At 37.2% G+C, this 70,602-nt stretch overlaps 7 protein-coding genes across 8 annotated transcripts in view; 2 read left to right on the top strand and 5 right to left on the bottom strand.

The window, feature by feature from the left end:
• The window catches only part of LOC138880209 (uncharacterized), a 2,084-nt gene extending 375 nt beyond the window's left edge, over positions 1–1,709 (top strand). The window contains exons 2-4 of the mRNA XM_070159884.1: positions 1–204; positions 259–544; positions 638–1,709. The exon at positions 1–204 is cut by the window's left edge and continues 111 nt beyond it. Coding sequence (XP_070015985.1) covers positions 1–204; positions 259–544; positions 638–1,709 — 1,562 coding nt within the window. The remainder of the gene's footprint in view (positions 205–258; positions 545–637) is intronic.
• A 9,715-nt stretch (positions 1,710–11,424) lies between these two features.
• LOC104213917 (uncharacterized protein At1g26090, chloroplastic) lies at positions 11,425–15,724 on the top strand. The gene is made up of 7 exons (XM_009763479.2): positions 11,425–11,800; positions 13,107–13,250; positions 13,353–13,427; positions 13,523–13,716; positions 13,796–13,967; positions 14,044–14,454; positions 15,267–15,724. The coding sequence occupies exons 1-7, from the start codon at positions 11,549–11,551 to the stop codon at positions 15,396–15,398; spliced, it is 1,380 nt and encodes a 459-aa protein (XP_009761781.1). The 5' UTR covers positions 11,425–11,548; the 3' UTR covers positions 15,399–15,724.
• A 71-nt stretch (positions 15,725–15,795) lies between these two features.
• On the bottom strand, positions 15,796–21,305 carry LOC104213916 (protein CHUP1, chloroplastic). The gene is made up of 9 exons (XM_009763478.2): positions 20,729–21,305; positions 20,416–20,510; positions 19,572–20,324; positions 17,744–19,108; positions 17,526–17,657; positions 17,150–17,331; positions 16,793–16,904; positions 16,157–16,300; positions 15,796–16,026 (listed from the first exon to the last, which is right to left on the bottom strand). Exons 1-9 carry the CDS (start codon positions 20,814–20,816, stop codon positions 15,928–15,930), a joined length of 2,970 nt encoding a protein of 989 aa, XP_009761780.1. The 5' UTR covers positions 20,817–21,305; the 3' UTR covers positions 15,796–15,927.
• Positions 21,306–25,218: 3,913 nt separating this feature from the next.
• Positions 25,219–32,277, bottom strand: LOC104213918 (uncharacterized). The gene is made up of 11 exons (XM_009763481.2): positions 31,854–32,277; positions 30,589–30,675; positions 30,290–30,469; positions 28,601–28,716; positions 27,379–27,467; positions 27,168–27,271; positions 26,974–27,076; positions 26,779–26,854; positions 26,584–26,698; positions 25,854–26,385; positions 25,219–25,606 (listed from the first exon to the last, which is right to left on the bottom strand). Exons 1-11 carry the CDS (start codon positions 32,107–32,109, stop codon positions 25,516–25,518), a joined length of 1,749 nt encoding a protein of 582 aa, XP_009761783.1. The 5' UTR covers positions 32,110–32,277; the 3' UTR covers positions 25,219–25,515.
• Positions 32,278–33,551: 1,274 nt separating this feature from the next.
• Positions 33,552–36,390, bottom strand: LOC104213919 (probable transmembrane ascorbate ferrireductase 4). 2 transcript variants are annotated; one of them, XM_009763482.2, is made up of 4 exons: positions 35,894–36,390; positions 35,732–35,783; positions 35,122–35,318; positions 33,552–34,035 (listed from the first exon to the last, which is right to left on the bottom strand). In XM_009763482.2, the coding sequence occupies exons 1-4, from the start codon at positions 36,053–36,055 to the stop codon at positions 33,715–33,717; spliced, it is 732 nt and encodes a 243-aa protein (XP_009761784.1). In that variant the 5' UTR covers positions 36,056–36,390; the 3' UTR covers positions 33,552–33,714. The 2 variants fall into 2 exon arrangements, with proteins under 2 accessions (XP_009761784.1, XP_009761785.1); XM_009763483.2 differs by having other exon boundaries at positions 35,122–35,249; positions 35,894–36,227.
• A 26,317-nt stretch (positions 36,391–62,707) lies between these two features.
• LOC138880208 (secreted RxLR effector protein 161-like) lies at positions 62,708–63,247 on the bottom strand. The gene has a single exon (XM_070159883.1). The coding sequence runs from the start codon at positions 63,245–63,247 to the stop codon at positions 62,708–62,710; it is 540 nt and encodes a 179-aa protein (XP_070015984.1).
• Positions 63,248–64,863: 1,616 nt separating this feature from the next.
• LOC138880207 (uncharacterized) lies at positions 64,864–66,249 on the bottom strand. Its single transcript, XM_070159882.1, has 3 exons — positions 65,840–66,249; positions 65,116–65,722; positions 64,864–65,001 (listed from the first exon to the last, which is right to left on the bottom strand). The coding sequence occupies exons 1-3, from the start codon at positions 66,247–66,249 to the stop codon at positions 64,864–64,866; spliced, it is 1,155 nt and encodes a 384-aa protein (XP_070015983.1).
• Between the last annotated feature and the right edge of the window lie 4,353 nt (positions 66,250–70,602).

The following is a 70,602-nucleotide window of genomic DNA, read 5'->3' as shown; positions in this document are numbered from 1 at the left end:
ATGAATTTTTGAAGTTGAGTCCTCCAGTGTTCCATGGTTCTATAGTTGATGAAGATCCGATGTTGTGGCTGGAAGGTGTCAAGAAAGCCCTCCGAGTGATGAAAGCATTTGATGATGAAGCTGTAGAGCTAGCTGCTTACCAGCTTAGAGATGTGGTCGGCGCTTGGTTTGAGATGTGGGAAAAGGAAAGAGATGAAGATGATGGTCCGCCTACTTGGGAAGAATTTGAAGAGACCTTCATGGCTAACTTTATCCCAGAAGAGGATAGGGAATCTAAGGCTACAGAGTTCGAACAGCTCAAGCAAGGGAATAAAAGTGTGCAAGAGTACTACATGGAATTCATAAGGTTAGCTAAGCATGCTCCTCACATGGTTAAGACTGAAAAAGCAAAGATTCGTAGGTTTGTGGGCGGTTTAGCTTACCACATTAAGGATACGATATCAGCTGCAGCAGTAGGGATGGAAGCCTTCTCCTCTGTTGTGGGATTTGCCAAGAACTTAGAGAAATACAGACAACTAAGGAGAGAAGAAAAAGAGCTTAACAAGTAAGCCTGTACAACGGGCAGGTTTAATGGTACATCTAGCGGAGGTGGAAGGGATTCTTCTAATAAGGAGTCATTAGCACCAACTCAGTTCAGTCATCAGTCAGGTGGTGGGTCCTCCTTCAGACGTACTCAGAGTAATGGAAATCAGTCTCGCCAGAATCAGAATTTTAGGACATCATCCTCACATAGCCAGAATCATGCTGAGCAACATTCACACCAGCAAAGTCTTTGTGGAACATGTAAGCGGCAACATTCAGGTCAATACAAGCTCGGGTTTCATGGTTTCTACCATTGTGGAGACATTGGTCATATAAAGGCCAACTGCCCAAAGTTGCGACGTAATCTCAGTGGTGGACCAACTCGTCCTTCTAGTTCCTCAGCTACTGCAGTTGCACCACCTCAGGCTCGTGGTTCTCATAATCAGATCGGGCATGGAGTAGGCAGAGGTGCAGACCGAGTTACTCAAGGAGGGGGACAACCCCGTTTGTTTGCTACACTTGATCGTCAGAGTGCAGAGGCATCTGCAGAAGTTATTACAGGTATACTTTTAGTCTGCTCACATAATGCTTATGCCATAATGGATCCAGGTTCAACATTTTCATATGTGACTCCATACTTTGCAATTAACCTCGGACTAGAACCTGAACAACTTAGTGAGCCATTCCTAGTATCTGCTTCAATTGGCGAGTCAGTGAAAGTCACCAGAGTCTATAGAGGTTGTATAGTTTCAGTCCAAGGTCGCAATACCAAAGCCGATCTCATAGAGTTAGAAATGGTGGATTTTGATGTGATCATGGGTATGGATTGGTTGTCTTCCTGCTATGCCATGTTAGATTGTCATGCTAAGATAGTCAGGTTCCAATTTCCAAATGAAGAAGTCATAGAGTGGAAGAGTAGTTCAGCATCGCTTGTAGGTAAGTTTATTTTTTACCTTAAGGCACAACGAATGATCGGTAAGGGGTGTCTCGCCTATTTGGCTCACATTATTAATCCAGAATCAGAACCACCAGTTCTTCAGTCAGTGCCAATTGTTAGAGAATTTCCAGAAGTTTTCCCAGATGACCTTCCCGGACTTCCTCCCGAAAGAATCATAGACTTTGGCATTGATCTCATGCCAGACACTCAGCCCATATCTATACCTCCTTATAGGATGGCTCCAGCATAACTTAATGAGTTGAGAGAACAGTTGAAAGACCTTCTTGACAAGGGTTTCATCAGACCGAGTGTTTCACCGTGGGGTGCCCCGGTCCTGTTTGTAAAGAAGAAAGATGGGTCTCTCAAAATGTGTGTCGACTATCGGCAGTTGAATAAAGTTACCATTAAAAATAAGTACCCACTGCCAAGAATTGATGATTTATTTGATCAACTTCAAGGTGCAAAGTACTTTTCAAAAATAGACTTGAGGTCAGGGTACCATCAATTGAGAATCAGGGAAAAAGATATATCTAAATCAGCCTTTAGAACTCGCTACGGGCACTATGAATTTCTAGTGATGTCCTTCGGGTTGACAAATGCCCCAGGGGCATTCATGGACCTCATGAACAGAGTTTTCAAGCCATTCCTGGATACCTTTATTATTGTGTTTATAGATGATATTTTGGTGTACTCTAAGAGCAAGGAAGATCATGCAGAACACCTCAGAATAGCCTTGCAGACCTTGAAGGAGAATGAGCTTTATGCCAAGTTTTCAAAATGTGAGTTTTGGTTGCAGTCAGTGGCATTCTTAGGCCACGTGGTATCTAGTGAAGGAATAAAAGTAGACCCTCATAAGACAGAAGCAGTCAAGAACTGGCCTAGGCCGACAACACCAACCGAAATCAGGAGTTTCTTGGGGTTAGATGGCTACTATAGAAGGTTTGTAGAGGGGTTTTCCTTACTTGCAGCTCCATTAACTAAGTTGACTCAGAAAGCAGTTAAGTTCCAATGGTCAGATGCTTGTGAGCAGAGTTTTCAAGAGTTAAAGAAGAGGTTGACCACTGCACCTGTATTAACCTTGTCGACAGGTTCGGGTGGGTTCACAGTGTATTGTGATGCCTCTAGAGTGGGCCTTGGTTGTGTTCTTATGCAAAATGGAAAAGTTATTGCTTATGCTTCCAAGAAGTTAAAGAATCGTGAAAAAAACTACCCCACACACGACTTAGAGCTCGCAGCAGTGGTGTTTGTATTAAAGATATGGCGACATTACCTTTATGGCGAGCATTCTGAAGTATTTACAGACCACAAAAGCCTCCAGTACATTTTCAAGCAAAAAGAACTAAATTTGAGACAGAGAAGGTGGCTCGAGCTATTGAAAGATTATGACATCAATATCCTTTATCACCCGGGCAAAGCTAATGTGGTAGCAGATGCACTTAGTAGGAAGTCAATGGGCGTTTTGGCCCATCTTGTAGAACAAAGGCGATCTTTGGGTCGAGAAATTCAAAAACTAGCAAATGATGGAATTAGATTGGATGAGACCGAAGAAGGAGATATAACTGCTTATGCCTTAGCGCAATCCTCCCTTGTTGCGCATGTTAAGGCTAAGCAAGACGAAGATCCGTACTTAGTGAAATTAAAAGAAGGAGTCAGAAACAAAGAAATCACTGCTTTCACTCTAGGAAGTGATGGAGTTTTGAAGTTGAATGATCGGTTATGTGTGCCTGATGTAGGTGGTCTTAGGAAGGCCATAATGGAGGAAGCTCATAGTTCGAGGTACTCTATCTACCCAGGTGCTACCAAAATGTATCTAGATTTGAAAGAGTTGTATTGGTGGAAAGGCATGAAGAAACAAGTAGCAGATCATGTGGCTAAATGTTTAAATTGCCAGCAAGTCAAAGCCGAGCATCAGAGTCCTGGTGGCCTAGCTCAAGACATAGAGATACCACAGTGGAAGTGGGAGATGATTAATATGGATTTCGTAGTAGGTCTACCTCGCATATACCGTAAGCATGATTCAATCTGGGTTATTGTAGACCGACTGACAAAGTCCGCATATTTCCTACCAGTAAAGACGACAGATTCTGCAGAGCAGTATGCACAGTTGTACATCAAAGAAATAGTCCGATTGCATGGTACTCCAGTTTCAATCATATCTGACAGAGGCCCTCAGTTCACGGCGCATTTTTGGCAGGCATTTCAGAAAAGATTAGGTACTAAGGTCAACTTAAGCACTACTTTCCATCCACAGACTGATGGCCAGGCAGAAAGGACCATTCAGACTCTCGAAGATATGCTGCGTGCGTGTGTTATAGATTTTGGAGGTAATTGGGATGATCACTTGCCACTTATAGAATTTGCTTACAATAACAGCTATCAAGCCAGCATTAATATGGCTCCTTATGAAGCATTGTATGGGCGGAGATGTAGGTCTCTGGTGGGTTGGTTTGAACCAGCAGAGGTGCCCTTGATTGGTCCAGAGTTTGTTTGTGAGGCCTTGGAGAAAGTTCAGCTAATTAGAGAAAGACTTAAAGCGGCTCAGAGTCGTCAAAAGTCTTATTCTGACAAGAGGCATCGTGAGTTAGAGTTCATGGTTGGTGATAAGGTGTTTTTGAAAGTTTCACCAATGAAAGGAGTTATGAGGTTTGGTAAGAAAGGGAAACTTAGCCCTAGATTTATCGGACCTTATGAAATTCTAGAAAAGAAAGGAAACGTGGCTTATAAGCTAGCGCTACCCATTGAGTTGTCCTCTGTTCATCCTGTCTTTCATGTGTCTATGCTTAGAAAGTACATTCATGATGAGTCGCATATAATACCTGCCGATACCATAGAAATTAAAGAAGGCTTGACTTATGAAGAGGTACCTATAGAAATTCTCGATAGGCAAGTAAGGAAGTTGAGAACAAAAGTAGCATCGGTAAAAGTTTTGTGGAGTAATCATGATTCAAAAGAGGCTACATGGGAGGTAGAGGAAGATATGAGAAAGAAATATCCATATTTATTTGAGGAAACAGGTATGTGAACCTAAGTTTGGTTTGACATTTATATTTCATTTATTAAATACAAGTTAGCAAATGTTTCTGTCCTTCCAAGATTATACTTGCTGTTGTAGTAATTTAGTTTATGCCGTAGTATATTTAATTCATTAAAGTGATTTACTTGTGCTAAAGTTGTTGTGCTTCAGATTCTTGTTAGTTATTGTAGTACCTCCTTGTCGGAGTGTGAGTAATTAATTTATGAGTTGTGTATGGTGCCTATGAATGGCCTGTTATGGCATTATTGGTTGTTGTTGATGTAGTTGTGGTATTTATGACAGGGATATTTTTTTTGGATAGCCCAATTTACAAGGGAAACTCTGCCGAAATTTTTGAAAATTTAGGGAGTTAGCCAAATTTTTGAGTCCCTTGGGAGAGTGGGTAGTGCTAAGAAAATTTAAGAGGTTCAAGGACCTAAAAAATGATTGTTAGCTTAAGAATAAGGCCCTAGTAACATTCGAGGACGAATTTCTTTAAGGAGGGAAGATTGTAACACTCCCCCAAATTTATAAAAGTTTCGAGACACGCTAACTATAGAACTAATTTATTACTATTTTTATTATTTTTATCTTGCCTATATATATATATATATATATATATATATATATATATATATATATATATATAATTGGATATACAATTAAGAAAATATCAATAGTTTTAATATTATTAATTTTCAAAAAAAAAAGTATCATTAGTTAGTAGTAATTTAAAAAAAATGGAAAAAGGCTTAAAAGCCCATAAAAAGGGTTGTTTGAAACAATAGCCTCCAAGCCTTAAAAGAGAGGCAGAACGTTATCAAAAAGGACGGAAAGCAAAAGCTAAAAAAAACAGAATCGTTCCTCACGAAACAGAGGCTCCATTTATCACACAATCAACGAAAGATTCTAGGGTTCTTTACAAATCACTAATTCTTGAATTCAGGTATATAAAATTCCCTATTTTCAATTATCCTAAAGTAGTAATATGTAAGAATTGAATAGCTAATTCCCTTCTTCCTCTATATCAACAATAAATTTTATATTTAGGTGTAGTACTTTAAAATTGAGTAAAATATATGGGTTGTTGTAGAATCGATTGGTTGACTGGTGTCAATTTGACTGGGGCTACGTATTGGCTCGAGAAGTTTTGAGGTGAGTTGATATAACCCTTTACTAAAGTGGTTTAACTCACAAAAGCACGCATACAAGGTGTTTGACGAATTGCTTAAAAGAGTTTATCTTTATTTAATTAGAGCGAGTAAGTACCCATTAATTTAGAATTGTTCTAGCAAACGTTTAGATGATATATTATGCTATATGTGCTTAAATTTTCAGATTTTTGTGTTATTCTTATATGTTATTTTCATGTTGAGAATTATGAAGAAGAAAGAATCTTTAGAAATATTTTTATATGTTTATTTCATTCTTATGTCATGCTTTACATTTAAGGACACCAATATGAGCATGTACATAATGTTCTATAAAGAAAAGATTTAGACTTGAAAAGTCACAAGAAGAAGTTTTAGAAAGAAAAGATTTTTGGGGAGTATCCTTTATTCTGAGAAGGGGTCATCGTCCAGGCCGAGGGTCCTGACCAAGGCATTGACTTTCTGAAACTACTTGTGCCACAGTAGGGAGCATACGAGCCGAGGGTCTCATTGCTGAGAATTTACTTACCCATGCTAAGGTATGATACATGAGCGCTGAGAACCATGAAGCGAGTGGAACCTCGTGGATTGGGCCTATTCGATCAGGTTGGGATCGAACCCGTGTCGATCACATGGTGACTGAGACAGAATTAAGTCAGGATAGTTGGAACTCCCAAAGTATAAAGTGAAGTATTTTTTTTAAAGAAAGAAAAAGAAAAGAATTTCTTTTAGAATATTCATAAATTGCTATTATGCAATTATTTTAGAATTATTCTTATAAGCTTTATGTTTTACATGCATTTGGAATCTTTGCTCGTAATGTATATGTTATTAAAGTTTCTCCCCCTATTGTTGAGACTCACTGAGTACAGTGGATGGTACTAACGTTCTCTTTTGGGAACCTACGTTGGTCTGCGGTACAACGTAGGAACCAGATTTGCAGGCGAGCAGGCTACAAGTTAGGACTTCCTTCCCTTCCAGCGATATTGGTGAGCTCCGCTTTTGTTCATGGAGTATTCTTAGAGTCATTTTCATTTAGCTATTTCTTTGTTTATTTAGAGAACCGGCCAGGAAATCTCATGTCCTGAGCAGTGCGTCAGTTTATCAGTAGAGGCTTCATAGACATAATCATTGGGTTGAGATTCAGATGTTATTTTATAATAACTTAGCAGTAATTCAGTAGTTACTACGAATAAAGCTTTGTAGTTGATTTATTTAAATATTTGAATTAATCCAAAAGTATTTGTTTAGAGTATTGCTTTGTTGCATATAAAGTTTGGAGTTATAATAGGGTTGATAAGCAGAGATGGTTCGCTCGGTCATGTTTAGTGATCGAGTGCCGGTCTCAGCTTGTTCGGGAAATGGGTCGTGACACAAATAATTAAAAGTGCGATTCCAATTCACTCGCAATCAATTCAAGTAGACATACGAGCGGGCACATTCAAAACCATAGATAACAAGTCACAAAATCGAATCACCGAGAAAATAATTAACATTAAAATGAGTAAAGGATTCCAGGATTGAACCTTAACTCCCAGAACTTTTTGATCAATCGGGAGGAGGCAAGTATAATGCCTTAAATCTACTGAATCCCAACACAAAGTGCAACATCAAAATAATTTAAGGGTCGTGAACCGGAACACGCGCGTCGCGACTAGAACTTACAATCGGCAACGAACTCGAATCGGACTCGGCTTGACTCCATTTTTAAGACAAAAATCCGAAATTGAGAAGAAGATACAGACTTTGTCGTTTTTTTTGTTTATAAAATTTAAACTAGGTCACGAAATCTGAAAAATAAGAATGAGATCAGAAGCAAATTTTTTGTAAACCCTAACTTCTCACTCAATTTTCCTCTCCCCTCTGTTTCTCGGTTTCAAGTTTTCAACATGTATGTGCGTTCCTGAGCAGATGATGCTCTCTCGTTCCCAGCGAGTTTGCCGGCGATGAAAGTAAGACAGAAACGAGAGAGAGAGAGAGAGGTGGGGGTCGTTTTCCGGTGAGTTTTTCGGGTTGAAGATGAAGAAGAAGATGAAGGAGCAGGGGTCGTTCCCGGAGTTCAGCCGCTGCTGGAGATCGGAGTCGTTTGGCTGTTTGCGGGGTGGTCGTTTGGGGTGGTTGTGATGAAGAAGAAGCGCGGTGGCGGTGGCTGCTTGTTTTAGGAGGCGGCGGCTGTTGTCTCTTCTTATGTAGGGTTTGTTGTAGTCTCGTTTTGGGTTCAAGAAGATCAAGCCATGGTTGTCTTGTATATTTGTATCTTTCTAGGGTTTTATCTTTATGGTTTTAGGTTGAAGAAGAAGGAGATAGGTTAGGGTTTTAGTCTTGTTGTCCAATGTTGAAGAAGATGGCTTATGGCTGCCTTTTTATGTTAAAGTTCTAGGGTTTATGTAGTAGTAGATGAAGAAGAAAAAGATTAGGGTATTGATGGGGTATCTGGTTGAGTTGTTGAATTTTGGGCTCATATTTGAATTGGGCTCCGAAATTTACAAAATTTAGCCAAAAGCAAGCTGAAAATCCAATTTAAATACCTATAAAATATAAAAACTCTTAATTGAAATTGATAAACTATTAATATTAAAATAAAAGCTAAAAATGAAAGTTGAAACAATTTTTTTGGTATTTTCAAGATTAAAATGACTACAAAACATTAATGAAATTATTTTTATAATTTTCATTTTCTTATAATAAAATAAAGTAAAAGAGTCAAAATTAGCTGAAATAGCGATATTTAGACCTAAACTAAATATTTAACACTAAAATATGTAAAATCTTGGGGAGGGTCAAAAATCACATGTCTACAATGGGCAGAGATAAAAGTACTTGGGGGTCGTTTGGTATGATACATTAGATAAAACAATATATGTATTAACTTTGTGTGTTAATAATATCTTGTTTGGTTCACTTTTTGAACCTATGCATTAGTTATGCACCATATTCTGTATTATCCTATGCATAACTAATGCACAGGAAACCATGATATTAACAATGCAATATATTTTAATGCATGCATTAGCTTAGTCAAAGACAAAATTGTCTTTCAAAATTTATGCTCCCGCTATTTATATATATACTCTGCCAATTTCTTTATTGTAAATTTATAAATATGTACTCTACTACTACGTACTAGAGTGCATTTGTAATCAACTCATTTTCCTTTTATATTTTTTAATCCAAACTTTCGTTGCCTAATAATCCAAGAAAGTGGGAAACAAAATTATATCCCTAGTAGATAAATAAATACTTAACATATTTTTTTTTATAAATAAATATTCAGTTCTATGCTACAATATAGGTAGACAAATCAAATAATTTTTTAAAGACCTTTAATTTTTCATATAAAAATATTCATCAACATATTTTTTTTAAAAAAAGATAAAGTGATGGACTGGTTATGATGGTATTTTCATAAATAAACAATTCTTTTTGAAAATTGTGCAATGCTTTAATATATCAAACCAAACAACGGATAAGAAATATGTCAGCATAACTAATACAAACATAACTAATATTAGCATTACTAATATATTCAGTATTATTCTTATACACCCTACCAAATGACCCCTTAGTACATGCAACACAATTATGCAAGGAGTTTACTACTTTACTTTGCGTGGTGAAATTTTCAATACGACATAATAGCGAGTAATTGAACAAAAATATAAAACTATAAAAGATTATAAATGCACGCGTGCTTATCCTGTTATAGGGGTGGCAAACGGTTGAGTTAGGTCGGATATACGCGGGTTGAAAATGGATAATGAAAAAATAGATAAAATGATCCGATCCATATTTAATACAGATAGAAAATGAGTTAATCGACGAATAATATGGAGATCCATTGGTTATTCATTTTTTAAGCGGATAATACCTCATTAAGATCATATTGGCATACTCTTCCAAAAAAAGTAAGAGCAAACCCCATTGAAGACGAGAGTAAGGTATAACAAGGTCATTTCTGTCCATCGCCCTTCTCACGGAGCACTTTTACCTTAAAAGATCAAGATCTGTGAATGAAATGTCCTTTACCCGATAATAATAGGAACAAAATGTAAATGATTCATCCGTGCCAATGTCCTTCATGTAACTAGGTCTTTGAATGAAATGTCCTTCATGTAATTAGTGATGATTGGAAATATTTATAGAGAATTAGGTAGACCAAACATCAAACATTAACAGACAAATAATCTCTTATTTACTTTGAAAGACAAATTATCTATTAAAATAAAGTGAAATAAGTTCAGCTAAAGTATTCTTTGGCTTCACATAATTAACTCCAATTTATATGAGACTGAGGCAAGTCGAATGATTAATTGTGACTAATCAAATTCAAACACTATACTTTTCCAATATACGTATTTATCATGTTAATGGATTACTAAAATGTGGTGTCTTTTGAACAAGATAAAAGTGATGTAGTGGTAAAAACTAATACTTCAAGAAGCAATAATTTAAATTAACAAGTCGACAAGAATTTTGTGATATTAGACTGCCATTAGAAACACGTCGACAAGAATTTTGTCGTTATTTCTCTAACTCCAATACGAACAACCTAATTTGGCCGAAATGATTCTTTTTCTTTGTCCAAGAAATGATGTTTAATGTTGGCTGAATATTAAGCAGGAATAACTTTTTGTTAAAAAAAGGTGCTGATTTTTTTTTATATTTACAAAAAGAACCAAATTATTATTTACGCCAAGGCTACTTAACTGGTAAAGTTGTTGATATGTGATCAACAGGTCATGAGTTCAAGCCGTAGAAACAACCTCTTGCAGAAATGTAGGTTAAGACTGCATGCAGTAAATTTATGTGGTCCGAACCTTCGACGAACCCGACACATAGTGCTAGGGCTGGGCATATATCGGATATAACCGATAAACCGAACCGATAAAATACTATTGGGTTATCGGTATTGGGTTATTAGATAAATAGTTCGATAACGGTTTAATGTTATTTGACTAATGGGTTATCGATATTGGGTTATTAGGTAAATAGTTCGATAACGGTTTAATGTTATTTGACTAATGGGTTATCGGTCCGGCCAATTTTATTAAAGGTTTAACCGATGCCCAATAAACTTTATCAAAATTATAATTTTACCCAATAAGTATATAAAACCACCTTATGGCTTCATTCTCTCAATTCTCTTGGTAGTTACTCTTCATCTTCTTACCTTAATCCTTAGAGTAAATTTTAAACTTTTATGAATTTCTCATTTTAATTTTTCAATTAAGATTTTTAGTTTTAAACTTTAGAGAATTAATTGTTCAGATTTTTAGTTTCTCTATTTGTTTCTTTTGTTGTACTGATTCTTTAGTATTTACAAGATTAGGATTTTATTATTTTTCTATGAATTATGCCTGCCCGCAATGAGATAGTAAGATTAGATTGGTAAATGTCTTATCCCTTACTCCTATTAACTTATACCTTTGAAAATTGAGATCATTCATTGAGATTTTCAAATGCAAAGAAAATTTTATTTTCTAAGTTGAAATTTAGTCTCTGTTCTCTTAAGAGCAAAAATTCAATTCCTTTCTCTTAATAGTATGGTCACGATTTCTATAATAAAGACATGGATTTTTTGGATAGTTTTTATTCTTATCGGGTAAATCGATAACCGAACCGATAAAGATTGATAATCGACTAATCGATACTCGATAACCGATATCTTATCGGTTCAGTTATCGAATTAGTATATTTATAAACCGATACGAAGAACCGATAATATTCACAACCGAACCGAACCGATCAATGCCCGCCCGTGCATGTGCCCTTTAGAATAAGTGCCACTGTCGGAAAATTTTGAAAGCACAAAAATAGATTAATCAACTGCACCTTCTAGCTCTCAACAGTACTCTCAGGCCAAACTTGTCTCAATTGCTAATACTAAATCTTGCTAGTCTAATTCACATCTTAAACCATAGAAAAATGTCTAGTTTCACTATGCAAATCTTAACAATATCCTCATTTTCCACTCAAAAGTACCCATCTTCTGATTTTTTCACTCAGCTAGTACAGAAAAAATCTCCAGCCAAAACAAGAAGAATAAGGAGAGCAAGAATTAAAATTTTGGCCATGGCAAGTGCTAATTCAGATAAAAATGAAAACCCCACTAAGTTAATTACCTTTTTAGGTAAAGGGGGTTCTGGAAAAACCACTTCTGCAATATTTGCAGCTCAGGTTTGTCAATTAATTACTTAATTTTTCTTTAAAGATTCAATCTTTATGCTCAATTCTATCTTTTGTATACATTAGATGGGAATGTTATCTTTACTACATAATTTTGCTTTAAAGATTCAATCTTTTAAATGCATTAGATGTTATCTTTACTGGTATATAATTTTGCTTTAAAGAATCAATCTTTTTGCTTTCTTTCATCTGTTGTAATGTTATCTTATTGATATAAAATGTGGGGTTGTATTAATGCTTTTAAAATTAACATTGGGTTGTGTGAGAGGATAAGAATTGCTTGTTTGGCAGATATGTAAAGTGAAGAATGCTTTCATTTACTCTATGTAGAACTTGTATATTTGAGTATTAAAATTTGCTTGAAGAAGGGCTTATGGTTTTTGATTGAATTGGGTGAGATAAAAACAGGAGATTCCCCAATATGTATGCTGTAATTGACTTAGCGAAGTAATTGAGTAAAATGTAAAAATTCAAGTTTTTGTTGAGATTTAAGGTCTAGACTTGTACACTTAAATTTTGAGTGTGTAAATCAGGAGAAAAATGGTACCTTTTATGTTAATTTATGAAGAAATAAAGATTGCGATATTTTCCTCTGATTCTTCTTCTTATATATATAAAATATCAGGTATAAAGCGTAGTTTGAGTAGTCCACTTAGCTATTCGCGTACTTGTGATTAAAGTTGTTAAATGCTTTGTAGCCTCACCATTGAAGGAATAGTTAGCTTGGGAGTTGGAATAGTTGTGTCTATTACTTGTCTTAAGTTTTTAACTGAGCAAGGCAACTAGATTTTAGCCAAAACTAAATAAAGATTGAGTTTTTCTGTTGACTAAAAAATTTCTTTTAGCTGAGTCAAGCTATGATTTATGAGGTTTTGTAATGAGTATATCAAGAAAACTCAGAATAGAAGAATACGTCCTTATCTTTCATCATACTTAATTTCATGATTTGCTTCATTTATCTTAAATAAAATGATTGTCACGGATTCTCTGGCTCTATTTTCCCCTATAAATTGTAACAGCATGTTCTTCTGCTTGGGCAGTTTGTTATCTTGGCATTAGCAGCGCAATTTGTGTTGTTTTATATCTTTCATTTTTCTTTGTATGTTCTATGATGTTTTATTATGTTCATCTAGTACTCGCACATAAAGATAAAGAGACAATATCATTGACCCCTGATTCTGATGCTATCTTTTCCCCTGTAGAACCTTAACTAACGCTGTATCATATCAGGAATCACGAGTCGCTTGAATATGATAAAGTTAGGTAGACTAACTGGCCATGTTCTTTTTCTTACCAGCATTATGCAATGGCAGGGCTCAAAACATGCTTGGTGATGCATTCTCAAGATCCTACAGCTGAATATCTTCTGAATTGTAAGATTGGGACAACGCCAGTAACGTGCAACGACAACCTCTCAGCTGTTAGATTGGAAACTACAAAAGTTTGTTCTTCTTTAATCCCTACTTCACCTGTCTCCCTGCAGTATTGAGATTATACATTTGGTTGCAATTCATTTGGGCTGAACAATCATCAGTAATTGCAGATGCTCCTTGAACCTCTCAATAAACTGAAGCAAGCGGATGCTCGTCTTAATATGACTCAAGGAGTTCTTGAAGGGGTGGGTATGTAATTTAGTGGTGCGATTATCTGGCATTCTTTCGCCAGAAAATGGATGAGTCCCTCTTTTGAGTAACTATTTTCAAAATGTAGTAGGTGGTCGGAGAAGAGCTTGGTGTGCTTCCTGGAATGGATTCCATCTTTTCGTCCCTAGCACTCGAGCGGTTTGTAGGATTTGTTGGAAATGTGGTTCAAGAGAACAGAAAAAAAGAGAAATTCGACATTATTATATACGATGGTATCAGTACTGAAGAAACGATAAGGATGATTGGTGCGACCAGCAAAGCAAGGTTAGATCATCTCAAGACTTGTTATATGCATCTATGCCAAAACCGGTGTGGCATATCATATCTTTATTTCCCTGTGCAGATTATACTTAAAATATCTCCGCAATGTAGCTGAGAAAACTGATTTAGGAAGGCTGGCAAGTCCCTCTCTTTTGAGACTTGTAGATGAAGCCATGACTCTAAGCGGTAGAAATCTTAATCTGAATGGGAAAACGAGTTCAGAAATTTGGGACTTTTTAGAACAAGTATTGGAGGTATGCCAGCTACGTATCTGTTTTCAAAATACCATCTAGTTTGAACTAAATGTTCTATTTGTTTTGCATGCTGCAGAGAGGGTCTACAATATTTGCAGAACCGCAAAAATTTGGTTGCTATCTTGTGGTCGATCGAAATAGCCCTGCATCTTTGGCTTGTGCTTTACGTTACTGGGGTTGCATAATCCAGGCTGGTGCACAGGTTTCTGGTGCATTTGCTCTTGCATCGCCAAATTCAAGTGGAGAACCAGGAGCAACGATTAATGACTTTTCACCTTTGCCTTCTGCTTTCATTCCGCATATATCAATGGCAGCCCAATTGGATTGGAACAATATTATGCAGCATACTCATAGTGAGAGTGCACGGAATCTTCTGACTATAACAGCTAATAAGACCAGCATTCCTCCTGTTATTTTTGATCCAGCCAACAAAACTGTCACACTTCTCATGCCCGGTTTTGACAAATCGGAAATCAAGCTATATCAAGTATGTATTATGGTTTGTTTCACCTTTTTGCATTATGTGTCTATTGTGATGTCAAAAAGTGATCCTCTTGTGAACTTCAATGCAATGAAATTCTTCACTAAATATTGGATTATTTTGGTGACAGACCTTTATGAAATGCTCCATATGCTCAATGGAGCATTTTTATGTTAGTTTTCACAAGTGAGGGGAAGCAAAAAAATTTAAATCTCTGCAGCAGGAAAAGCATTTACTAATCAATAATTTCTGTAAGCATTTGCGATAGAACTACTAACAAAGCTCTTCTCTAGCTAAAAAAAGTGAAGGTATATCTCAAAAATGATCTGTTTCTTCAGGGTCAGGGTGTAAGACGCGGTTTACCTTTTTAGTCCCCCTACTTGTCTAGCACATTAAAGTTTGTTAAAGCTAACCGAGTGATTCAAACGGGAAAACTGCAAAGAACTCTGACTAATGAAACATTGAGCTGATGCTTACATTTATATGAAACACATACTATGCAGTTGAGTGATTACAATCATCCGCAGCTTCCTATTCTAGGATATGATACGATTTTGGCTGCTAATATAGCAAGGTTAAAGCGATCTAACTTGTGATAGGTTATCCAAGTTGATAGTGCCTTGACTAATTGAAGCTATTAACATGTCCTAAGGCTCATTGTTGTTATTGTTGTTGTTCTTTTTTTCTGTCTTTTGTTTTAGACCGGTCGTTTTGAATTTTAGAACCCCATTTCCCTATCTGAGACTTCCCGTAGGTTCATTGGATGCTACTAAAATCAAATTAAAAGGTGAAATTAATCAGAATTCTGGTTATTGCAGTTTAGAGGAGGGTCTGAGTTGTTGGTAGAGTCTGGTGATCAGAGACGTGTCATTCGTCTACCATCTCAACTTCAAGGGAAGGTTGGAGGTGCCAAATTTGCAGACAGAAATCTCATTATTACAATGCGATAACAGATGAAATCAAGAACCTTCACCTGCATGTTCATCGACGAGCATACAGAGAGTCACTTCACAGCAGCTGCTGAACACTCAGTTTTATGAGTTTCTCTTCTTTTCTTTTTGCTATTGCACAATGCTTGTACCCTGAAATGTACTAGGATGAATATACTTAAATTTCACAGAAATGAGGATTTTTTGCCTAGTACAACTAGGCCCCAGAAGAGGGACAGGTTTTCACTTTTGCCCCAAAAGCAGAACAAATGATCCAACACCTTGACAACTTACTGCATTTTTTCCTTCTCGTGAATTCATGATTATGGAGTTCCAAATTTCACTCATTGTTTAATGTAGTTTTCTCTGTGTTTTCCAATACAATGTTTATCCTTTAAACTTTCTTTTAACTAATCTGTGCTATCTGATATTCTCCTCGAGTTATTCACCTTTTGAATTGTACAGAAGTCCAAGATAGAGTAAGTTTGCTATACTTGGAGAAAAGAAAATGATGAAATTTACAATGACCAAAACCAAAATACAGATATTCTCATTGTTCTTGTGTAGTCTCTTCTGTTTGTGAACTTTTGACACGACTCCTTAATTCTTCAAAAGCCTTCATGCTTTCAGCATCAAATCCTCCAGCAAACTGAAAAGAAAAAGAAAAAGTTGTAAATTCATTAATCTGTAACTCTACTAAAACATGTTTAATTTGTTAAATAGATTGGTATTGTTTTTAGATTTGGTAAGTGAACAAAATGCAGGTGCTGTGTGTATACCTGATGAACTCTAAAAGCAAAACGAACCCCTTGTAGAATCAAGAATTCTCTGTTTGGTTCCTTCTCAGGTCCACCCATGGCATCAAGCTCTGATGCTACACGTTTCATGTACTTCCTCGCCAATTGTACCGACGAAAGCTTGATCTGCAGAAGAAAACAGCTATACTTATACGCCATAGATAGATCATCTCTCTGCACACTTCCTTTTTTTTTTCCTTCTATTGTCCGTACGATGAAGAGAAATTATATTTACTCCCTCTGTTTCAAAAAGAATGAACCTATTTCCTTTTTAACTCGATTCAAATAGATTGACTCCTTTCTAAATTTGGAAATAATGTAACTTTAAACTTTTCATTTTACCCCTAATAAGATGATTTATGCCGCACAAATATCTAAGTCTTTCATTCTTTTTAAACTCGGTGCCTAATCAAATAGGTTCGTTCTTTTTGAAATAGAGGGAGTACATGTTAGTTAAAGAGGTTGGTAAGTTTTCCTAATTTCTAAGTAATATGAAGTAAAACATCACATTCTAAGGTTTTCTTGCAGTGTGATTATTTTGTTTCTTTTTCTTTTATTATTGTGGTTCAAGCAATTTCACAAAGAACAACATAGCAAAGTTTCTATATGAGAACATACCTTGCCAACAACACCTGAATCTTGCAACCAATTAGTAGGAATGCCAAATTCTCTGTATCTTGATGCAGCCATGTCGCGAGTACGCAATAGTGCATAAACACTTTGTTCCACCCTGGCATCCCGAAGATTAAAGGGTTTAAGACTTAGGAGTAACAAAAAATGAGCTAGCGATAGACAAGACAGAAATGATAAGAAGGAACAACTACACATGAAATGAAAGGGTACCAATTCCAAATAAGTGGAAGTTTAAATATGGTCTGAAAATAGTTTGATTTAAGATTCAACCATTTTCACATCCTACCTGACTGAAATTCTCTAGTTTAAAGACAAGAGATAAAGATATCAGTAGAGACTTACTTCTCAAGCAACTTGTACATCTTTTTCAAAGCAGCATCACATGGAAGATTTGGGTCATCAACAAAGGAGGTTACATGCTTTTCTAGTTTCATTAGATCTTGGTATTCGAAGGCAGCCTCTCTCAGTGCATCTGCTTTTCCCTCTGGCCAGTCAAAGTGCTTGAGGACAGCTCGTTCATCAACCTTGAAAAGAATCAACGGGATACAATGTTAATGAATGCTCCAGGTATTTAATGCAGAAACTGCATGGTCCTTGTCGCTCGAGCAAGATTAATGTAAGCAACAATTTTCATATAAAAGTATGATTAAGAATATAGGTATATTCATGTCCTATTTAAGGAAGAGGAACTTGAAGGTATAATGGTAAGAGGAAATACCAAGAAGGAGAGTTCTTCATCTAGCCAGTTCACAAATGACACTAGATCCTCGATATTGGTAAATGAAGCAGCACGAACTTCAGTTGCCAATGACTCGACAAATTCACCTTGACTTTCCACATCAGCTTTCACCTGGTTTTGCACAAGTCTCCATTGAGTCAGAATAGGTTAATAAGCACATGCATTATTCAAAGGAGTAAAAGAGAAGTTGTACATACAGCTAACAGGAATGTGGATCTGTTCTCTATCTCTCCGATCATGTTGCTTCTTGCATCTGATGTGTTTGAAGTAGAGGATATCAAAGGTGATGATGTATCCTTCTTCGCCTCGCGTTTCATCAATGATTGGTAGAATTCAACTAATTCAGGAGCGCGATGGACCTTATCACCTCCAGCTCCTCCTTTCATTAGAGATCCAGGAGGAGGAGGTGGTCTAGGAGCTCCTCCACCAGGTGGCGGCGGCGGTGGTGGAGCACCAGGCGGAGGAGGTGGTGGGGGTGGACCACCAGGTGCCCCACCTGTAACATTATTACCAGCTGGAGCGGGACCACCTGCTGATCGTGTAGGAGGTGGACGAGGAGTCCTAGGAGGTCTTTTCTCAATATTAATTGGTTTCATTTTGCTAACTGCTTGAGAGTCAGCTTTGCTATCACCGGACTGCTCAACTGAGTCACCAGAGGCAGAGACCACTGGCGCTGATGCTGATGCTGATACTGATACTCGCTTCTCTTTCAATTGAGAAAGTTTCGGGGGCAAGGACTTCTCAAACCTTGCTGCTCTTGCTTGCTCGGCCTTTACCTTAATTTGCTTCTCTCGCTCTACTGCCAGCTTATGCCTATCTTTGAATGCAGGATACTTCTCATCTAGAACTCCTTCAACTGATTTAGACATTAGCTGGAAGGATGATGCAACTGAGTTCAGTGGCTCAGCAGAAGAATCTTGTGTCCTAATCGGTGGAAGCCGCGGTGTTTCAGGGGAATCATATTCCTGCTCAGCTGTTCCAAAACTAGTGATGGCTACACCATCACCTGCATTTCTGAGCATTAGTGATTCCAGAGGACCCCTTGATCTAAAACTTACACTTGTCCGGCCCGGAGATGCTCCCCCAAGAGATCTTGCTGGTGAAGACATAACACTGGAATCGTCTTTACTTTTGCCCCATCTCTTCAACTTCTGGATTAGGCCAGGCTTTTTACTGAAAGCACTAAATCTGCTTGTGGAACTGTCAATAGAAGCATTATCAAAGTCTTCACTACCGGGAGAAGATGGCTGCGAAAAATTGCTTTCAAGATCTGTATCTCCTTGGCCACGTTCTGATCCTGCGTATTCTAACATCAACTGTTTGGCCTTCTGTTGAGATCTTGGGCTCAGGTTTTTACTGAGATCACGAGCTGATACCTTTCCTTGAGGTGTTTGGTAGTTCCGAAGTTCAAATCTTAAGCATGCATTGACCCAACGAAGATACACTAGCTCTTCAACTTCACTGAATCTGTTCATTTGAAGTCCTTCTACTTGTTTTAGAAGATCCTCATTTGTATGCTTCAAATTAGTTACCTCTTCCCTGACCTGGGCAACCATTTCATTCTGAAGCAGCATGCCAAAGACAAGTCAGTAATTAAATAGCATCAGTTCACACACCAACCAAACGCATCACCAAATGAAGCTCTTCAGAAGCTAAGAATCTCCAATGGTTAAGTGGTGGGAGCTCAACACGATAATTAACATAGAAGAAATTAATGAGCATAATAAACAGCAAAACATAGCAATGACAATTACGATAATTACAAGAAACCATAATGTGGGCATGTTTCACTGGAGTATTCAACGGACTCAACTACCTTATGAGCGTGGCGTAAAAAGGGAAGTAATCAGAAAAAGGGGGTCAATAAGGTGCTCAGAGTCGGCTCTACATTTCCAAAACATTTTTGCAGACTTGAAAAGTAGAAAGAAGATGCTTAAAGAAAGAAAAGCTATACGCAGGAAACACACAAAGATTGTCCTAAAGATCAATTACATGAAAAATACTGGTATCAGGAGTTAAATTTACCTCTGTCATATTGGATAAGTTTGCTACTTTAGATTCAGCGGCATCCAATTTTATAACCAACTCTCTCTTTTCATGCTGAAGTTCTTTGTTCTTCCTCTTAAGCTCCATAACCTCCACTTCTAATTCCTTCACAAGTCTAAGCTTCTTGTCAACCTCGACATCTCTCTTGAAAGCATCCTCTTCCTTTTCTTGAAGTCCACTAACATGTTGCTTCAGCAACAACAACTGAGCTTTCGTTTGGTTAGCTTCAAGCTGCATCTGCCTCTGCAACTCCTTGATCTTGCTCCTTGCTGCTTCTAGCTCTTTCCGAGCAGTAGTTCCATTGAAAACCTCCTCTTGAAGCTTTTGTTTCTCGGCCTGTAAAGTATTTATAGTGATGTTGAGCATGTCGATCTCTACAGACTTAATCCTGAGCTGCTTTTGTAACTCGATGATATCTGATTCTTGTTCCTTCAAACCATAATATTCCAACAACTCCCCTTCAAGTTTCACCTCCCTTTCCTCGAGCTCCTTAACAAGATTTCGCAATCTTTCAAGTTCTTTTTCATTGTTGGCCATCTCATTTTGGTACACCTTCTCTCTCTCTTCTCTTTCTGTATCATACTTGTCACTTGGTAATGGAAATTCAATTTCCCCAGATAAAAGATCTTCGAATTCAGGGAAAAGATCATCATCAAGATCAAGCTGGTTACCCTGTGCTGGATTTATAATTCCATTCATTAATTTCACTTCTTCTTTCTCCTCTTCCTCATCCTACAAGTTGTCATATATTAAACAAATTTCCAAATGACTAACAAATTTTTGTTTCTAAAGCACACAAATTTCTCTATACACAAATACTTACAACCACTTCTTTGGGGCCATCTGTAGAATACAAAAGCTGCTCCTCCTTTTCATCCCCTTCATCGCTTCGTTTTTCAGGCAATGAGTCACCATTTTCTGTTCACCAACGTTCATAAAACAATAAGATAAACACAATTTAGCCACAAAAAAACACTCTAGTCACTCACTTGGATGATTTTCTCCATTAAAAATTGAAACTTTATAGACACTGTTTTATCAATATGTCTAAAACCAATTATACTAATTTAGCAGCCTCTTTACTTATTTGCAACTTTAATAAAACAGTCCAAATACAACTGACTACAGAAAATTACCTGAAGGCTTTGAGGGTTTTACATTTATCTGCTTAACTGCATAGGCTGCTATAGAAGCAGCAACCACTAAACCTACCCTGACTATCATGTAGGTATTTTCAATGGAAAATATTGAAGCTTCAAATCATTTACTAACATAAAATAATCCCCACCCATTTTTTCTCAAACCCCATAGCTCAAAACTCAAATCATGGCCTCATCAAAAATGGCAAAAAAGGTGCAATTCTTGAAAGAGAATTATCAGTTTTAGACAATTCTTTAAAAAGTGGACACTATGAATAACTTAATGGCTATATCATCTTATCAAGAAAAAAAAAAGTTTGGTTATGTGCAAAGTGTTGTTGATAACTAGAAAGTCTAATAGACAAATTGTCGAACACATAGAGGGCACAAGAACCACCAGTTTCTTGAGTGGTCAGTCTTTGTCCAAACAAGATTGAAATTCTGGAATATGGGGGTGGGTCTCAAACTTACATATTTGTTGATATCACAGGAATATTAAGCTGAAAAGGACAATAGTACAGTAAAAATATGAACATGGAACAAGTGCCAACCAAGATTTCTCCATTCTCACTCAAGGTCTATCCTAGTTAAGGAATTTAGTTAAAAAGAATTTAAAGGTAAAGAGTTGGGAGTAAAAATTTGTCTTTTAATGCATGAAAACTGTCCAATTATATTCTTTGCCATTGTCTAGATAATTAGGTGGCATTTTGTCCATTTATGGGTTTTTCCAATTATGTAGGTAGAGCTTAGATTAATGACCACAAGAGTCAATTTCTATCACTACAAGTCAATAGGATGATAAGCCTTTTACTATTATTGCTTTTAAATGAGTTTTTATTGTTGTACCCTGATAGTTACAAGATACTTTCTGCGTTTCAATTTATGCGATATATTTTGACTCAATATAAAATTTAAAAAAATTAGATTTTAAAATTTATGTTCTAAAAAACTTAAAAGTAAAAGCTTTGTGGCGTTATAACATTCGTGTGACTATAAAAATTTCTCGTTAAGGGTAAAATGGGTAAAATAAAAAATTTAGAATTAAACAATTTTCAAATATAGAGACCTGTCATTATTTTTTGAAATGACTATTAAGAAAAATATATCACATAAATTGAAATGGAAAGAATATTACACCATTAGAATCGACTATTTTACTTCTTACTTTTCATTCATATCGCTTCGTTTAAAAACCTGTCTCAATCTAATAAAATTAGTTTTTTCCAGTACTAAAAGTGAATAAAATGTTGATTTGTATAAGTCAAGAAATTAAATGTGACATTAAAGGGGGAACCCACATAAAGCTTTGTGGCATTATAACATTTGTGTGACTATAAAAACTTCTCATTAAGATAAAATAGATAAAATAAAAAATTTAAAATTAAATAATTTTTAAATATAGTGATCTGTCATTATTTTGGAAATGACTTTTGAGGAAATTATGTTACATAAATTGAAGTTGAAGGAATATTACACCATTAGAATCGACTATTTTATTCTTACTTTTCATTCATATCGCTTCTTTTAAGAACCTGTCTCAATCTAATAAAATTAGTTTTTTCAATACTAAAAATGAATAAAATGTTGATTTGTATCTATAGGTCAAGAAATGAAATGTTACATTAAAGGAGGGGCCCACATACTCAATAACTTACAAAAATTGCTTTAAAGTTTTTTTTTTGGTTTCCCACCCGGTGTCTGGTACTCGCATTGAAGCCCGATTATATCCGGATTCGCGCCACGTAGGGTCCTATTCGGGGGGAAGCGCTCCTTACAAAAGATTTTTCCATACTTAGGGCTCGAACTCGAGACCTCTGATTAAGGAAAGAGCAGTCTCATCCATGATAAAGTTAACAATACAGTTGCAATACAGTTGAGCTAAGGGGTGGCTAAAGGAAGAAGATTGTCATGTAGAAGCAAAAAGAGCAAATTAGACATTTAATTCATGCCTTAGCTTATATGGATTCTTATGTATGGACTATATTAACCCACATAAATCAGATTATTGATAACTTTACACTTCATAGTTACCCAACATAAGTACCTTTTTGGCATATTTTGCATAGTCCTTTGTCTTGGATGTTACATTTGGATATACTTTTATCTCTAAGAAACAAAAAACTCTTCACCATACAAACATAGGTTTAAATATTTTTACTTTTTATAATCGGGCGTGTACTTGGTCCTTCGAATGGTATATGGTATAAGGTATAAGGGCGCACCGTATACCATGCTCGTTATGCGACGAGCAGTATACTTTCAACTATCGTACCCTAACTTTGACTGAGCCGTCTTCTTGATCGGCTAGTTAAACAAAAAAGATAACTCTCTTCGAGACCCCCGCTAATGTATTCAAGACACTAACACATATATAACTCTCCTTGAAGATATGTATATTATGTATTGTTGATGCATATGCTTTTATCCAAGTATAAATCATGCTCGTGGACAGGGGCGGATCTACGTTGTAGAGAGGGGGTGGCACGCTACACGCAAGTTTCGGTCGAGACAGTGTTTATATCGTATATACATATATGAATATCTCTATATATTTAATGTGGCACCCGCAGTAACAAAAGGTAGCATGGTGCCACTGGCAAAGGGTTAAGGACTAAATGATGGGGGTTCGAATTCAACCTGGGACGTTTGCTTGATCTGCCTTGGTTTTGCTCTTTTTGGCTTGAAGGAAATGCACGTTTTTCATTTCATATTTTTCTTTTTGGTAATTGTTTTTAATTATATTTTTCTGTGTATTTCGCCCTTTTGCTAACGGAAAATACACATTTTTATATATATTTTGCTCTTTTGCCTTGCTGCAAATATACCTTTTTTTTAAAAAAAATCCTGATTTGCTATTCTAAATTAATCTTAGTTAAATCTTTTTCTGTTTAATTAATTCTTGACTTTTTCTCTTTTTCTTTAAGTACTAGTCCTGGGTATGCACAAGTGCAACCTCCATATTAATAAGTACTATACAATTTTAACAAATGACATAAATATTAATAAAATGGTTTTAGATAGTAAATTATAAAATAATATTAAAAAAGGTATAGATTTTAGAAAATGATGAAAGTTGACTATATTATAGTCTTTTAAATTTGCGTGGTTATTTTGATATTTCACTAAGAAAACATGGAATATTTGCAAATGTAAACAATGATGTCATTGTCGATCGTCTTCGGAATATAAAAACTCGTTGAAGATAATTGTAATTAAAAATTTATAACATTAGTAATACTTTTGATATTCTTACGCCAAGTTCTCATAATACTTTTTTTTTAATTTGAACAAAAACGATGAATAACCCGAATCGAAGCTCAAAATGGATCAAACCAGCCAAATTTTACCCTATTTATTGGACCGTGTAAATAGCAATATGTTTACGTTCAATGTAGTGTGACACCCAAAATTTTCAAGTCCTGGATCCGCCTCTGCTCGTCGAAGCTGGCTAGTCATAGAAGAGAATGGATTGACTTAACAAAGAATGGGCCAAAGTTCAGCAAAGAGACAACAACAGTCTCAATCAGAGGCATCAATTGTGAAGATGTTTTTCTATAGTAGCTAAAACCGAGAAGAGATGCCAATTGCCTACGATATAACAATTCCTCAATTCTGTTTCTTTTTTATACTAAGTCAAGCTCTCTATGAGAGCATCATATATAACAACCATTCATTATAAAAATTAAAGTTTTTAGACCATCTCCAACTCTAACACCAAATTTCACACCAAAATGGTATAACACCAAATTTACTCCAAATATTACATCATTTTTTACACCAAAAAAGAATATTTCTTCTCTCTCTTCTATATTATATTATTATCTTCTATTTAAATTTCATTTTTTTCTTGTTTCCTTTAAACAAATTCTATCTTTTTTCTTTTTTCCATATTCATCATATATAATTCGTATTCACCACTTATATAAATTTTTTTCCATATTCATCATATATAATTCTATCTTTAGCAACATTAGATATCTTACATTTGCTTTTTTCATTTTTAAATAATGGTTATATTTCTTTTTATACAATTATAATAATAATAAAATTAACTTATAATTTTATATAAATATAATATATACAAAAATTAATATATATAAAAAATAGGATATAAAATTAAAATTATAAAGATCTTAATATAAAAATTAATTATATACACAATATATGATAAATTAAAAATCCAAAAAAATAAAAAGATGAATAAAATAATAATAAATCAAATTTGGTGTTGATGAATAGTGTCGCACCCCAAATTGGTGCGATACTATTCCACACTATAATGGTGCAAGATTTGGTGTTCCATTGGAGCAAAAAAACACCAAATTTTACACCAAAAATAGTGCACCCTTGGAGATGCCCTTACGGAACCAATTTTTATAATATGTTAAGTATAACATATATTCTCAATAACAGCTAACAACCAAAAAATTCGGAACAAATAAGGCTGATGTTCCATAAAAGGAGGCAAAAGAACTCAAAAAGGTTGATTAATTCATGCAAAAACACAACTTTTTTATATCATTGCTTTCACTACGACTACGAGGAGTCATTCTTTTAAATACAACAAAAGTTAACTCTTCAATTTCTTGAAATTTCTTTCTTTTAGTGAAAGATTACACAAGATCAACGATTCTCGTCCAAAAATATTAATTGAGAGAGAGAAGAGATGAACAACTCTTAAATAGTTAACAAGCTGCTGCAAAGGAAATATTTAAGAGGAAAAATGATCATGACATTGACAAAGTGTATATTAAAGCAGCTGGATTATTTCATTTATAGGATCCCTATTGCTCCTCCCATTTCCACCTTCGTCCAACCTCCTCGAGAACTTTAGCACGGGTTTGACTTCTTCTCGCTTCATCCTCGACCCATGATCTGTTTTGATAAAACATGCATTGTCAAACACCACATATTATCTAGAGTCGAATTTCTACAAATATTTCACTCTTATGTAGTCTGCAATCTATGCGCTATACAGCAGATATATGCTTCGCAAAATTAGTCAAACTTCTTAGAGCTATTTAACATTCACTGAACTTCTACGTTTAGAAACTCCATTCCCTACTGAAGGATATAACAAGACAGATAAGTAAACCAAAGCTTAAAGTTAACATATTTGTACCTCAATTTTCGCAAAGCTTCGATCTCAGCTTCCAACAAAGATTTTGCATCAAGCAAAGATTCATGCTTAATCTGCAAATCTTGAAGCGTACCACTTAAATTACTCTGCTCATCAACATGCTTAGACTTCTCAAAAGCAAGCCTTTCGGACATCTCATCGACCTCTTCCTTAAGACTAGAAAGTAGCTGCTTCTGACAGTCTAGAGCAGCCTTCTGCCTCAGAAGCTCAGCTTGAGCATTCTCTTGTACAATCTTTTCCTCTTCTAAATCTCTAACAGAAGCAAGATAATCCCACTCTACCTCGAAACCACGACTTCTTTCTACTTTCATTTTACTCTCCCAAATCCTCTGTATTTCTCCTCTATCAAGAAGCACAGTCTTGATTTCTTCCATTGCCATTAGTCTTGAAGAATTTTCTGCTTCAAGTTTTGACAGTTCACTTTGTATATACTCTTCCATTCTCCCACTTGTCAGTGAAACAGCTGCCTGAGCCTTTGTGGATGGTTTATTAGGCTGGAATCGTTTCGCCTGTCCTGTAAAATGATAATAAATTGGCGATAAACAAACTTCCCAATTCATATTTTCAGTGAACTTAAGACTCTCTTGTATGCACTAAATTCCTCATATATATTTTTGGGCTTTTTCATTTTTGGCCCGTCGGCTGGAAATAATTGCGGGAGCTAGCCCAAATATACAAAACAAGTATACTATTTAGAGAGAGAGAGAGAGACCAAAAACTCTCCGAAGAATACTCCGTTCACCAGCCCGTAAATCCACAAAAAGTCCCACCAAAGCTTCAGAATTGATGTCCCTCACATCCAGAAAACCTATATTCTTCCTTGATATCTGAACTGTAAACAGAGTCAGATATTCAGGCAGATAAAGGGCACCAAAATGTCAGTAAAGTTGGAATAAACGCCCCCTACCTCTTTGTCTATCCCTGGCATGACTTCATACTCTATTTTGGCTTTCCAACTAACTAGATCTTGGCGAGACAAAAATCTGAAACAGCAAAACATTAAGTAGAAGCACATACCAAGGTAACTAGGGAGAAATGAAATGAAGTGGAAAAAACAAGTAAAAGGGAAGGGATAAGGCAGGGGAGCCAAACATCAAAATACCTATTGGGGAAAAAACAGACGCCCTGATCTTCTGAAACATTTGGAGTGGAAGCAAACTCCCGATCTGACAGCTTGCTAGGAATTATACCAGCCTCAGCAAGAGCTGGATCACAATTTGTAAGGAAAAAACTGAAAATATTAGCTCTTTGAATAATGCTGTATATTACGCTTGGGTAACAACATGTCAAGCTTACACTGAATGGCGGCAAAATCAGGGTCTTCAACACTCACATCATCGAAGGCAGTAACTGTAGACCCAGAAAGCACAACTGATGGAACTATCCGATGCTTTCTACACCTACAAGTCAAAGAGAAAATGGTTAGGAAGGCTAGATAGGATACTCACATTGTCATCTTGTTCTAACAAAAGAACAAGCCAGACAAATGCTGTTGATTCAAACTTACCTTTCCAGTTGTGTATTTGCAGTAACTAACCATCTTGCGTATTCCCTCCTTGTACATAATTCATCTGCTTTAACATCATCTTCAATGATCTGTATACTTTAGATTATAATGGTGAAACTATGCTTGAACCGAATCTAAATCATCGAGTGACGTCAGAGAGAGAGAGAGAGAGAGGCACAAATAAAAAATTTCCAGATGGGAGAGAAGTACAAATTGATTTACAGGGTAACGTCACAATAATTGACAATAAGACTACAATATGACAACCTAATTTCCAATTATACCTCACAGTATAATGGCAAAGCCATGCTAAGAACCAAACCTAAACCATCGAGTGAAGGGTGAACTACAGAGAGGGAGGATAACATTAACAAGTAAAATCACCATAAATGACAATAAAGACTACAACACATATAACATGCTAGTTTTCACTAGAACAAACATATTATTCATTTTTTTGTAACCGTGGTGTCTGGCCAGTTAGCACACACCTCGACTAATTCCATGGGATACCTGCTACCTCCCACCAACACAGGCACTAAATAACTCTGTCCACTAAGGCTTAGACAGCTGAAAAGAAATCACCTAGTATTTTTGCCTCCGCTGAGATTTGAACTTGATAACCTCATAGTTCTCAACCCACTTCATTGATCCCTAAGTCACACGCTTGGGTGCAAACAAACATATTATTCATAATCCTAGATATATCAAAAAAAGGAGAGATGAGGAAGGAACCACAGTCCAGTTTGAATGTGCAACCTACTAGCTATCACAATTCCTTCTTCTAACTGCAGTATCAAGGCAACTGTCACTTCTTTGGGCTGCCTTTTCTGAGGACGTTACTATGCTTCCCCAAGTCTCCCATTTCACACTTGTCACAGAAGGAAACATGAAATACTCATGATTCAGGATGAACAGTAAAAGGTTGCTCCTCTAAATCTGGCAGCTGCGCATCAATGTTTTGACCAAAATTAGCTTTAAAATATCAGCGCCATCCGGTACCTATGCTACATAGCATATCGTGGAAAATATGTTGCTTCTGGTCTGACTTAGTAGTGCAGTACAGAGCTTTACGGCTATCGTGCACTTCAAACTCAGTCGCGCTTTAAGTAAATAAACTGTATCCAAGTCCATAACAAAACATAGCTCTGACAAAAAAAAAGTACAAGTACAGCAGGAGAGCTTATTTCTCTCAAATGGAATAAAGGTCAGGAGACTATACCTTGAGTTTCTTCAACACGAAAACAGCTTCTTCTTGAGTAGAATCTACAGCAAAGGGAATTGTAATACGTCCAAGTACTCCTCTAGCTACTCCTTTAGTTGTAACATGGCTGGTCTCTTCAAAATGATAGAACCAGAGGTTTAGGCCAGTAAGGATAAAATCAAAATCAAAAGCTTATCAACAAGACTGCGACCATTGGAAGTAATTCAACAAAAGAGAAACCGGTACACACATTACCGCAAGTAAAGTGGAAAAGGAATAAAGGCAGTCTAACAGTAAGCATCAAATCAAGCTCAAACTTAATGACATAACATGGGTGAATGCTGACCTGCCTTGAGTGAGAAACCGGTACACACATTACCGCAAGTAAAGTGGAAAAGGAATAAAGGCAGTCTAACAGTAAGCATCAAATCAAGCTCAAACTTAATGACATAACATGGGTGAATGCTGACCTGCCTTGAGTGAGAAATTCTATTTAATTGTCTTCACATATCGTTTCTACTTCAAATTACGGATGAGAATAAAATGAAAAAAGAAATTTGTCAACTTAAACTTGCATGGTAGGACTAGCCATATAAGTTTCTTTTACTGATGCAAAGAAAGGAGCAGAAAAGAAATCAGAATATTGCTGGTGTACATTTTCCAGGAAATTAGGAATAGTTGCTGTCTAGTCTATCTGATGGAATGTTGTTTCAGGAGGAGTTCTTTAGCTTTATCAGTTTCCTAGTTGGTTTAAGATTCAAGAGTTACTCCACTCTTTTCAGTTAATTACCTAGAAAAGGAGTCTTGGTTTCACAGGATTTGGGTTGGGCCTTAGAGTAGCTATAAAGTGATGGCCTTCTATTGTAGAAAACTCGTCTCTTGTTTCAGTTATTACTCAGTTAAATTGGTGCCGAGACTTTTCTTTCTCTTGAACATATTTACAGCTCTTTTGGTTGGACTTTTGCTTCTTTAGCTCTCTTTTTGCAGCATGGTTTTTCTGCCCTTGCTTCCAGTTAAGCAGACTATACTGAGGCTTGTTTTGGTACGACACTAATTATTTCTTTATTCATTTAATCCTTTTCCTTTTTTCAACCAAGGAGTGAATTTCAAGATAAATTCAGCATCTTATCAGAAAGCTAAGGACCAATTTACGTATATAAAAAAGAAAGTTCAACAACTATGGTCCATCATAACGGATAATAACAATCTTCAGTAATTAGTCAAGGTCACTTAGTTCTTCTGCATGATTTAATTTGTCTTCATTGAAGAAAGTTCCGAAAATGAAGGGTTAGCTGGAAAAGTCACCAAGCCAAGCAAATTAGGATAGGAAGGAAAAATAAAATAAAAAGAGAAACACGAAAAAACAGAGAACAAGCTTCTGAATAGGAAATTACATTTCTGACCCAAAAAGGAAAAGGCTAAACAGCTAAAAATAACCTTGGCATACAGTCATACAACAAAGGATGGAAGGGGGCAAGCAAAACAACTATATTTCAAAGAAGGAAGAGAGTCCAAAATAAGTATTGTACTCCAGACCCAAATAAGAACTCTAAAGCAGTGTCCTCACATGATTCAGATACTCTATGCAAATATTAGCATTTCCCATGAGACTAGTTCAAAGGAAGAAAGAAAACAAGTCAATTACTTTTACAAGCATTTGATCGTGATTAACGCCACTTAAGGTAATCATCAAGCTCTAAAACTTACCCACAACAACATTTTTATCATCGGAATCAGAAACACCCTGCTCGATTGTTTCAGAAATCTGAGCACTTTCCATCGACAAATCAGCAGCAGTTTCGTCATCTTCTGCCTTACTAGCAGCCTCATTAGGTACTAACTTATCATGCAATCCACCGAATGGCGCATTAAATTGAAATTTGAATCCTAGAAGAAGTAACAAGTAACCCAAAAACTGAATTACACTTCTACAATAACACTAGAAACTACCAAGTAATAAAAGCAGTACAGCTATCCCATTATGTTAAAAGTATCCAAGAGCTCACCTTTTTGGTATAGTGAAAAGTAGGAAGCAACACCAAGTCCAGCAGCCAGAGACACTGACATGCCAATAACCAAAAATTTTGACAAACCTGCAAAACCACAGTTTCTAATTCCTTCAATCTCAAATAAATCACAAGATTAAATTTTTATTTATACCAAATCTCAAAAAGTAAATCAATCAAAAGCTATGGCTCTTCGACCCATTTTGCATATACCAAGATACCCTTTCTTATGATTTTATACATACATAGCTTTTTCCTTTGGTTCTTAGCATCTAATCGAGAATTGTGACAAGACACAAAAACTGCTATTATCCTCACTAATCAAATTAGAAATTCCAACCACTTCCTTATTTGTTCAACTGTTGAAGAGTTTAACTAAATAATTTATCTAATTCATAACACGTCAACTTTTGAACATTTTGACTAAGTTTGTTACTCAAAAGTTTAAATCGGAGACTAAGCTCAATTTGTATAACCCGGAAATCCTTGAGGTCCAGTGGAGCACTATAACACCCTAGACTTTAGACAGAGTCCTACATCGGCAATACGCTTAGTGACGTATTTTAAACCCGTGAGGGCCTAGGCCCGAAGCGGACAGGTTAGGCTGTTACAGATGGTATCACTTGTGTTAACCTTGCAGATGGTGGGTCAGAGTTCAACTGAGTTTAGGCAAACCGGTTAGGAGGGGCAAACCTTAGTGCTGAGTCTAGGCAAATCTCATGCAGTGAGTCGATAAGAGGGAGTGTATGTAACACCCTAGAATTTAGACAGAGTCCACATCGGCAAAACACAAGAGGGATGCTAGGTATATAAATTAACAAACCTTAGACCCTAGTGACGTGTTTTAAACCCGTGAGGGCTTAGGCCCAGAGCGGACAATATCACTAGTAGGATGGCCTGTTACCAGCACGTTTAAACTCGGTATATGATGGGCCAGCCCCAAGGTTAAGCTCAACTTTAGAGTCTAAAGTCATAATATTTGATGTTTCTTTAGCAAATGATCAAGTAATTTCAATCTCTTTCCAAATGCACATTCAAGAAAGAGGGCTCAAGTGACATGAAAGCTATATTAAAAGTTGGGGTCAGCTATATGAATCCTAACTGACCGTGTTACTTCATATAAACCCATCTCAGGCCAATAACATCCACAATAAATTAACAACAAAGATAAAAGTAAAAAGCATCCTGTATATTTTGTATCGACATTATGTAAAAGCATTTTTTAAACAATTATAGGGGGTGGGGGGGAGGGGGGAGGAAGTAACCTTTTTGTTTCTTCTTCTTGTTGACAAGTGGAGGTTCAACAAAGTCCCAACCATTGAACTCATCAAATGCATTAGGATCAGAAAACCCCCAAGAAACTTCTGCATTTTTCTCTGTAACTGAAGCAGAGAGTGAAAATTTAGGAGTTTTAGGCCTAAGGAGAAATGGGTATGAGGGAAAAATGAAATCTTGACGGTAGATGAAATGGGAATTAGGTGAAAAGGTAAGAGAAGATGGGATTATTAAAGAAGAGCACATTTCTGAGGGTTTTTCTCTATGTAAAATACATAGAGAATTAGGGTTTTAGGCTATGTGTTTGTTTTCTAGGGTTTAGATTCAAAGGGAACAATTTGGATTTTGGAATTGGAGTTGTTCCTCTTCGATGTTTCTCTTGAGAAGTTCAGTGAGGAGTGAATATCAGTCCATAGCCTATACCTACCTGTGAATCTCTTTTCGTTTTTGACTTCCCCTATTTTTTTCTTCCTTTCTTTTTTGCCCTTTCTTTTTTAAGGTCAAATTGATTCATGTATTATCTTAAATTGACAAATTCACCTTGTGATAAATTTTTGGTCTAATATTTTACGTCAACCATTAGAAAAAAATTTATTTTTGATGTAAAATCGAAACGGAAAGTAATTTTAAACTATAGTAAAAAGTTAAGGGATAAATTCTAAATTATTTTTCTTGAAATTTTTTGATGCGTGGAGTCTACTCATTTTATGTTGGAGCTACCTAATAGCAAGGACAAATATAAGATAATTTGCTTGGACAAAGATATGAACGTATAAAAGTATAATGGAGAGCAAAATTGAACAATTTCGAATAGTATATGGACTAGTTTTGACCTTTTCCCTTTTGTGAGTCTATTTCTCTCTTGGTATATTTTTTTTTAAAGAAAAAAAAAGATTCTTTTTTTTTTAAATTGCCTTTTGATAGAACACATTACGTTTTAACTTTTAAGACATGTAAACCCAGTAGAACTTGTGTATTTTGTAGAAAACTTATCCAATAAGCATAAAAACTGTTCCAGAATTTCAACTTTATGGGTTCCAGATTTTTTGAACGTCGAATTTAAATGTTAATAATTGGGTTCTAAATTTAATATTTGTACATAATTAATAAATTTCTTAACACAAATACATTATTTGAGCAAAAGCTATTAGGTTCGGCCAAACCTGTAACCGGGCGTCTAGCTTCGCCTCTAAATATGCAGTATTATTAAACTAAAAACATCAGACTTAGTTTGTTCGATTAGTTGATATAATTAGAATCTATATAGGAAGTAACAACAACAACAACAACCCAGTATAATCCCACTTAGTGGGATCTGGGGAGGATAGTGTGTACGCAGACCTTACCCCTACCCTGGGGTAGAGAGGCTATTTCCAAATAGACCCCCGGCATCCTTTCCCCCAAGAACTTCCTACCTTGCTCTTGGGGAGACTCGAACTCACAACCTTTTGGTTGGAAGTGGAGGTTGCTTACTATCAGCCCAACCCCTCTGCTTTCTGATAAATTTTTGGCTAGTTACAATATTTAGTTTAGATACTTCAGTGTAATAAATCATTAGTTCAAATACCATCTGTGAAATTTACCACAGAAAGTACCAACCACACTAAAGAAGAACCAAGTCTGCTATTAGTCTCTGCAGGGAGATTCTGGCCTTACCAAATTGCTAAAAGATTGGGGGGAAAAGGAACTTATGAACTTTCTTCATTTACAAAAACAACCAAAAAAAAAATATTTACTTGATAATCATCAGTATACAACAACAAACAAAATGATTTCCGACAAGTGGGGTCTGGGGAGGGTAAGATGTACGCAACCTTACCCCTACCGTGGAAGGGCGGAGAGGTTGTAAAACTAAGAATGTAGCTTATTACTAGAGTAAATGGTCTTAGAATGTGGTGTCTGATGCTTTGGCAAAACAGCAGCAAATATAACCATGCCACTGAGGAGAGCTAAACTGAGTCCCATACCATTGACGATCATCGACTCTGTGCAACGTTTCTGCACAGCTCCTTTTGTTTGTAAGAAGGTTAACTTCTCGAGAAGTCCTGTTTCTGCTGTTGCCACTGCTAAGCCATATGTATAAAGGCCGAGGAACACATGCCAAGGAAGAATGCGTATTCTTGTCATTCGTACTTCTCCTCTGTGCCAAAAGCTTAAGAAGCCCATCAACCACTGCAATAACATGAAACACCTTTACATACAATCAACCTTCTTTAGTTCTTTTCCAAACACAAAGGTACATTACAAATTATCATATCGCAATCATATTCCAAACGGAAAGGATTATGTTTGTCAATTGAATCACTAGTTCTTAAGCATATCAAACTTTCAATCAATTTCTCTCAATGAGAAATCATCTGTTCTGCATTCTTAATTAGTGCAAAAACAGCCCGAATTCCACTTTACTTCATGTTGGACAATTACTTTACAGTCTCACTGAGCAAAAAATTAGTTTGTAGGAGTTGGATTTGGCTAGATAAAGGTGAAACTAGAACAATAAGTGTAGCAATCTATTTTAACTCCAGAGTCCAGAGTAGCAAAAAGATGCAAATGCCAGGAAGATATGAGCTAAATTTGTTATAGTCTTGTCCACTCAAACAGGTGCAGAAGTTAGTTCGCCAAGCTGGAACATTAAAAAGGATCCAAGTTTTAGATTATTACACTAATCCGAGGCGGAGTCAGGAGTTGAAAGTTATGAGTTTGAGATTCTAGTCAATTTAAGTTACTGAGTTCTAAATTAATAATTATACATATTCAGTTCATATCTTAAGACAACCAGAGGTGGACCAAAGCTACTGGCCAGTTAGGCCAAACTCGTATGCTAGCTACACCCCTGATACTAATGCCGTTATACAGTGAGGTCTCTAGTCAAGTTCTTTTTTGGTCCTATACTTCCACATAAAGAACAAGCACAGCTGAGAGGATCCACCTCGGATTGAGTGAGGTCAACTGAACCCACAGAATGTTTGAAGTTCTGTATTGTATAAGCAAACATGAACAATTTAGATTTCTCTAAACTACTATAATATGAAGTGAAAAGAGAGTACAAAAGAAGATACTCTTATCCTTTAAAAGGCAGAAACAGTAATAAATAGATGATATTTTGACATTCTTAGAAAAAGAAGGCAACTTTCAGAATCAGTTGCCAGATTTACTTTCCCCAGAAATTGCATTATTGACCTTAACACATTTTTTCTATAATTCAAAGAATTTGCTAATATAAGAAAGATGAGGAAACACAATGTGCAGAAGAAATACCTGAGCCCCAAATAGGGAAACACAAAAGAGACCCATCCAAGAGTGCAAACTATAGAAATTAGCCACAATCCCATCTCTGCTATGGAATTTTGTCCATATCCCAAAAATCCCACAAGCCAAGGCCAGCCCTTGCAAACACAAATGCACTGATTTCTTCAAATTTCTTGAACCTGGCAACCATCTATGCACCAATATGGCTACAATAAAAAAAAAATCAAAAATATAAAGAAAAAAAAAACCCCACTTCCCAACATCATTTCTGCTAAAATTTAAATTATATACATTAATATTTTAATTAAATTTAACACTATTAGGTCATTTCTTTGCGTATCATAATAGATAACCTACATTATTTTCAAGATTATAAATCCTACTTTTTACTGTGGATTACCAAGGGCGGAGGTAGAGTTTGGCAGCAGTGCGACGCGGAGCAAAAGTTTATGTGTAAAAATTCATTAAAATTACAACAAATAGTAGGTCTAAACACATAATTTTAAAAATATAACGGGTTCAATGCTAAAAACCTTAAAAGTTGAACCTATAAAATCTAAATCCTAGATTCGGCTCTGGCTCTGTGGATTACCACAGTGTAAAAAGAAGTTAAACTCACCTTCTCCACTTATAAGAATGAAGCCAATTACCATTAATAATGGATGAAGCACCTGCAAATTAAAACCAAACAACATAACTTTAAAATATAAAAAAACCAGCAAGTTTTAGTTCAAATGGTACAACATTACAAAGCTAAGGTACAAAAGAGCTCAGTACTTACAGCATAAATAAGGTCTTCTTTAGAAGAAGAATGAGGGTAAAAGCTAGTCTTGAAGTGAAGAGCCCAAGTAAGAACAAGAAGGGCAACAATGGAACCTGAAAATCTTGCTAAGACAAGTAAAGAAAATGGTGAAAGTGATAGTGAAATCTCTGCAGCAGCCATGGCTCAGTGCTAGAGCTCACTGTGAAAGTAGTACTAGTGTTTTGTTATTTGCACTAAGCTACCGACACTATTTTCTTACTTTTGGATAAAGCAATGCAACGCTTAGAAATGATGATCAAAGCACTGTCTTCAGTTACTCAATATTGAATTGTTTGTATGTTAATAATTGCACTGTGCTTTAGTTATAAAGTAAGTATTAAATAAGAATAGGATAATTTAGGAGTAACAGCATAGGACCTAATGGTCATGTTATCTATATTACACCAGTTGGGGTCTCCTCACACCCTACATGAACAGGGAATATCTTATAAATTGGGCTACCATTTTTTGAGAGTGTGGAGCATTTAGCGGTAGGGGCGAATTTATTCCTGCCGAAGCGGTGTCACGCGACACCGCTTCGTTCGAAAATTTTACTAAATATATATATATTAATACTGTACGAAAACAGATAAGTAGGAAAAATGACACTACTTGTCATAAATTGTGTCTTGTTGTGTTGGTAATGTGCTTGCTTTTTCTCTAAGAGGTCAAAGGTTCAAACCTCAACTAGGACATTTTTCTTTACCAAATATTTGAGAGGGCCTCTGTAGTAAAAATTGTGATGAAATAGAATTGAACACCTTTTCTAACTTAAGACTCAACAAAATCAGACTAAGGTTATTTTTTGTCTAAAAGTATGATAATCAAAGTTATACTCCAGTTCTTTTATAAATTTCGACACCGCTTACAAAATTTTCTGCGTACGCCCAGCGGGGACCAAATCATGTCACTAAAAATAATGGCGATATAAGGATTTTTTACTTAAAAAAATTAAAATATATAAAATTAAATATACAAAAAAATGAAGAAAATTCAACATTTATTATATTTCTATAGAAAATAATTTTGATCTTAAATATAATTTTTATGACAAAGAAATTAAATTTGAGTGAACCCCTGTGCCCACGTAGCTTCACTCCTAACTACAAGGAGGTTGACATCACAAGCGTTAGTCCAAATTATATTAATTTTTCTACCCATTTTAGGCCTTAATTCAATCATGTATTGACCTTCTTTTTTTTCGGTTCTTTTTCCTTTTCTTTTTTCCCCTAATATTATTGAGTTTATGTATGTGGTCACCTTGTTTTATAGGGCATACTTTAGATGATTACTTCTTATATTTGGTTGTTAAAATTGCTAAAAGATTTATTTCTCAAAACAATAATTATTATTATACATTAAACAGAACAAAGGAAAAAGGTCCTATGTTATCCATAAGCTATAAACTTTAGCTTAACTTTATTATCCATTAGAATTTAGAGCTATCAATAATACTATAGTGGTTACCTTTTCTATCAGCCATTTTTTGACGAACCTCCACCTGGCTCTTGATTGGGACAACTCGTACAGGCTCAAATATCACCACATGTCTTTTAGGCATATTAATAATTAAGTAATCTTTAGTACTCCCTCCGTTTCAATTTATGTGAACCTATTTCCTTTTTAGTCTGTGCCAAAAAGAATGACTTATTTCCTTATTTGGAAACAATTTACTCTTACAGAATGATTTATAGCCACACAAAATATATGTGCTTCATTTTACACCATAAGATCAAAAGTCTTCTCTCTTTTCTTAAACTTCGTGCCCAGTCAAATGGGTTCACATAAATTGAAACGGAGGGAGTAATAATTTGCTACTTCTGACACCGAGTATCAAATCCGCCTTCCAATTGAATCACATTTCGTCGGAAAATTTTATTTTGTGTCTCATACAACTGACATCAGTTGTATGAGGTATCTTTTTTGTCTTACAATTTTGTGGACCCGGATTTTTGTGAACCCAGAAGTGTAAGATTGGGGTCCACAAATTTGTGAGACAAAAAGGAGCCGCATACAACTAGTGTCAGTTATATAAGACACAAAATAAAACTTCTTCATTTTGTCAAACTTTTTTTTTCACTTTTTTTATTCTCATTCCCTTAGATTTATTGCTCTTTGATGACTCAAACTCATAATTCTGGGGTCATAGGTGAAGGGCCGGCTAGGATTGTGCATTTGGAGCGGATATCCAAAATCCTAATCGATCCGCTCAATTTCGGATTTTGGATATTTGGATCGGATTCGGATTTGATTTATTAAAATTTTGAATTTTCAGATTGGATTCGGATTTGTATAGTTTGAACCTGATCCGATCTGACATCCGAATTTATTAGGGGAAGTATAAATACTAATTTTATTTTTAGGGTTAGGTATAATCTTATTTCATTCTCGTTCTCTTCTCTCATTCTCTCAAAGTCCACCCAGAGACTGCTGCTCATTTCTAGAGACAGCTACTCCTGCTCGTCGCTTCCTCTGTCTCTTCTCTTTCTAAACATCAATGGCTTCTTCTTCTTCTTTCTTGAGTTTCTTCTTGTTGTTTTCTTCTTTCTTTCTCTTATATTTTGAACTATGTGTAGCACAGACAGTGCCAGCAACATACATGTTTGGTGACTCCCTTGTAGACGTTGTAAATAACAACCATTTTGGTACAATTATTAAAGCTAATTTCCCTTACAATGGTGTTGATTATCTTGGTGGAAAATCTACCGGAAGATTTTGTTAGTAAACTGTATTTGTAAAATAATTCTGAAAAATATAAATGAACATAAACAGAAATGAACAACGAAATAACAAAAAAACAATTCGAGCCCACTGAATTCACAGTGTTTCCTTAAGGAATTTAATCCCCCTCCTAGTACCCAAGGTTGTGGATTATTTCCTCCCAGGATAGAACGAATTTCACAATGGTATAGTGGTACTTCAAACCCCAGTGTTTCAGCAAACACAAAGTTCGGTAGCAAATCACACTTACTGTTGCTTTGTTTGAGGATTAAACTATGCAGAAGAAGGAGAAAAAACTCAGAAAATCGTATGGAAATTCTGAGCAGAATAGTCTTGTATTTATAGCCAAAGTTGGGTTGAAATTTGAAGAGGTGCAACTATTCAGAGTGGTTGTTTATGCAAAATGGTCACAGCATAAATGTCATAACATAAATGGCTATTTACTCAACAATAAAGAGGGAAAATTGAAGAGGGTAGTTAATTTTCTGTTACCAAAACAGAAAAACGGATTGGATTTAATATTAATATTCTGTTATTAAAACAAATATTTAATAACATTTCTATTAATATTTTACTATTAACAAATAAATTAGGTCCAAAAAATTAATCAATCAATCGATCATTTGACTCAATCCGAAGCCGAAGCCGAGTCGAGCGAGCGACGACGACTGCGCGAGGCTTGCCTTCTTCTTAACTCTTTAAGAGCTAGAAGAAGATAAATTGTTTATATACCTATAAAAAAACTCTTTCTCTTCCAATATGAGACGATGTCCTTTTGCCAAGGGGAAACCTTAAAATTTCACTCAAAAATTTCATTTTCCTCCATTTCCCATTCACCCTCTTTTAAGTATTTAATATACTTAAATACATAAAAACCCAACAATCCCCCACATGAATGGGGAATGGCTATATCGCAGAAGTATGCATGAAAAACTGTGTGATTCGCAAGCAAGGATTAATTGCATCTGGATAAGGAGGTTTCCCTTTGAACTTTTCGTAGTGAACTTCTGTCGGATATACTCGATCAATCAGTAGATTTGATATCTTTGAACCGTCGAACTTTGGTATATACCTAGACAACCATAAATCACACAACCAACCCTTAACTGTCTTTGATTCTCATTGTTGTGTTCGTTTCAGCCATGAATACCGCCTGGTTTCCTTGAACCTAGATCTTAGGATCTCCAGTCTTCTAGGTTGAGTTACTGTCACTATGACTTGTTCTCGGCCACAGTCACATTTCCCTTGATGATTTCTCAACTGCCTCTTTAGTTAGGCCTTTTGTAAGTGGTGTCGCACCTCCTTTTTACCGCGCCCGCGGGGCGCGTGGGGAGTTTTCTCCAATTAAAGGACAGTCGAAACGGGATTTATTTAATTATTTAAGAGTCGCCACCTGGGAATTTTAAGGCGTCCCAAGTCACCAATTTCAATCCCTGAATCGAGGAGAATATGACTCTGTTTATTATTCTGCGAACCAGAAATCCTGAGTAAGGAATTCTGTTAATCCGGAAGAAGGTGTTAGGCATTTCCGAATTCCGTGGTTCTAGCACGGTCGCTTAACTGTTTTTATTATTGGCTTAATTATCTTGATTTTATTAAATATATTGATGTTACATGATTTTACTACCGCTTATACTTATTGTGATTGAAGACCCTTCTTTGAATCGAATTACGCGTACGTATATTCGTGTTATAAATTTAAAAATGCGGAATTGTGTCACGCGTACGTGTACACGATAACTTTTGGTAAGATATTTATTAAACAATCATTTTTCGAAATTGTGTCGAATCAAGAATATTTGTTTTTTCTTAAATAGTGAACCGTACATCTCGGGTTTTTATGAAATTGATTTAACGCCTTTGGAAAAATCCTTTTATTAAATATTCGCTCGAAATTGCGCGTACGCATAATCCGAATTTTTTGCTTTTAAAAATATAATCAGGGTACGCGAACGTATCCCTAATTGCGCAAAATATTTGTAATGATATTAGGGATTTTTCCACAAATTGTTTATTATATTATGAGAAATCTTCATTTAAGATACCCTTTAATTCTTGAAAAAGAATTCACAATTTATTGAATGTTGCCCGTTGATTATAATTTCCGCATATAACATGTTCATCCAAGACTATTCAAATTCAAAATAAAGAATAAGAACATGATTAATACTATTCTTCACAAATACAACATATATATCTACATGCCCAATAATGAATTGTATATGAAACTAAAAATGATTTATAAAGGGAAGAATATATATTATTTTTTTCAAGAAACTTTTATTATTTCTATTTAGTGCAAGTCCTATTTCTAATTGTTGTTGATAAAAGTGTTGCAATTTGTATATCTCATCTTATTCTCATATACTTGCTTTTAATCTAATAGGCCTAATTATTTATTTAGGATGGTAAATAGGCATCAAATTGATAATAAAGGGAATTATTGTACAAATTAATTAACAACATTGCCTTACATGCCGCCTATTTGTATGTCTTGAAACATTCGTAGCACTTTAACATCGTAATGAGCCATAACAACTCAACTCACTATCCACTAATGGTTCTATAAATACCTGTTATCATACCACATAAGAACGTACAACTTATATCATTCCATCCATAACTAAATCAAGTATAAGAATAAACTAGCAATATGGTTTTGATATTTTCACTCTATTCTAACAACGCCACAAGGCCTAGTAAATGGCCAATCTTTATGTCATGTTTCTTACCTTGACAGTTCAAATATGATTAAACTAATGAGATGAAGGGCTAACATTATTACAAAGCTTTATACGAACTTTCAAAGTAAGACAATTAGCTCATAGCTATCAAATTGAATTCACTACTAATTAACTAACATGAAACAAAAAATGAAATTTAAACTGATGAACTTGGACAAATGGAAAATAGAATTTCAATTCAAGCTTCATTGATGAGTCATGTTGAATCTCTTTCCAACTTAAAATTTAAAAGACATGTACCTGAAAATGAAGGTAGAAGGAGTAAATTTCAGCAGTTGCAGCAGTAACAAAATTAGCAGAATATACCAATAACACAGCAAGTCTGAACAAGACCCGTTAACCCAGATGAACAGTGACAGAGACTTGAGAAAAATTTCAGATTTGGACTGAACAATATTCACAAGCAAACAACGGACAGATTCTAGAAAGATAACATTTCAGATTTCAGTTTCTTTCCTCTTCCTGTTTCAGATTCCTATTCCACATTTCTTTCTTTCTGTTTATCACAAATGTGTATGTATTTCTGTGTATATTTCCTAATGTTTTGAAAATCAGCCTCTCTTAAACAGATAACCTGAAGAAAAACAAAACTGCCTTTCTAAATCAGATTGTTCCTCCTCTTAAAATCTACCCAAAATCTCAGTTTTCTTTGTTCTAATCTCTCTGAAAACTGAACTTTAAAATTTCTGTCTGAAAACTGATTTCTCTCTCTCTGAAAACTCTTAAAATCTGTCTAAATTCTGTTCTGAAATCTCTCCAAAAAACTCTTAAACTCTCTTCAAGTTTTCTCAAAAACTCCTCCCCAAATCAGTCCCCATTCCCCTCTATCTTATACAGGTCTGTCCCCCCCTTTTTAAGTGCTGCCCGGACCCCCTTTTATCTTTTAAAAACAGAAAAAATTCCATTAAAATCTGCCTTTACTACTTTAAATCCCATCAAGTTAACTTTTTCCTGATTTCTAGCAGCCCATTATCCCTTGTTCCCCATTAGTATCATTAACTAATAGCCATTAACATACCACTTTCAGCCCTCTATTATATCATATTACCTCACTGTTTCATTACCAGTAGTACCCCTGAAAACCTACTGTTATTACTGAAAAATCAGAACCCACTGTAAAACAGATTCTATAATCTGTATAAACTTAATTATCCTTCTGATTTACAGCTATAACCAATCCTATGATTTTGAGACAGTATATCACATTTCTAATAACTGATTGACAAGAACTGAATTTAAACAGGGGATTCTCAACTGAACACTGAATAAAACACCCTTAACATTACACAGAACATGCAGGATTATTTCAACTGAAATTCAAAACTGAACTAAAAGCAAACAAATACAGGAGCATTGTCAATATACTGACAATGCCCTGTTCAGAAAACAATATATACATACCATTGACAAACTTTCTGAATTATTAAAAGAGAATCAATTAATTGGGAAGAACTAATTGACTGAGTTCAATGACAATAAACAATTCCAAACGGATAAACAGGGTATTACAAACAGCATTAATGGCAATAAGAATTTACAAAACAACTAATCGACGAACTTAATCGAGTCGATTACACATATTATGACCATTCGTAAACAACAGAAACAATAGTATGATTCTGATCCAATAGACGAGTATGAGACAGTATAACAGAATTGACTAAAAAAATATGAAAAATTAAACAGACTAATGAAAACAAAATAGAATACTCATAGAATGCTCATAAGAAACAGAAATTACCTCTGAACCTTTAAATTCAAATGAACTCAACTCGACTTGGATTTGGACTTTGTTTGAAATCAAACAGACCTTAGTCGAGGTATTTTCCACTGAAAATACTTCGACTAAGGTCGATTAAACCTCAATCTTTATTCAATCTGGACAGAATCCAAAAGTTTGGTATTTTAGGGTTCTTGAAAGTTCGATTTGGGACTTACTCATTTCTGGTTAGATTCGAGGGAAACCAAAGATGTTCTAGGCACGAGGGAGGTCAGGGGGTAACTGGTGTGGGTTTGAAGTAGGTTGGGATAAGGTCAGGTTGTACTCGAATCTTCAAATGAAGATTCGAGTAGTTCCAGTATGATTCGAACCATGCAACTAACAGATCCATGATGAGGGTATCTAGGGGAAGTTGTGGTGTTATTTTGGAAGCCATCGGAGAAGATCAGGTTTTCAGGCCAACCTTCGATTTAAGATTCGAAGGGTTGGGGCCTGATTCGAAGGAAACTAAGGTCATATTCGTGTAGAGGATGTTTAGGGGGTCTTAGGGTGTTATTTTGGTGACCGGCGGCGTTGATGCCGCCGGGTTTCGGGCTTTGGGGTCTTAGGGCGGCTAGGGTTAGGTGGGAGGGTCTGAGGAAGATGATGAACAGTGAGAGGAGGAGGGGTGTTCAGTTAGGGGTCGGGGTAGGGCTTGGGACTTATATAGGGGTGGGGTGGATTGATGCTATCCGTCCGATCAAGTAAGATGAAGGGCCAGGATCAATCCACTAATCCAAACGACGTCGTTTGGTTTAACGTTGGGGTCGGACTGAGTCGGGTCACTGGATCGGGTTACGGGTTACGGGTAAAGGTGATGAAATCGCGTCCGTTGGTTGGATTTGATCCAATGGTCCTTGATAAATGTGGCCAAACGTCGTCGTTTGGTCTTGGCTTTGGACTGGACCGGACTTGGGCTGCCTGGATTGGACTAAAGGGGTAATTTGGCTTGGGCCTGGATTTAAATCCAGGTCCGATTTTTATTCCTTTTTCAACTATTTCATTTTTCTAATTTAAATTTCCAATTTTAATTATAAAAATTTTTTAACTTCACAAAAATATATTAATTACTCTATAACAATTATTTAACACATAGACAAAACATCAATCACACAGTGAAATATTTAAAGTAGAACTATCGCATATTTTTGTGATTTTATTTAAATTATCTTTTAAATGCATAATTAAATCCTATATGCATGCAACATGTATTTTATTTTATTTTTTCACTTTATTATGACAATGTAAACACTTACGGACATAACACAAGTATTTAACACTATGCAAATTCAAAAATTACACAGTAAAAGAAATTTATTTTATTTTTTGATTTATTTTGGAGTAGTTTTTCGTAAGGCAAAAATCACGTGCTCACAGCTGCCCCTCTTTGTGCGGAAACTCGAAGAATTTTCGTGCAAAGATAAAGTGAGCGGATACGAGCGATTTTTGCCCGTTCGAATACTCCGTGGGAAGCATTTTTAGAAAGATTTGACCGAACCTCTGCTTCAAAGGTTTCCTACATATCCTTGGCTATAAAGGAATCAGGTCAATGTAGTTCGGGAATTTTGGGTAGCTGGGACTACCGTGGGACTGTGATGTTACTGCTGCTTCGTGCTGTTTTTACTGCTTGCTGACCTCCTTATTACACCTTACTTTAAAGGAAATACAAAAAGCTAAACTAGACTATGGTACATGAATTATAAAAATCTTATCTAGATCATGCCCTTGCGTTTCTTGTTGTCTTGATATCTTGGTGACTCTTGGGCATTTGGCTTATTCCGTATTCCTTTTGGAACTCTTGTTGTTTCTTGCTGGGGATTCTGTTGGACTCCTCTGCTTTATTGATTCTAAGTGTACTCCTTTCTCATATGAGTGGGCTTTTGGTTTCAACACTTCAATTGCATTCCCTCGTTCCTCAGGTAGGTGCCTTGACTGCTTCTTTTCTTTCTCATCCTCATTATCCAGGTGGACGCCTGACTTCTTTTTAACTTCTTTATCCTCGTTCTCCAGGTGGACGCCTGACTTCTCTTTAACTTCTTCATCCTCATTCTCCAGGTGGACGCCTGACTTCTTTAATTCTCATCCTCATTCTCCAGGTGGACGCCTGATCTCTTTTTAACTTCTTTATCCTCGTTCTCCAGGTGGACGCCTGACTTCTTTTTAACTTCTTCATCCTCATTCTCCAGGTGGACGCCTGACTTCTTTAATTCTCATCCTCATTCTCCAGGTGGACGCCTGATCTCTTTTTAACTTCTCATCCTCATTCTCCAGGTGGACGCCTGACTTCTTTTGAACTTCTCATCCTCATTCTCCAGGTGGACGCCTGACTTCTTTAATTCTCATCCTCATTCTCCAGGTGGACGCCTGACTTCTTTAATTCTTCATCCTCATTCTCCAGGTGGACGTCTGACTTCTTTAATTCTTCATCCTCATTCTCCAGGTGGATGCCTGACTTCTTCTTTTCTCATCCTCATTCTCCAGGTGAACGCCTGACTTCTTCAATTCTCATCCTCATTCTCCAGGTGGACGCCTGACTTCTTCTTTTCTTCATCCTCATTATCCAGGTGGACGCCTGACTTCTTTAATTCTCATCCTCATTCTCCAGGTGGACGCCTGACTTCTTCAATTCTTCATCCTCGTTCTCCAGGTGGACGCCTGACTTCTTCAATTCTTCATCCTCATTCTCCAGGTGGACGCCTGACTTCTTCTTTTCTTCATCCTCATTCTCCAGGTGGACGCCTGACTTCTTTAATTCTCATCCTCATTCTCCAAGTGGACGCCTGACTTCTTCAATTCTTCATCCTCGTTCTCCAGGTGGACGCCTGACTTCTTCAATTCTTCATCCTCATTCTCCAGGTGGACGCCTGACTTCTTTAATTCTCATCCTCATTCTCCAGGTGGACGCCTGACTTCTTCTTTTCTCATCCTCATTCTCCAGGTGGACGCCTGACTTCTTTAATTCTCATCCTCATTCTCCAGGTGGACGCCTGACTTCTTCTTTTCTCATCCTCATTCTCCTCTTTGTTGCCTTGGAATGGTTGAAAAGACTGTTTTGTCCTTGTAATTGATCCTTGACTATAGGATTCCCCTCTGTATGTTTTCCTTCAAAACCTTTTAACTGTAATCATATGCCCCTTCTGACTTTGCTGATCCACTTTTGATTTCACCTTTCTTACACCCATATTTTATCTCCCACCTTTCGTGGCTATATTTTGTAACCTTGAATCTTGGTAGTATACCTTGACATTCCTTCTTATTTATTTGGAATAAAACTTATCTCAAAGCTTGGAGAAAGTAAGATTATTAGTAGTGAAATACGCTGATTTTGACAATTATAGAATGAAAAGAAAAATCCAATTTTTGGATGACTGTTGGAAAAGGAATAAAGGACTTATCTGATTGGAATTACTGGCACCAATGATCAGGGTATGTATTTCGGATTAATCAACCCAGTCTTTTAATCAATCTCCTTTCAATTGTCTCAAGGAGTTTTCATCGATAAATTTTCCTCATTTTTCACTTCTTCACTTCCTTTTCGCCTTATGGTGCCTATGAAGGTTTTCACCAATAAGACTCTCTCATTTTACTTTTCTCTCAACTTTCGTCGCCTTATGGTGCCCGTGGGGGTTTTTCACCTATAAGACTCTCATTTTTACTTTCTTTTCTTGTTTGTACCAGAGTGTTATGAACCACTTCATTTGCTTGCCTCAGCATTTTTCTAAGATTGATCGAAAGGTCTTTTTGGTATGGGGTTAGAAATGGAAAAGGTATTTAAAAGCTAAATAGCTTTGGTATGGGTTTAAAATTACAACTCTTGGAATCTTTTCTTATTTCCAATACGATTCCTGCCCCAGTTTCTTGATTTAGGGTCTCTTAATGTTTCTTTTTCGTGCACATTGTGTATGTTGTGCACCCTGTGACCGAGCCGTGAGGCACCTACGTATCATTCTTTGAGGAATCAGGTCAAACGTAGTTCACTAAATAATAATGATGTTTTTTTTTTAATTATTTCATACTTGATTTTTTTTTATTGATTCCAAGAGAGGGTAGGAAAGAAACAAGTATGGCTCAAAGGGAAAGCAAATGGTATAGTGTTTGGATAGCAGAATAAATTGTCTTTGTCATTTCAATCTTCGAAATAGTGCTAAATACAAACATTCAAAAAGTTATGCATAATATCTCTTTACCGCGTCAGAATTGATCGCCATATCTATGCATTTGCCTTCAATATCTGTTAAACATAGTGCACCATTCGATAATACTCTGGTCACAATGAATGGTCCTTGCCAATTCGGAGCAAATTTGCCTTTTGCTTCAACCTGATGTGGAAGAATACGTTTTAGCACATGCTGACCTACTTCAAACTTCCGGGGACGCACCTTTTTGTTGTATGCTCTTTCTATTCTTCTTTGATATAATTGACCATGGCATACTGCGGTCAATCATTTTTCATCAATCAAGTTTAACTGTTCTAGACGGGTTTTGACCCATTCATCATCATCAATCTTTGCTTCGGCGATGATCCGAAGGGAAGGAATTTCAACTTCTGCAGGAATTACTGCTTCAGTGCCATATACCAACAAATAAGGAGTTGCTCCTACTGAAGTGCGAACAGTAGTGCGGTATCCCAATAATGCAAATGGTAATTTTTCATGCCATTGTTTTGATCCTTCTATCATTTTCCGAAGTATCTTCTTTATGTTTTTGTTGGCTGCTTCTACTGCTCCATTCGCCTTGGGCCGATATGGGGTAGAGTTACGATGTGTAATCTTAAACTGTTGACATACTTCCTTCATTAAGTTGCTGTTAAGATTAGCACCGTTATCTGTGATGATCACCTTCGGGATTCCGAATCGACATATGATATTTGAGTGGACAAAATCGACCACAGCTTTCTTGGTTACTGATTTGAATGTCTTGGCCTCAACCCATTTGGTAAAATAATCAATAGCTACCAGAATGAACCTGTGTCCATTGGATGCTGCCGGCTCAATTGGTCCAATCACATCCATGCCCCAGGCAATGAAGGGCCATGGTGCCGACATTGTGTGCAACTCGGATGGTGGAGAATGAATCAAATCTCCGTGTATTTGGCATTGATAACACTTGCGCACAAAACTGATACAATCTCGTTCCATGGTAAGCCAATAGTAACCGGCTCAGAGGATTTTCTTTGCCAATACATATCCACTCATGTGGGGTCCGCAAACTCCTGAATGTACTTCAGACATGACAGCTGCAGCTTGTCTGGCATCTATGCATCTTAATAATCCAAGATCTGGTGTTCTTTTATACAAAACTCCTCCGCTTAAGAAGAATCCATTTGCCAATCGCCTAATGGTCCTCTTTTGATCTCCTGTGGCTTGTGCGGGATATATACCCATCCTGATATACTCCTTGATGTCATGGAACCATGGTTCACCATCAAATTCTTCTTCAACCATATTGCAATAAGCGTGCTGATCGTGGACTTAAATATGTATTGGATCTACATAAGCTTTGTCCGGATGGTACAACATTGATGCCAGGGTAGCCAATGCATCAGCAACCTCATTATGGATTCTTGGAATATGTTGGAATTCCACTGATTGAAACCGCTGACAAAGATCATGTAGACATTGTCGGTATGGTATGAGCTTCAAGTCTCGGGTTTCCCATTCTCCTTGAATTTGATGTACCAAAAGATCCGAATCTCCCATGACTAAGATTTCTCGGATACCCATGTCTGCGGCTAGCCTTAACCCCAAAATGCAAGCTTCATATTCAGCCATATTATTGGTGCAATAAAATCGTAATTGAGCCGTAACAGGATAGTGATGCCCTGTTTCAGAAATGATTACAGCTCCTATTCCGACTCCTTTCATGTTGGCGGCTCCATCAAAGAAAAGTTTCCAGCCAGGCTTTTCAATTTGCTTCACCTCGTCGATATGCATTGTTTCTTCATCAGGAAAATAAGTTTTTAATGGCTCATATTCCTCATCGACCGGGTTTTCGGCTAAATGATCGGCCAGTGCTTGAGCCTTCATTGCAGTTCGAGTCACATAGATGATGTCGAATTCTGTGAGTAATATCTGCCACTTTGCCAGTCTTCCCGTTGGCATAGGGCTTTTGAAAAATGTATTTCAATGGATCCAACCGAGAAATGAGGTAAGTAGTGTAGGATGACAAATAGTGTTTCAATTTTTGAGCTACCCATGTTAGGGCGCAACATGTCTTTTCCAGATGAGTATACTTAACCTCATAAGCTGTGAACTTCTTGCTAAGGTAGTAGATGGCCTGTTCTTTTCTGCCAGTGAGGTCATGTTGCCCCAATACACAACCAAATGAATTTTCCAAAACCGTTAAGTAAAGAATCAAAGGTCTTCCTGGCTCTGGCGGGACCAACACGGGTGGTTTCGACAAGTACCCTTTTATCTTATCGAACGCTTCTTGACACTCATCGGTCCATTTGACCGCAACATCCTTTTTCAACAATTTGAAAATTGGCTCACAAGTTGTTGTGAGCTAAGCAATAAACCTGCTGATATAATTCAATCTTCCCAACAAACTCATTACTTCAGTTTTGTTCCTGGGAGGTGGCAATTCTTGGATAGCTTTGATTTTTGATGGGTCTAGATCGATGCCTCGTCGACTGACTATGAATCCCAACAACTTTCCAGATGGAACTCCAAATGCACACTTGGCAGGGTTAAGCTTGAGGTTGTGCCTGCGAAGTCTTAAGAAGAACTTCCTCAAATCCCCAATGTGGTCGGCCTGATGCTTTGATTTTATGATCACATCGTCCACGTATACCTCAATCTCCTTGTGTATCATATCATGAAACACTGTGGTCATTGCTCTCATATAGGTCGCTCCGGCGTTCTTTAAACCGAATGGCATTACCCGGTAGCAATAAGTTCCCCATGGTGTGATGAATGCCGTCTTTTCTGCATCTTCTTCATCCATTAGAATTTGATGATATCCGGCATAACAATCCACGAAAGACCCTATATCATGCTTGGCACAATTGTCGATCAAAATATGGATATTGGGTAATGGGAAATTATCCTTTGGACTTGCTTTGTTGAGATTGCGATAGTCGACGCATACTCTAATTTTGCCGTCTTTCTTTGGTACAGGAACGATATTAGCCAACCAAACAGGATATCGAGTGACTCGAATGACCTTTGCTTCCAATTGTTTGGTGATTTCTTCCTTAATTCTCACACTCATGTCAGGCTTGAATTTTCTCAGCCTCTGCTTGACAGGAGGCACTGTTGGATCGGTGGGCAATTTGTGGACCACTAAATCAGTGCTCAAGCCCGGCATGTCGTCATACGACCATGCAAAAACATCTTTGAATTCTATGAGTGCTTTAATTAACTCCTCTCGGATCTTTGGCTCCAGATGGACACTTATTTTAGTTTCTCGGATATTACTCGTGTCCCCTATATTGATGTCCTCGGTATCACTCAAGTTAGGTTTGATTTTTTCCTCAAAGTGAATTAACTCTTTACTAATCTCTTCAAAAACCTCATCTTCATCATATTCTGATTCATAATCACAATATATTTCTTGAATTAATATTTCGGAACCAGATTGATTTTTAAGACTGGGCTGAGGATTCCTCATGCATGCCATATCACTAGAGCCAGCGTAAAAGGAACTGTACAGGAAAGAAGAAAAAGAAAAGAAAACTATCAGGAATGATAATAAAAAAGAAAACTGCTTTTTATTGGATGATGAAAGATAACAAGGTTTGCACACTTCAAACAAACTGTAAGATAAGCTTTGGGATTACAACCCTGAAGTAACCCAAACAAACTGAAAGAAAATCAAAATAAACTACCAAGACTCCTTTCGAATTGGGAGAGGAGTGGTTTTCCAATTATTGAGCTTTGCTTCTGGCCCAACGAATTGAACTTCTGCGTTGCTACACCCTTCTCCGCCTTCCAACATATTCACATCACTAAACAATTTCTCGAACCTTTCAATTAATTCCTCCTCAGGATTGACCCGGGATTTAGGAATTGTTGTTATCGGGCAATTTTTAGCACCGGTCTTGACAAAAGACTTTAACAGATGTGGTACTGGTTTTGGAAGAACCCATGCTTGGTGTTTCAACTTCATGGCCCTTATCACGTCATTGGCGGTAGGTATGAACCCTAAACCGAATGTTCCCCAGTTCTCGGGGAGAGATACTGGTTGTATAATTCCTTGCAAAGATAAACCCAGACCTTTGCCGGGTATAAAGCCATTTTGTAACATTTCATAAGCTACCATGACTGATGCAGAGGATATCTTTGGATTTGGAAGATATTTCCCCTCTGGAATTTTCTCTATCGACACTGTGTCGGTCACTTGGTATACCCATGGTCCCTGGTCATTTTCTTGTTCCCTCGACCGGTACAATGGTACTGCTGTGAGCATTTAAACTTTCTTCTCCATACACGACTACTTCTTGATGATCCCATTCAAACTTGACAGCCTGATGTAGTGTTGACGGGACTGCTTTAGCAGCGTGGATCCATTGTCGACCCAACAACAAGTTGTAAGAAACAGTTATGTCCAACACTTGGAATTCCATTGTGAATTCAACTGGCCCTATTGTTAGTTCCAATACTATGTCGCCAAATGAATCTCTGCTTCCACCGTCAAACCCCCGTACGCAGATACTATTCTTCTGGATCCTCTCCTCTTTAATTTTTAATTTGTTTAAAGTGGAGAGAGGGCATATGTTTGCACTTGACCCATTGTCAACCAATACCCGGGTTACTATGGAGTTTTCACATTTCACGGTAAGGTAAAGAGCTCTGTTGTGCTCGTACCTTCCACAGGTAATTCATCATCAGCAAATGTAATTCTGTTTGTCTCAAAGATTCTATTGGCTATTTTTCCCAAATGATTTACAGAGATCTTTTCAGGAACATGAGCTTCATTCAGGATTTTCATCAACGCCAGACGGTGCTCCTCTGAATGGATCAGTAATGACAACAATGAAATTTGAGCGGGGGTCTTCTTTAATTGATCCACAACAGAATAATCATGGAGTTTCATTTTTCTTAAAAACTCCTCCGCCTCTTCTTCCGTCACAGCTCTCTTTGTTGGCATTGGATTGTTTTTAGTTTTTCTCAGCTCTTCGGGAGTAAAACATCTTCCCGAACGAGTCAAGCCTTGCACCTCACACACTTCTTCCTTGATTTCTTTGCCCTTGTACATCACAGTCACTCATTCGTAGTTCCATGGGATGGCTTTGTTGTTGATGACCGGCAGCTGGATTACAGGTGCAATAATAACCCGATCTGTACGGGCTCCTTCCACGAATACAATGGGTTTGTTAGCAACCCCTGGTACTATCACTTTCGGCCTTTCTTGTTTTGCGGCAACTTTGCTCGATGATCCCTCATCGACTATCATAGACGGTTCATCACCATTTTTGTTCTGCTTAGACACCGGCTTCTCCTCCATTAACTGCTTATCTGGCTTGGTTTCATGAGTCTTGATCATCATGACAGTTTGTGACGGCTTCTTTGTCTCCCCATCAGCTTGTATGATTTCTATCATATTAGCCTCTTGATGGGCTGGCATTGGATTTCTATTGATATTTGGGGCTTCGGGGGTTTGAACCTCGATTTTATTAGTATCAATCAGCTCTTGTATTGCATTTTTCAAATGCCAACATTTCTCCGTATCATGGCCTGGTGCACCGGAGCAATATTCACAGCTAATGGTGTAATCCAGATTCTTTGGAGGAGGATTGGGTAGTTTGGATTGTATTGGTCTCAGCATGTCTAGCTGTCTCAGCCTGTGGAACAGACTAGTGTAAGACTCTCCCAATGGAGTGTAAGTTTTCTTTTTCTGTTCCCTTTCTCCCCTGAATGCTGGCCTAGGCCTGAAACCTGGTCCGGGATAGGCTCGTGGGTAAGTATTTGGTGTGACAGGAGCACGCCAATTGGTGTGAACAGGTGGCTGATTGTATGCTTGAGCATGGTTAATGGAAAAATGAGGCTCTGAAGGGTGATAGTAGTGTTGGGATGAATCATGGTGGTAAGCTGATTGGCGAGGTCGTTGTTGATTATAGTAAAGCGGTGAACCTCTGGGTCCCGGCCAAATTCCTGAATCAACTACTGCTGCTTCCTCCCTCTTCTTTCTTCCGATTCCTCCTACCCCGCCTTGAATAGCTTGAGTAGTTGCCTTAATTGCTGAATAGCTCATGATTTTATTTGTCTTGAGGCCTTCTTCCACCATACCTCCCATCTTCACTACTTCGTTGAATGATTTCCCAACCGCTGAAACCAAGTGGGCATAGTAAGTTGGTTCCAAGGCTTGGAGGAAGTAGTCTACCATTTCGCTCTCCTTCATAGGAGGATCCACTCTTGCTGTCTGTTCTCTCCACCGAAAACCATACTCTCTGAAACTTTCATTGTGTTTCTTCTCAAATTTGGTCAAAGATAATCGATCTGGGATGATTTCCAGGTTGTATTGGAAATGGTATGCGAATGCCTGTGCCAGGTCATCCCAGGTGTACCATCTTCCATGGTCCTGGCGTGTATACCACTCCAAAGCTGATCCGCTTAGACTTTGACTGAAGTAAGCCATCAATAATTCATCCTTTCCCCCAGCTCCTCGCATCTTGCTACAGAAACCCCTTAAGTGGGCTACTGGGTCGCCGTGCCCGCTGTATAGGTCAAATTTGGGCATCTTGAAGCCAACTGGCAATTGTACATTAGGGAATAAGCATAAATCTTTGTATGCTACACTGACTTGCCCACCTAATCCCCGCATGTCTCGGAACGATTGTTCTAGACTTTTGACCTTCCTGAACATCTCTTCTTGTTCAACATTTTTGGCTGGCTTGTCAATTTCGGTTGGGAGATCAAACCGAGGAGCAGTTGAATTGATTTCGGAGGCTTTGAAGGTGGGCTCCGGGGGGTAATATTGGTTGTCTTGGGCCTGAAATGTAGGCTCACTAGGAGATTTGTGAAATGTAGCAGGGGGAGGTGCTACGAAAACAGGAGTCATAGGTGGAGGAAGGTACGGAACTGGTTTTGGAGGTGGAGACTGTGGTGTCTGAGAGGTGGTGCCTCGGTAGTGCTGATAAATGGGGAAACTTGGGGATAATTCAGTGGTGATATTATCCTGAGTTTGGGTCATTGATGGAGCAGGGTTATTTGGGTAAGATGGGGGTAACTGTCCTGTAGACCAAGCTTGGTACATCTCAGCCATTTGCTGCTTGAGCTTAAACATCTCTTCTTTCATTTTCCCGACATCCATCTCTTCTATCTCCATACCTGTGTCAACATCTGGGATAGACATACTTTCGGGTATTGGTCCTTTTGATCTTGTGTGATAGTGATAATATGCCAGTATACTCTTTAGAGAAACTAACTGCTTGAATTCTGAAAATGAACAAACTTGTTAGTTTTGAGAGTTTAACACATATATAATCACACGTTGAGATGCAATGCTCCTAGACAAATAATCCCTTTCTATTATGCATTTGCTCGGCTGCTTGTGTCGTCCCAGCTTTCTTGAAATTGAAAATTGTCATTCACTTTTATTTACTATATATATCTTTTATCGTGGTGGTCGAATCTTAGAGATTGCCTACGTATCATGCCTTACATGAATCAGACCTTGCGTAGTTCGGACCAAAGGCAATCACTTTTATTTATTACACAAAGATGGAATTACATTTGAAAACTTTAAGAAAATGGCTTGAAAACACACACTTAAATCAAAATAAAAGATACAATTCTTAACATCTCACAACGTGCCCCACTTTCCACTTTTGTTGTCAAATATTGGATTATCTGCTCAATGTGGGGCTTGACCTGGATGGCCTCCCAGCGTACGATACATCCTTTCCAACTCCATTGCTAGATGACGAGCAAAAGTGGGCGCATGCTCTGTAAACCTTTCATAATCCATTCCTTGGCAGTTTACATAACTTTGAGATGTGAAGACTGCCAAGTCGTGGATTTGTGCCCTGAAACCTTGGAGACGTTGGTCTTGGTCTTGCAATTGCTGCTGACGAGTGGTGGCTATATCTCTGACACGGTTTTCACGATCTAGAGCTGATTCTAATAGAGCTCGGAGTCTGGCCTGCTCTAATCTTGCTTGCGATCTTTCCTTGTCGAGGTATGCTTGTTGATATTCTCTGTTGCATCTTCTTGCCTCTTCTAGTTGTGCACGAAGCTGGTCTTCTGATCGCATCCAATATTCTTTTTCCTTCTTGAATTGGGCCTTGTCTTTTTCGGATTGCCTATCTTGGCGTTCTTTGTTAGATCTGGCTTCTTCGTTTAATTGTTGGATCCTTTCTTTTGCTTTGCTCAATGCCCTTTCGTTTTCCGCAAGAATGGAATCATAATCTTGCATTTTTTCAAAGAGATTGGCGATGGTTTTTTGATCCTTCCAGCTCCTCTTTGGCGTTTCAGAGACTCTTTTCATTTTTTGGAATCGAGCATGAAGATTTTCATTCTCACAAGCTAGACTCTTTTTCTCGCCTTTGGCTTCTTGTTCTTGCAAATCTTTCTCCAAACTGAGGCTTCTTAGATTTTCTTTTAGGGCATGGATAGTTGCTTTGTACCCTTTTTCTTTTTCTCCCCAGATCAACCGCTCTTGGATTTTATCATTGAAGTTTTGAACATGGGGTCTTTTTGTTGGCCTTTTTAGCTCAGGTTCTGGTACATCATCCACGCGAGACCGTTTTTCGAACCACCTTGCATATCCAGGATTTATCTCACCCTTTGTAGCGTCTAGGACTTGAGTATCACTTTTCAAGTATCGGCACCCATTCCACATCTGCTGAAGTAGAGCTTCGGGAATAGTGGCTTCTGGGTGTAATTCGATTACTTGCATACTCAAATCTTCATCATCAGGAACTATTTGATATCTCCCTAGTTGCCTTAGGACTCTTAGTGGTGCATACGGCTGAATGCTTCTCAATCCCAATAGTAGTAGATAACTATTTGAGGTTGACATATGTATTGCTTCCCTCATCGGGAGCCATCCCAGAGTCCATTCAATTTGATTTGCCGTTAAAGCCTTTAGATGAGATACCCATGCTTCTATCCCTTCTGGAGCTTGATAATTTTTTGTTCTTTCCTCATAGCTCTCGATGCAATTAGCTTTGTTTGACCCATACTGTATGATCTTGGGCTGTTGTTGGAGATGTTCAATCACCCACATTTGCAACAAAATTTTGCATCCTTCGAAGACTTTTGCTCCTGATTTGCATAAAGTCAAAGCCCGATAAATATCTGATAGAATGATGGGGACAAGGGTGTGATTTTCTTTAGTGGTGAAGGATTTGCACAACTTTTGCGGTGCGAATATCAATTGTTCGCTCTTTATTTGGGAAGACCATGACTCCTAGAAAAGCCACCATGAAAGCAAATCGACGGTGCATCTGCCAAGTGTCTTTGTTTTGCTTATTAGTAAGGCCTTTCTCATGAATTTCGAACCCATCTGACTTTCCAAACCTGGAATACAAAAAGTTGAAGGAACAACATCCATTGATGACATTGCTTTTCCTGATTTGACTGCTGATGTTCAGAAGACCGAAGAATCGATGTACTGAAGGAGCCTTTGTGAATATCAAGCTTTGATTTCTTAAACTTCCGTCAAAACCAACATAGCCAGCTATCTCCTCTAATGTAGGAGTAAGCTCGAAGTCAGAGAAACGAAAAACATTGTGAACAGGATCCCAGAAAGTTACTAACGCCGTAATCAGATCATCACGAGGTTCAACTTTCATAATGTCCGTGAGATTTCCCAAATGCTTGACGACCCATTTTTGACCGTCTTCGCCTAAATCATACCACCACATTTGAAGCTGACATAGAAATTCTTCCGTACTTGTGGATGAGGGGCTTTGTGTAGTGCTCATTTTGTTTCTGAAATTTTAATTTTGATAAAGTCAAAATTTATTTTGAAAAATTACGCTAAAAAAAAATCATTCTCGAAATTTTTTTTTATTAAATACCTTTATTTCAAAATTTAAAACTATATTTTTTCGATTTTTTTTTTAAAAACAACCCATTTTATTCCTTTCTTCTTACCATGATTTTATTTAAGCTGGTCAACAAGCATGTTCGAGGCAAATGAATGCACAAGTAACAAGTAGGATGCATCATGATGGTCTTTTTATTTTGGGTTCACCTGTCCTAGACAGACCCAACCCCTGTGTTGAGTCTCCAAGGCCAAATGCATATGATGCAAATATTCGTTCCTACTAGGGATCCGGTACATGGCTGAGTTATTCTAAGTGTAAAACCTTAGGTTGATTGTTCTAAACCTGGCTTACCCAAACGGACAGTTTGAGCCGAAGCGGGGGCAACGTACCGGGAGCACGAAAGTCTGCCCGGCCTAGTTACTTGTCCCAACTCCGTCTTATTTGGTATGACTTTAACAGAAAGGTGGGTCACGCGCACGTGTACACCATAAATTCAGAAGACTCAGAAAGAAGGGGGTTTCGTAGCAGTTGTATATATTCATAATTCAAATAATATTAAAGCGGTAAAAAAAAACATTTAGCATATTAGCATATAAACAGTTGAAAATCATATAGTAAATAAAGCCAATTAACACAACTATTTTAAGCTCGAATTCTTTAAACCCTGAACCAATGGTTCTGGGTTACAATAACACTGTTTTTTCTGTTTTGATCCCCAGCAGAGTCGCCAGAGCTGTCGCACCTCCTTTTTACCGCGCCCGCGGGGCGCGTGGGGAGTTTTCTCCAATTAAAGGACAGTCGAAACGGGATTTATTTAATTATTTAAGAGTCGCCACCTGGGAATTTTAAGGCGTCCCAAGTCACCAATTTCAATCCCTGAATCGAGGAGAATATGACTCTGTTTATTATTCTGCGAACCAGAAATCCTGAGTAAGGAATTCTGTTAATCCGGAAGAAGGTGTTAGGCATTTCCGAATTCCGTGGTTCTAGCACGGTCGCTTAACTGTTTTTATTATTGGCTTAATTATCTTGATTTTATTAAATATATTGATGTTACATGATTTTACTACCGCTTATACTTATTGTGATTGAAGACCCTTCTTTGAATCGAATTACGCGTACGTATATTCGTGTTATAAATTTAAAAATGCGGAATTGTGTCACGCGTACGTGTACACGATAACTTTTGGTAAGATATTTATTAAACAATCATTTTTCGAAATTGTGTCGAATCAAGAATATTTGTTTTTTCTTAAATAGTGAACCGTACATCTCGGGTTTTTATGAAATTGATTTAACGCCTTTGGAAAAATCCTTTTATTAAATATTCGCTCGAAATTGCGCGTACGCATAATCCGAATTTTTTTCTTTTAAAAATATAATCAGGGTACGCGAACGTATCCCTAATTGCGCAAAATATTTGTAATGATATTAGGGATTTTTCCACAAATTGTTTATTATATTATGAGAAATCTTCATTTAAGATACCCTTTAATTCTTGAAAAAGAATTCACAATTTATTGAATGTTGCCCGTTGATTATAATTTCCGCATATAACATGTTCATCCAAGACTATTCAAATTCAAAATAAAGAATAAGAACATGATTAATACTATTCTTCACAAATACAACATATATATCTACATGCCCAATAATGAATTGTATATGAAACTAAAAATGATTTATAAAGGGAAGAATATATATTTTTTTTCAAGAAACTTTTATTATTTCTATTTAGTGCAAGTCCTATTTCTAATTGTTGTTGATAAAAGTGTTGCAATTTGTATATCTCATCTTATTCTCATATACTTGCTTTTAATCTAATAGGCCTAATTATTTATTTAGGATGGTAAATAGGCATCAAATTGATAATAAAGGGAATTATTGTACAAATTAATTAACAACATTGCCTTACAAGCCGCCTATTTGTATGTCTTGAAACATTCGTAGCACTTTAACATCATAATGAGCCATAACAACTCAACTCATCCACTAATGGTTCTATAAATACCTGTTATCATACCACATAAGAACGTACAACTTATATCATTCCATCCATAACTAAATCAAGTATAAGAATAAACTAGCAATATGGTTTTAATATTTTCACTCTATTCTAACAACGCCACAAGGCCTAGTAAATGGCCAATCTTTATGTCATGTTTCTTACCTTGACAGTTCAAATATGATTAAACTAATGAGATGAAGGGCTAACATTATTACAAAGCTTTATACGAACTTTCAAAGTAAGACAATTAGCTCATAGCTATCAAATTGAATTCACTACTAATTAACTAACATGAAACAAAAAATGAAATTTAAACTGATGAACTTGGACAAATGGAAAATAGAATTTCAATTCAAGCTTCATTGATGAGTCATGTTGAATCTCTTTCCAACTTAAAATTTAAAAGACATGTACCTGAAAATGAAGGTAGAAGGAGTAAATTTCAGCAGTTGCAGCAGTAACAAAATTAGCAGAATATACCAATAACACAGCAAGTCTGAACAAGACCCGTTAACCCAGATGAACAGTGACAGAGACTTGAGAAAAATTTCAGATTTGGACTGAACAATATTCACAAGCAAACAACGGACAGATTCTAGAAAGATAACATTTCAGATTTCAGTTTCTTTCCTCTTCCTGTTTCAGATTCCTATTCCACATTTCTTTTTTTCTGTTTATCACAAATGTGTATGTATTTCTGTGTATATTTCCTAATGTTTTGAAAATCAGCCTCTCTTAAACAGATAACCTGAAGAAAAACAAAACTGCCTTTCTAAATCAGATTGTTCCTCCTCTTAAAATCTACCCAAAATCTCAGTTTTCTTTGTTCTAATCTCTCTGAAAACTGAACTTTAAAATTTCTGTCTGAAAACTGATTTCTCTCTCTCTGAAAACTCTTAAAATCTGTCTAAATTCTGTTCTGAAATCTCTCCAAAAAACTCTTAAACTCTCTTCAAGTTTTCTCAAAAACTCCTCCCCAAATCAGTCCTCATTCCCCTCTATCTTATACAGGTCTGTCCCCCCCTTTTTAAGTGCTGCCCGGACCCCCTTTTATCTTTTAAAAACAGAAAAAATTCCATTAAAATCTGCCTTTACTACTTTAAATCCCATCAAGTTAACTTTTTCCTGATTTCTAGCAGCCCATTATCCCTTGTTCCCCATTAGTATCATTAACTAATAGCCATTAACATACCACTTTCAGCCCTCTATTATATCATATTACCTCACTGTTTCATTACCAGTAGTACCCCTGAAAACCTACTGTTATTACTGAAAAATCAGAACCCACTGTAAAACAGATTCTATAATCTGTATAAACTTAATTATCCTTCTGATTTACAGCTATAACCAATCCTATGATTTTGAGACAGTATATCACATTTCTAATAACTGATTGACAAGAACTGAATTTAAACAGGGGATTCTCAACTGAACACTGAATAAAACACCCTTAACATTACACAGAACATGCAGGATTATTTCAACTGAAATTCAAAACTGAACTAAAAGCAAACAAATACAGGAGCATTGTCAATATACTGACAATGCCCTGTTCAGAAAACAATATATACATACCATTGACAAACTTTCTGAATTATTAAAAGAGAATCAATTAATTGGGAAGAACTAATTGACTGAGTTCAATGACAATAAACAATTCCAAACGGATAAACAGGGTATTACAAATAGCATTAATGGTAATAAGAATTTACAAAACAACTAATCGACGAACTTAATCGAGTCGATTACACATATTATGACCATTCGTAAACAACAGAAACAATAGTATGATTCTGATCCAATAGACGAGTATGAGACAGTATAACAGAATTGACTAAAAAAAATATGAAAAATTAAACAGACTAATGAAAACAAAATAGAATACTCATAGAATGCTCATAAGAAACAGAAATTACCTCTGAACCTTTAAATTCAAATGAACTCAACTCGACTTGGATTTGGACTTTGTTTGAAATCAAACAGACCTTAGTCGAGGTATTTTCCACTGAAAATACTTCGACTAAGGTCGATTAAACATCTTTATTCAATCTGGACAGAATCCAAAAGTTTGGTATTTTAGGGTTCTTGAAAGTTCGATTTGGGACTTACTCATTTCTGGTTAGATTCGAGGGAAACCAAACATGTTCTAGGCACGAGGGAGGTCAGGGGGTAACTGGTGTGGGTTTGAAGTAGGTTGGGATAAGGTCAGGTTGTACTCGAATCTTCAAATGAAGATTCGAGTAGTTCCAGTATGATTCGAACCATGCAACTAACAGATCCATGATGAGGGTATCTAGGGGAAGTTGTGGTGTTATTTTGGAAGCCATCGGAGAAGATCAGGTTTTCAGGCCAACCTTCGATTTAAGATTCGAAGGGTTGGGGCCTGATTCGAAGGAAACTAAGGTCATATTCGTGTAGAGGATGTTCAGGGGGTCTTAGGGTGTTATTTTGGTGACCGGCGGCGTTGATGCCGCCGGGTTTCAGGCTTTGGGGTCTTAGGGCGGCTAGGGTTAGGTGGGAGGGTCTGAGGAAGATGATGAACAGTGAGAGGAGGGGGGTGTTCAGTTAGGGGTCGGGGTAGGGCTTGGGACTTATATAGGGGTGGGGTGGATTGATGCTATCCGTCTGATCAATTAAGATGAAGGGCCAGGATCAATCCACTAATCCAAACGACGTCGTTTGGTTTAACGTTGGGGTCGGACTGAGTCGGGTCACTGGATCGGGTTACGGGTTACGGGTAAAGGTGATGAAATCGCGTCCGTTGGTTGGATTTGATCCAATGGTCCTTGATAAATGTGGCCAAACGTCGTCGTTTGGTCTTGGCTTTGGACTGAACCGGACTTGGGCTGCCTGGATTGGGCTAAAGGGGGTAATTTGGCTTGGGCCTGGATTTAAATCCAGGTCCGATTTTTATTCCTTTTTCAACTATTTCATTTTTCTAATTTAAATTTCCAATTTTAATTATAAAACAATTTTAACTTCACAAAAATATATTAATTACTCTATAACAATTATTTAACACATAGACAAAACATCAATCACACAGTGAAATATTTAAAATAGAACTATCGCATATTTTTGTGATTTTATTTAAATTATCTTTTAAATGCATAATTAAATCCTATATGCATGCAACATGTATTTTATTTTATTTTTTCACTTTATTATGACAATGTAAACACTTACGGACATAACACAAGTATTTAACACTACGCAAATTCAAAAATTACACAGTAAAAGAAATTTATTGTATTTTTGATTTATTTTGGAGTAGTTTTTCGTAAGGCAAAAATCACGTGCTCACAAGTGGATCCGACACATTATCACTTGACTTTACATAATCAATCGTGATAATTCCTCTAGAGAGTAATTGTCTAATGGTTTTATGTCTTCGTCATATATGACGAGATTTACCATTATACATAACGCTCTCAGCCTTTCCAATTGCCGCTTAACTATCGCAATGTATGCATATTGGTGCCAATGGTTTGGGCCAAAATGGAATATCTTCCAAGAAATTCCAAAAACATTCAGCTTCTTCACCGGCTTTATCTAAGGCTATGAATTCAGCCTTCATTGTAGAGCGGGCAATACATGTTTGTTTGAATGACTTCTAAGATACCGCTCACCCACCAATAGTGAATACATATCCACTTGTGGACGTAGAATCAGTTGAACTGGTGATCCAATTTGCATCACAGTATCCCTCAATCACTGCAAGATATTTACTGTAGTGTAAAACAAAGCCCTGGGTATGTTCTAAATATCCCAAAACTCGTTTCATTGCCATCCAATGAGATTGACCTGGATTACTCGTGTATCTACTCAATTTACTTATAGCATAATCTATATCTGGTCGTGTACAATTCATGATGTACATTAAGCATCCCAACACACGAGCATAATCCAATTGTGATATGCTTTGGCCTTTGTTCTTTGCCAATGCAAGATTCACATCAATTGGAGTCTTTGCAAATTTAAACCCTAAGTGCTTGAACTTTTCAAGTACTAACTTAATATAATGAGATTGTGACAATGCTAGACATTGTGGAGTCTTATGGATCTTAATTCCTAGAATTAAATCAGCAACCCCCAAGTCTTTCATATCAAACTTGCAAGTTAGCATGCGTTTAGTCGCATTTATGTTGGCAATGTCAATACTCATTATCAGCATATCATCCACATATAAGCAAACAATGACTATGTGATTTGGAATATTTTTAATGTACTCACATTTATCATATTCATTTATTTTAAAACCATTTGACAACATTGTTTGGTCAAATTTGGCATGCCATTGTTTGGGTGCTTGTTTTAGTCCGTAAAGGTACTTAACAAGTCTACATACCTTCTTTTCTTTACCTGAAAACACAAACCCTTCAGGTTGTTCCAGGTAAATTTCTTCCTCTAACTCTCCATTTAAGAAGGCTGTCTTAACATCCATTTGATGAATTTCATGACCATAAACTGCAACTAACGCTACTAATGTTCGTATGGATGTAATTCTTGTAACTGGAGAGTATGTATCGAAATAGTCAAGACCTTCTCGTTGTCTATACCCTTTGACCACAAGTCTTGCCTTAAATTTGTCAATAGTCCCATCATCTTTCATTTTCCTCTTAAAGATCCATTTAAAACCCAACGGTTTATTTTCAGGAGGAAGATCAACCAATTCTCATGTATGGTTGTTCAGTATGGATTCTATTTCACTATTGACTGCCTCTTTTCAAAACAATAATTCCAAAGATGACATAGCTTCTTTAAATGTTTGAAGCTCATTTTCCAATAAGAAAATCACAAAATCTGGTCCAAATGAAGTAGACGGTCTTTAACGTTTACTACGTCTTGGATCCTCCTGGTTAAGTGTACTTTCTTTTGTTTCTTCCCGAGGTCATTTAGATCCTTCACCAATCGACTCACATTCCTTTTTATACGGATATATATTTTCAAAGAACTCAACATTATCTGATTCTATAACCGTATTATTATGAATGTCAGGATTTTCTAATTTATGAACCAGAAATCGATATGCTTTACTATTAGTCGCATATCCTATGAAAACACAATCAACGGTTTTCGGTCCTATTTTTATCCTTTTGGGTTTAGGAACTTGTAATTTTTCCAAACATCCCCATACTTTAAAATAATTCAAGTTGGGCTTCCTTCCTTTCCATTTTTCATATGGAATGGATTGTGTTTTGCTGTGGGGTACTCGATTTAGTATTCGGCTAGCCGTAAGAACGGCTTCCCCCCACAAGTTCTGTGGCAAACCAGAACTTATCAATAATGCATTCATCATCTCCTTTAATGGACAATTCTTTCTTTCTGCAATCCCATTGGATTGAGGCGTGTAAGGGGCCGTTGTTTGATGAATAATTCCATATTCTAAACATATTTGTTCAAAAGGAGATTCATATTCACCACCCCTATCACTTTTTTTCATTTTGATTTTCTTGTTAAGTTGTGTTTCAACTTCATTTTTGTATTGTTTGAATGCGTCTATTGCTTCATATTTACTATTAAGTAAGTAAACATAGCAATATCGAGTATTATCGTTAATATAAGTTATGAAATACTTCTTTCCACTGCGAGATGGTATTGACTTCATGTCACATATATCTGCGTGAATTAAGTCTAACGAATTTGAGTTCCTTTCAACTGACTTATAAGGATTCCACACATACTTGACATTTTGATTTGTCATATTCAAACTTAGGCAATACTTCCAAATTAATCATTTTTCCACAAGGTTTTATAATTGACATGACCCAAACGTATATGTCATAATTCATTTGACTCAAGTAAGTAAGACGAATCTGAATTTTTATTATTATTTTTAACAACCATTACATTCAACTTGAAAAGGCCCTCGGTGAGATAACATTTTCCTACAAACATCTCGTTCTTACTTATTACAACCTTATCAGATACAAATAGACATTTAAAACCATTCTTAACAAGAAGTCCAGTAGAGACTAAATTCTTTCTAATCTCGGGAACATGAAGGACGTTGTTCAAAGTCACCACTTTGACGGAAGTCATTTTGAGAAATATTTTCCCACATCCTTCAATCTTGGCCTTTGCAGCATTTCCCATAGAAATAGTCTCATCGAGTCCAACATGAGCATAAGTAGCAAAACTTTCTCTAACAGCACAAACATGACGAGTGGCTCCAGAATTAATCCACCACTCTTTAGGATTGCCCACCAAGTTGCACTCGGAAAGCATGGCCCACAAGTCATCAACATCATCATGCTTTTCAACCATGTTTGCTTGACCCTTCTTCTTATCTTTCTTCGGAGCACGACACTCCGTAGATTTGTGTCTTACTTTTCCACAATTGTAGCAATTTTCACTGAACCGCTTCTTACTTGGGTTGTATTTCGGTCCAGAAGCCTTCTTCCTCTTTTTGTTCTCTTCAATAATATTTGCTTCCATTATTGTTGAATTTCCACGGCCTCTCTTTTCATCAGCTTTGTTGTCCTCTTCGATTCTTAACCGAATAATGAGATCTTCAAGGGACATCTTCTTGCGTTTGTGTTTCAAGTAGTTTTTGAAGTCCTTCCACAAAGGAGGCAACTTCTCAATCATCGTTGTTACTTCGAATGCTTCATTGATGATAAGACCTTCAATGAAATTTCTGTTAGTAAAAATACTAAGATAACTACTTTCAACATCAATATTAGTTTGATTTATACCTTCAGCAAGGAGATCGTGAATAATCACTTGCAATTCCTGGACTTGGGTAATAACAAACTTGCTATCTACCATTTTGTAGTCCAAAAACTTTGCAGCAACGAACTTCTTCAACCCGGCATCTTCGGTTTTGTATTTCTTTTTAAGCGCAGTCCATAGTTCTTTTGACGTTTCTATGCCACTGTAGACGTTATACAAAGCATCCTCCAGCCCGCTTAGAATATAATTCTTGCACAAAAAATCTGAATGCTTCCACGCCTCAATCACGAGAAAGCGTTCAGTTTCTGGAGTTTCATCGGACAGCATAGGAACATCTTCCTTGGCGAACTTCTGGAGGCTTAGAGTAGTCAAGTAGAAGAATATCTTTTGCTGCCAGCACTTGAAATCAATCCCTGAAAATTTTTCGGGTTTCTCCATCGGTGCCAATGTTGTCAGTGTTGTTAGGCTCGTTGAGGCATTGGCAGTCACCATTAGAACAGCTTGGTTATCACGATCCGGATTTCCCGCCGTCGAGAGTCGTGATGGCGCCTACTTGTGAAAGCTAGGCAAGCCGCGTAATATAGAATAACTAACTCTTTTATTTAAACTTTTTAACAATTTAAGTTAACTATGAAATATTAACGATAAATGAATATATGCGGAAGACTTAATCTAATAACTAGCCAAAACCAGTACGGCAATACCAACATACATCTCTACCCGAAATCCGGTGTCACAATATCACGGACCAACTACAAGTACGACATACAAGTGTCTGGAAAGAAAGTACAATTTGTCTCTGAAGTAAATGAAAATAGAATACATATAAAGATAGAAGAGAATGTCGGGCCTGCGGACGCCTGCAGGGCTACCTCGGGATCTCTAACTGGACTGAAGGCAGCCACCCAATGCTACGGTCCAAAAGCTGCCGCTTCGGAATCTGCATATAGTGCAGAGTGTAGTATCAGCACAACTGACCCTATGTGTTGGTAAGTGTCTGGCCTAACCCCGGCGAAGTAGTGATGAGGATGGGACCAGACTACCAAATAAACCTGTGCAGTTATATAATATGCAATGAAAAATAAAACAGGAATAGACAAATAAAGATGGGAGGGGGTACATGCAAGGGGAAATATCAATACCAAAAGTAATTTAAGAGAAAATCATAAGGACAACTTAGAATTCATAGCAAAACAATTAGGAACTCGTCACCAATCTATGAGCACTTTGTATTATATATTGTTGCGCGTGCAACCCGGTCCATATCATTTATCACTGTTGCGGCGTGCAACCTGATCCATTTATATAATTGTTGCGGCGTGCAACCCGATCCAAATATAATATTGTTGCGGCGTACAACCCGATACAAATATAATGTTGTTGCGGTGTGCAACTCGATCCACATATACAGTTCAACACCACTCACAATGAAAGTCCCGGCAAGGGATCAATAAAAAAACAACACTATCCCAGCAAGGGAATCGACAGTATAAGTAAGTACGTCCCAGCAAGGGAAATTCAGCTATAACCAAACTTGTTCAACATCTAACTACCTAAACTAGCACTGATACTCAATTGTAATTAATTTCCACAAGAATAATCATAATCCTTGCTCAACACAGAGAATCAACAACTTAGGCATTTGTAGTATTTATTAAGAACACAACAATTTCAATTTAAGACCCACGGTCATGCTTGACACCAGCGTATAGATACTCGTCACCATGACTATACGTCGTACTCAACAAGTAACATATAGCAAATAGGACACAACTCCTAATCCATCAAGCTAAAGTTAGACCAAACACTTACCTCGATGCCACGAACGCAATTCAAGCCTCTACTATCGCTTTACCTCTTGATTCCACCACCAATTCGCTCGTATCTAGCCACAAGTTACTTAATTACATCAATAAATGCTAAATGAATCAATTCTAATGCATGAAAATGAGTTTTCTAAAGTTTTACCCAGAAAGTCAAAAATCGCCCCGGGCCCACATGGTCAAAACCCGAGGTTCGAACCAAAACCCGATTACCCATTCCCCCACGAACTCAAATATATTATTTGTTTTGAAATCGCACCTCAAATCGAGGTCCAAATCCCTAATTTTTGAAAAACCTAGGTTCTACCCAAAACAGTCAATTTTCCCCATGAAAATCATTGATTTTGAGTTGAAATCATGTGAAAAGATGTTAATGATTGAAGAAAACGGGTTAAAATTGACTTACAATCGATTTGGAAGAAGAGTTGTCTTTGAAAAATCGCCCAAGAGTGTTTTGGTTTTGAAAGAGTGTGAAAAATGAAAGATTTTCGGCTAAGTTATAAAATTGCAGGTTGCAGATGTCGCATTTGCGACCAGGTTGCGAACCCATACTTCTACTAAGTTCGCATTTTCGAAGACGTTCTCACATTTGCGAGTTGGGAATTGCGAATAACTTGTCGCATTTGCGACGACTGGATAAAACTAGGGGGGATTGCATTTGCGATAGAATCCTCGCAATTGCGAGGTAGGCTGGCCTGGGCTACATATCGCATGTGCGACATGGCCCTCGCATTTGTGAACTCGCATTTGCGAGCCAGACTTCACATTGTAGGCCTGCACTGAAACAACTAAAAACCTGCAATTCTCCAAGTCCAAAATCCACACTGTGGCCTATCAAAAACTCACCCGATCCCTCGGGGCTCCAAACCAAATATGCACATCAACCTAAAAACATCATACGGACTCACTCGTGCATTCAAATCACTAAAATAACATCAACAACTATGAATTTAGCATCAAAATCATGAAATTTTTTAAGAACTTCAAATTTTCCAATTTTCTCAAACGATCTGATTCACGTCATTTCAAATTCGTTTCTTACCAAATTTCACAGACTTATCTTAAATCACATATAAGACCTATACCGGGGCCGGAACCAAAATACGGGCCCGATACCATCAAGTTTTAAACTCATTTCATTTCCAAAACTCATAAATAGTCCCAAAAAATAATTTTCTTTAAAAAATTATTTCTCGGGCTTGGGACCTCGGAATTCGATTCTGGGCATACGCCCAAGTCCCATATTTTTCTACGGACCCTTCGGGACCATCAAATCACGGGTCCGGATCTGTTTACTCAAAATGTTGACCGAAGTCAACTTAAATCCATTTCAAAGTCAAAATTTATCATTTTTCACATATTTTCACATAATAGCTTTCTGGCTAAGCGTCTGGACTGTGCACGCAAATCGAGGTGATGCCGAAAGAGGTTTTTAAGGCCTTGGAATACAGAATTTATTTTTAAATCAAGTGATGATAAGGTTATCACATCCTTCACCTCTAAAACAGCAGTTCGTCTTCGAACAGACAGAAGAAGGAAGTACCTGAGTCGGGAAAAAAATGGGGATAACGGCTCTGCATATCGGACTCGGACTCCTAGGTCGATGCCTCAGCGGGCTGAGCTCTCCACTGAATATGAACAGAAGGAAAAATCTTCGATCTCAACTGACGAACCTGCCGGTCTAGAATAGTTGTCGGCTCTTCCTCATAAGATAAGTCCTTGTCCAACTAGACAGTGCTGAAATCTAACACGTGGGATGGATCGCCGTGATGTTTCCGAAGCATAGATACATGAAACACTGGATGCACGGCTGATAGGCTCGACGGCAAAAGTCTGTAAGCCACTCTCCCACTCGATCAAGAATCTCAAACGGGCCAATGAACCTGGGGCTAATCTTGCCCTTCTTCCCAAATCTCATCACGCCCTTTATAGGCGACACCTGAAGCAATACCCACTCACCGACCATGAATGCCAAATATCAAACCTTACGGTCAGCATAACTCTTTTGCCTGGACTAAGATGTACGAAGCCTATCCTGAATAATCCTGACCTTGTCCAAGGCATCCTAAACCAGATCCGTACCCAATAACCGAGTCTCCCCCGGCTCAAACCATCCAACCGATGATCGACACCACCTACCATACAAAGTCTCATACGGAGCCATCTGGATACTCGACTGGTAGCTGTTGTTGTAGGCAAACTCTGCTAAAGGCAAAAATTGATCCCACGAGCCTCCAAAGTCAATGACACAAGCTTTGAGCATATCCTCCAAAATCTGAATGGTCCGTTCGGACTGCTCGCCCGTCTGAGGATGAAATGTTGTTCTCAACTCAACCTGTGTGCCCAACTCTCGCTGAACTGCTCTCCTAAAATGGGAGGTAAACTACGTACCTTGATCTGAAATGATAGACTCGGGCACACCATGAAGACGAACAATCTCCCGGATATAGATCTCAGCTAACTTCTCGGAAGAGTAGGAGACTGCCACAGGAATGAAATATGCTGACTTGGTCAGCCTATTAACAATAACCCACACTGCATCGAACTTCCTCTGAGTCCGTGGGAGTCCAACAACGAAGTCCATAGTGATGTGCTCCCACTTCCACTCGGGAATCTCAATCTTCTAGAGTAAACCACCAGGTCTCTGATGCTCCTACTTAACCTGCTGACAATTCAAACACTGAGACACATATGCAGCGATGTCCTTCTTCATTCTTATCCACCAATAATGCTGCCGCAAATCCTGATACATCTTTGCGGCGCCCGGATGAATAGAGTACCGGGAGCTATGGGCCTCCTCTAAAATCAACTCTCGAAGCCCATCTACATTAGGCACACAAACTCGACCCTGCAATCTCAAAACTCCATCGTCTCCTAAGGTAACCTGCTTGGCACCTCCATGCTGCATCATGTCTCTAAGGACACATAAAGGGGGATCATCATACTGCCGATCACGAATGCGCTCCAATAAGGAAGAACGAGCGACTTTGCAAGCTAACACACGGTTGGGCTCAGAAACATC

This window comes from Nicotiana sylvestris, chromosome 10, assembly GCF_000393655.2.
Source record: "Nicotiana sylvestris chromosome 10, ASM39365v2, whole genome shotgun sequence".
NCBI classification, from domain to species: Eukaryota; Viridiplantae; Streptophyta; class Magnoliopsida; order Solanales; family Solanaceae; genus Nicotiana; species Nicotiana sylvestris.
This window is presented reverse-complemented; position numbering and strand designations above follow the sequence as displayed.

Excerpts from the sequence above, each read along its gene's own strand:
- LOC104213917 (XM_009763479.2), top strand. The coding sequence starts at position 11,549 with ATGTCTAGTTTCACTATGCAAATCTTAACAATATCCTCATTTTCCACT. Across the intron at positions 13,251-13,352 it reads TTAGATTGGAAACTACAAAA|ATGCTCCTTGAACCTCTCAA; the intron begins GTTTGTTCTTCT and ends CAGTAATTGCAG. Across the intron at positions 14,455-15,266 it reads CGGAAATCAAGCTATATCAA|TTTAGAGGAGGGTCTGAGTT; the intron begins GTATGTATTATG and ends TGGTTATTGCAG.
- LOC104213916 (XM_009763478.2), bottom strand. The coding sequence starts at position 20,816 with ATGATAGTCAGGGTAGGTTTAGTGGTTGCTGCTTCTATAGCAGCCTAT. Across the intron at positions 17,658-17,743 it reads GATCCACATTCCTGTTAGCT|GTGAAAGCTGATGTGGAAAG; the intron begins GTATGTACAACT and ends GTGCAAAACCAG. Across the intron at positions 16,027-16,156 it reads TTGCTTTTAGAGTTCATCAG|TTTGCTGGAGGATTTGATGC; the intron begins GTATACACACAG and ends TTTTCTTTTCAG.
- LOC104213918 (XM_009763481.2), bottom strand. The coding sequence starts at position 32,109 with ATGTGCTCTTCTTTAATAATCCCATCTTCTCTTACCTTTTCACCTAAT. Across the intron at positions 27,272-27,378 it reads GCAAATACACAACTGGAAAG|GTGTAGAAAGCATCGGATAG; the intron begins GTAAGTTTGAAT and ends TTTGACTTGTAG. Across the intron at positions 26,699-26,778 it reads TGCCAGGGATAGACAAAGAG|ATATCAAGGAAGAATATAGG; the intron begins GTAGGGGGCGTT and ends TTTACAGTTCAG.
- LOC104213919 (XM_009763482.2), bottom strand. The coding sequence starts at position 36,055 with ATGGCTGCTGCAGAGATTTCACTATCACTTTCACCATTTTCTTTACTT. Across the intron at positions 35,784-35,893 it reads AAGAAGACCTTATTTATGCT|GTGCTTCATCCATTATTAAT; the intron begins GTAAGTACTGAG and ends TTTAATTTGCAG. Across the intron at positions 35,319-35,731 it reads CATTCTTATAAGTGGAGAAG|CCATATTGGTGCATAGATGG; the intron begins GTGAGTTTAACT and ends TTTTTATTGTAG.
- LOC138880208 (XM_070159883.1), bottom strand. The coding sequence starts at position 63,247 with ATGAGTATTGACATTGCCAACATAAATGCGACTAAACGCATGCTAACT.
- LOC138880207 (XM_070159882.1), bottom strand. The coding sequence starts at position 66,249 with ATGGTGACTGCCAATGCCTCAACGAGCCTAACAACACTGACAACATTG. Across the intron at positions 65,723-65,839 it reads TACAAAATGGTAGATAGCAA|AAATTTCATTGAAGGTCTTA; the intron begins GTTTGTTATTAC and ends TTTTACTAACAG. Across the intron at positions 65,002-65,115 it reads TATTTCTCAAAATGACTTCC|GTTGTAATAAGTAAGAACGA; the intron begins GTCAAAGTGGTG and ends GTATCTGATAAG.